General features: G+C 27.0%; 1 protein-coding gene and 3 long non-coding RNA genes across 5 annotated transcripts; 1 reads left to right on the top strand and 3 right to left on the bottom strand.

The window, feature by feature from the left end:
* Nucleotides 1-3,272: 3,272 nt before the first annotated feature.
* Nucleotides 3,273-3,891, top strand: LOC135927372 (uncharacterized). Its single transcript, XR_010572063.1, has 4 exons — nucleotides 3,273-3,324; nucleotides 3,362-3,497; nucleotides 3,540-3,787; nucleotides 3,830-3,891. It is a non-coding gene; the product is annotated as an uncharacterized LOC135927372 (long non-coding RNA).
* Nucleotides 3,892-5,046: 1,155 nt separating this feature from the next.
* On the bottom strand, nucleotides 5,047-5,865 carry LOC135926515 (uncharacterized). Its single transcript, XR_010571903.1, has 3 exons — nucleotides 5,504-5,865; nucleotides 5,353-5,462; nucleotides 5,047-5,302 (listed from the first exon to the last, which is right to left on the bottom strand). It is a non-coding gene; the product is annotated as an uncharacterized LOC135926515 (long non-coding RNA).
* A 7,807-nt stretch (nucleotides 5,866-13,672) lies between these two features.
* Nucleotides 13,673-14,349, bottom strand: LOC135927255 (uncharacterized). The gene is made up of 4 exons (XR_010572017.1): nucleotides 14,294-14,349; nucleotides 14,216-14,252; nucleotides 13,980-14,153; nucleotides 13,673-13,940 (listed from the first exon to the last, which is right to left on the bottom strand). It is a non-coding gene; the product is annotated as an uncharacterized LOC135927255 (long non-coding RNA).
* Nucleotides 14,350-21,076: 6,727 nt separating this feature from the next.
* Nucleotides 21,077-55,894, bottom strand: LOC135925918 (neurogenic locus notch homolog protein 1-like). Of its 2 annotated transcripts, XM_065461495.1 has the most exons (25): nucleotides 55,730-55,894; nucleotides 53,236-53,326; nucleotides 38,614-38,781; nucleotides 36,964-37,304; nucleotides 36,094-36,310; nucleotides 35,666-35,799; nucleotides 35,295-35,420; nucleotides 34,981-35,160; nucleotides 34,580-34,831; nucleotides 34,027-34,182; nucleotides 33,389-33,529; nucleotides 32,642-32,871; nucleotides 32,052-32,460; nucleotides 31,579-31,818; nucleotides 30,756-31,451; nucleotides 30,223-30,558; nucleotides 29,187-29,421; nucleotides 28,531-28,746; nucleotides 27,192-28,366; nucleotides 26,451-26,569; nucleotides 25,862-26,298; nucleotides 25,040-25,506; nucleotides 24,466-24,708; nucleotides 23,576-23,673; nucleotides 21,077-23,402 (listed from the first exon to the last, which is right to left on the bottom strand). In XM_065461495.1, the coding sequence occupies exons 1-25, from the start codon at nucleotides 55,821-55,823 to the stop codon at nucleotides 21,378-21,380; spliced, it is 8,826 nt and encodes a 2,941-aa protein (XP_065317567.1). In that variant the 5' UTR covers nucleotides 55,824-55,894; the 3' UTR covers nucleotides 21,077-21,377. The 2 variants fall into 2 exon arrangements, with proteins under 2 accessions (XP_065317567.1, XP_065317568.1); XM_065461496.1 differs by lacking the exons at nucleotides 53,236-53,326; nucleotides 55,730-55,894 and adding an exon at nucleotides 38,817-38,865 and having other exon boundaries at nucleotides 38,614-38,761.
* Nucleotides 55,895-72,089: the final 16,195 nt, after the last annotated feature.

Here is a 72,089-nt window from a genome sequence, read left to right as displayed (position 1 = left end):
TTCGGCAATATGATACTTAATCAGCCAATTTTTTGAAAAATTTACATAATATTTTTTAAAATAAATTACCCTTATAGTCCCTTTAAAAATAAAATTTTTTCTTTAAAAAAAAATATTAAACCTCACCAATCGATATTTAGCAAAAAAAAAATGAATAAGTTCTAGAAAGAAAATATTGCCGGATCGGTTTTAAAAAAAATTATTTTTCGGCCGGTTTCCGAAAATTGTTTTAGCCGGGTTATTTAAATAACGGGTCAATTCCTTTCTCATTAAAATATTTTTTAAAAATTGTTTTAAATATATAACAGACAAAGGTAACCATGTGGTATATTCAAATAAAAAAAACCAAAAACTTGTAAAACTTGATTTTTGAGGTCAGTTTTTTATTTTGTTTTCACAAGATTTTATAAAGAGGACAAAATATTTTTGCATAATGATTTTTTAAAATATTTCATTATATATAATTAATTTGAATCTAAAATCTAAAAGTATCAGTATAATTTTAAATTGAGTGTTAATAAGATATGCATAGGGCCCGATTAAGGTTATAACAAAAATAAACATTATGTAAGCCTAAAGATTTTGTTCATATAGCTGGCAGAAATGCTTTGACATATATTTGGCAAAACTCGATGCTTACATAATATTATTTTAGCTAAAATCTTAATCGGGCCCTTTTAAAATAATTGACCGGAAATAGGGCTTTTTAACAACACTAGTGGAGACACCTTTAGTTTTATTATATCATAGCTCATATATTATTGTTTTTTACTTATATACTAACCCACCCAAAATATTAGAATCTTACCTATTCTTATTTACTCTAAACTTATTTATCCATCAAGAGGAAAATTTGCTTTCATTTTATCTATTTTTTTAGGATTGATTTGGGTAAATGGTTAAATGTTGGCTATTCTTAGCTCAATCATCAGGCGCTTGCCGGAAAAAAACCCGTTAACATTAAGACGTTTTAGTACATATTAACTTCATCCAAATTTGAAATGCTATCTTTTTAAGAAAAGCACAGAGGCCAAAGTGGCTAAATATATAATAATTACCCAACTATAGCTAAAACCCCCCTTAATTTTCTATTTCTGTAAAATAATTTCAAAAATTACTTTCATTGAAAAAGGTGCGCGAAAAAAATATACGAATAAACAGTATACAACAGTACTATAGAGTATAAACAAATTTAATTTTTCTTTCAAATTTTTTTTTACATAAAAATTATGCTATAAATTTTATAAAAGAAAAATTGAAAAACGAAATATTTCCCTTTTGCATGAGATTGGCTTTCGACCTTTCCTGTTTCCAAGTGCAATTATTTAATATTTTACTAAACAGGCCTTTAACCTTAGCACTTGAAAGTAAAATATCAAAATCGTTTTCAATTTCAACCATAACCAAATCTCCGAAATTGACACACATCCATTTGACTGCTTTTATACTCCGCTACTAAATGATGAAGTATCAAAGGTGCAGCCATGGACATTGAATTTCATATTTTATATATCACAAAAAGTGTATTTTTTTATATATACTTCGTTTGTTGAATTTATTATTATTATTATTATTGCTTTAGTTTTAAATCCATCTTTACTTAAATCAATTTTTTTAATTTATAATGTTTGCCTAACGGATTGAAGCATTATACTAAAAATGTATACTAGTTGAGCATTAAATATCAACCAATGACATACAATACCTAGACTGGCGATGCATTCATAACAATGCATTTGAAAGCGTCGTTGAATGCAAATCAGCTTGACCCGCCATTGTGGTAACCCATATAGCAATTATTCTCATGTTAAAAACTACTATTAAATTGATAACTAGCATCCTTATTATCTCGGTGATCAGGCAATTCTTTAATAAAGTTTGTGTCAGACATAGGAAAAAATTGGCCTCTCGTTTAAAATTTTTAATAATGATTATGGGTAATCAAAATGGCGTCCACAGCTGTTTCATTCAAATTTTTTAAACTTCTATATCTGAATATACCGAAAAGAAAAAATAATATCTGTAAAAAGGGTAAAATTATGAGATTCACAAATATTTTGAATTAGGGAAAAAAGAAACATTAATTATATTTAGAATTCATTGATTTTAATCACAATTTAGAATCCGATATTTAAGAGTGTTACAATTGGGAGATTTGGCATTGGGAACTTAAGAACCTAAATATAAAATAAAAAATATATACTAAAATATAATTATTAATCTTTATTAAATAAATAACTATAATCAAATTTTTAAGTAAAGGTTAAACAAATTTGTTTTAGTAATATAAATTTTAATTTTATTAACTAACTTCTTTTTTCTATCACAATCTATTTATACAAAAAATATCAAACAAAGTTAATTGAATATATTAAACAATCAATTTAAATAATATAAGATATTCAAATGATATAACGTTAATATATTTTACAAATAAATAAATATTCAAATTTAAAATATAAGACTAATCAACACTCCCCCTCTTCTACAAAGAACAAAGCTTCTTCTCAGCAGTCATCGAGAGCTTGTTGTCCTAGAAGTTTTTCCCGTTTCGATTGTACTCGGTTTCTTCTTGGTTAGCGCATAAGTCTCAAATGTTCTCGTAGCCTTGATTCTATCACGTAGGTTTGATAAAATCGTTTATTAGAGTTGCGTGAGTCCATACGTTTTCGTAGGCTTGAATCAATCGCATAGGTTTGATAAAATCATAAGCTTGATATCCTTATCGTAAGTTGTCCTTAGGAATCGTGAATCTGTCACATAGCTTGCTCGTTAAACTCAGTCATTATTATTATCAAATTTCTCAAAATTGTTATTACCATATTTCATAAATAATTAATGAATAATTAATCCAATCGAATATCAGAATATAAATATTTGGAATAAATCGGAATAAAATATGTAATTTGAAATAATTGATCAAATCGAATATATGAATAAGATTTTGAATTTCAGAATAATAAAATATGTAATAAGGGATGATAAATCATAATGATTATTATATTATTTTTTAGGTTTTTAAGTTAACATAGCGTTTTAGCGTTTTACCCTGAATTCATAGTGGCGCGATTGCGATTGCGATTTAGACGCGATAAATACAAAATACAGTAAATATGATATCGCATTCATAGTTACCGATCGCCCGCGATTTTTTCAAAACACAAATCATTTTGTGTTTATCGCGAAGATTTTGAAATATTGCTTCGTTAAATACACATTTTGGTGAATTTATCTTAAAATTTAAGATTTAGCGCTATTTTTAAATTATTTGAAATGAATTCAATGGTTACATTTTTTGATGATGTAAAATCAAAGAATCATCAAGTTAAAATTATGATTTAAATTAAAAAAATTTTTTTAGAAAATAGATAAAACAGCTTTTATAGTATCAGTTAAAGAATATGAATGTTTGTATAATAAACATAATAATTTATATAAAAATATTATATACAAGAATAATATTTGGGAATTATTAGCCCACCAGTATAATATGGCCAGTAATAATTTTGCATATATATTATATTTATAAACCTTTTTAGATTCATCTATCAAAGCTCTTTGGAAAAATCTAAGAGATTGTTTCATGAGAGAAAGACTAAAAATGACCAAACTTAAGAGTGGGTCACAGGCAGACCATCATATTTCATGGCCATACTACCAGGAAAGCTATTCCTGGTAGAAACTGTAACACCAAGGTTACAGTTATCCTCTTTAGATATGGGGGAAGGATCTATTCCAAAAGATGTAAATAATATCTTTAATGAAATTATTGGGGAGACAAATGAATGTAAAATATAACATTTGAATTGGTAATATATTTTTTATTTAGTTGATTGTATTGATAGTGATCTTATAATAGATACTATTATTCCTAAAGGACCTCCATCACAGCTTAGTAATGAGTGTGGTAATTATAAATTTTAAAAATATACATTATTTATATTTAAGAATCTATTTTTTCTGACTCTATTATTACATCTTGTAAATATCCTAAGAGAAGGAATAATGATATAGGTAATTTATATTTATTATTTACTTTATAGAAAATTTTAAAATAGATGAAATAAAAACTTTACTAAAATTAGAACATGAAAAAATGAAATTGGAATTAGAGATGACTAAAAATAGATATAATGAATATGCGATATGTCATGTAATGAGAGAGAAATTAGACAGATGCAGTATTCAAGAGAAGAAAGATCTTTCTGATCAAATGTATGATCTCATACGCAACTTTAATTAAATAAAATTATTTTGTATATATTTTTATTATGAAATAGATATTTTGTGTATATTTATATTATTTTAAATAGATATTTTGTATACATTCATATTATTTGAAATAAAATTATATACTATTGAACAGAGTTGGGCAGGTCCTCTGGAAAAAGAATCTAGATACAGATTCTTTGTGAAAAAATGAATTAGATACAGATACTAGTATCTTTTTCAAAATATCAAAAAGATACAAGATAAAAGATACTTGTATCTTTTGACTATTTAGAGTATCTTAAATATAAGATACTTTTAAATTATCATTACCAATTAAGTTAGAATAGTTTGTAAAATACAGTTTTTATTATTTATTTGTGAAGAACATAACATTACCATAATAAGAATGAATATTTGCAAGAATTAATAAAATATTTAATGATTTGATTATAATAATCAGGCATTTTAATATTAGTATTAGTCCATTCTTAGCATAGATAGGGAAGGGAGACTAGTATTGGAGTTGAAATATTAATTTGCAAAAGAGTATTTAAAATAAATTCATTATTTTATAAGATAATCAAATTTTTAAAATATTTATAATTAGACCTTTGCCATTTTGGCATACTTAACATTGTGCCAAAACTAAATAACCTTTCAATTGGAGCTGATGAAGGTATTGCAATATTATATTTATAAAAAATTTCTTTAATGGAAGGATAATAATTAAACATTTATTTTTATTATAATATATATAAAATACAAAACAAGATATTTATATAAAATACAAAATAAGATTTGATTAAATTTATAAATATCTATAATATGGGATTTTTATATAAATATAAACATAATAAATTTCTATAAAACTTTGAAATATATGTTGCTGATTTAATAGATTGTTGATTAAATAAGTGAATTAAAGTGGATGTAAAGTACATGTTTGTATTATATTTTCTGTTAGCTGTATTCATATGTTGGGTCACCAAAGTTTGCCATATAGCTTTGCAAGTGGTCCTAACAATTTTTTGGATTGTAGATATTCCCATTTTGAAGGAATAAGCTAAGGTAGGATATCTACAGCCTGTAGCTAAATATAAATAAAAAATATATTTAAATAATAAATTGCTTTATTTTTACCTTAAACAAACCATTAGCTTTTCTTCAACACTTATTGGATATTTTATAAAATTTGTGGATGTTGTAAGCAATATTGGTTTTACATGCTCAAGTATATAATAAAAGGTTTCCTAAATTAAAATGATTTATAGATAAAATAGAATAATATTACTTTGGTCATCCTCATATAATTGAAAAATTTAACCTTATTTTTTAAGAGTTTAGGAAAGAGAATGTAAAATTCGCCCTCTTTTCTTTTATTAATATTAAGATTGTTTAATCTCCTCCTCTTCAATATTATTTTGTATAAGAGAAATAATATAACGGCTCTCATTTTGTGAATTAATATAATCGCTTACTTAGCACTATGAATGTAAATCGCTGCGATCGATCCAGCTGATCAGTCGCTGCGAAATCGCGGCTTAAATCGCGATCGCAATCGCTCTCACTATGAATTCAGGGTTATATATTTTTAGTGTTTTATATTTTATTAGTAGCGTTTTAATATTTAATTAGTAGCGTTTTAATATTTAATTTATTTTTATTTATTTTCAATCTCCGAGGTTAAAATATGCAAATATAATGCACATTTCCCTCTTTTAAAAAAAATGTAAATTTCACACAATATTTTTCTAAAATAATGATGTTTAATTTTTTCATAACCTCTTGTCTTCAAAAGCTTTATTTCAAAAACATTTTTATCATATTAAGTATTACTTATAAGGGTTATGTAAATCTATCATGTGATTTAAACCTTTTAATTCATGTTTTATAATATATTTAAAATTAAAGTTTTATCTTCTTGTTTAGGATTTTTAATGGTTTATTTTTAATTATCTCTAAAATTTCATCTTTAGGTTTAGTTAATTTACAACAATTCAAATATGTCCATTATTTATTTACCTTTAAATTATTTTAATAAGTAAATTTACAACATGCCTTTATCCCGGCATAAAATTTTAATTTATGATAACTTTTCTTCTTACGTGGATTAGAATAATAAGTGATCATCATTGGTCTCACAATATATAATTCATAACCTAACGTCCAACTTCCATATTGGTTCTTTCTAGGTTGTCACATTAGGTTAGGTGCTGGTTATCATATTCCATTCCAACATCCAGAGCCAGGACACCATGAAGAAAGAAGCTTTTTGCATGAAAGTGCTAAGGTTTGATTCTAGTCATCTCCATAGATTAAGCAATCAACACAATAGGTAGTCATATAAATAGAGGCATCTCAATGGATTAAGCAATCGTCACAATAGGTAGTCATATAAATAGATTCATCTCAATGAATTAAGCAATCGTCACAATAGGTAGTCATATAAATAGAGTCATCTCAATGGATTAGCAATCGTCACAATAGGTAGTCACCACAATTTCGAATTTAATTTAATTTTAGGCAAATTTTATATATTTTCTTCTTTTTTTTTTCTTACAAAAACGTAACGGGGCATGAAAGAAACAAGAATAATTTAATTGTATTTTGTTTTAAGCGTATCAAAATATAAATTGGCGTAAAATTGTAAGTTTTAACATTTTGCGATCACGCAATTTACCTTTTGTTTATGTATAAGTATATGTCCTTCGAATTTTTTTTTTTTTTTTATATTTTTTTAAAAAAGAAAACGAAGAAACGTACCACCGTAACCGGGGCACCATTTTAAGTAAAGGGTTAAACAAATTTGTTTTAGTAATATAAATTTAAATTTTATTAACTAACTTCTTTTTCTATCACAATCTATTTATACAAAAAATATCAAACAAAGTTAATTGAATATATTAAACAATCAGTTTAAATAATATAAGATATTCAAATGATATAACGTTAATATATTTTACAAATAAATAAATATTCAAATTTAAAATATAAGAATAATCAACACAAATACAAAGTGAAAAACATAATCAAAATAAAAGAAAAATAAAATTATATATAAGAAAAATAAAAGTAAAAAATTAAAATCAAACAAAAAATAATGATTTTTCGCATCATAATTTCTCCATTATATATCCTTTTTCTTATCAACATTTACATAGTCTCAATTTGCATCGAGATTTATTTCTTTTTTCTTGAGTAGATTTGAATATCTTTCGGCTTCGTAATTTTGTTTAAAAGTAATTTGCCTAGCTTTCGTTTTTCTTAATCTAGTAAATTTGAATATTACCACAATTACAACAAAGAGTTAAGACTTAGCGGTCGTTTTAAGTTTTTATTTTACTTAATTTTTTTTTTCTCATAAGCTTTAACCTTTTTCTGGTGGTAATCTCTCTCCACTTTATTATTCATGCTATCTATCTCTTTTTATCTCTGATATCCCCCACCGGAATTTTCTTATCTATTCCAATTGGATCTTCCACCGGAGTATCGCTATCGAGACCATTGTATCTTGATCTTACACCGAAGTATCAATATAGACAGATATCCCACCGGATTTTTATCAATTCCATCTATCATCCTGAAAACTGATTGATAAATTAGTTAGTCCTAATCAGGCATTACATATATTAGCATAACATACCCAGATTTTTAGTGCTTCTATAATTTTGATTCTATTTAATAATTTTTTCTTATTTTGCCAATAATTCATTTTTCTTTAAATTATCTACCATAAAACATTAAAATGTACTAAATACGCCCATATTATATGATATAGATGTTAGTTAAAGTTAGCGCCTTTAGAAGATTGGATGACTTTACGCTTATGACAGGATATGATAGTTTTATTTGGTTTATAATACAGTTACTTTTTTATGGTTGAGAAATTGATTAAAAAATTAATAAACAAATCATTAAAATTAACGCATATTAGATACTTAGAACTTTTGTATTCTAAATTCTGACATGATACCAATTTTTGCAACTTTTTATTAGCAATATTTTTTTTATCTTAATTATTTGGCATGAATTTGTGTTTCCAAAAGCTTAAATTTTTTTTTTCGATTCATGAAAACCGATTGAGGAATTAATAAGTATTAGTCATGCTCTCATAGGCACTAATAAAGCGCGAAATATTGACATAGAAGATAGAATTAGTACTTTCAATTGCTCAACCAACTTTAAGGGAGATAAGATAAAAATTTATATACTTTAAATTTTTTTTTTTTTTTTAAATTCATTTTTAAAACTTATAAATTTAATTTACATAAAACCTAATTAAAAATATTATAATTTATAATTAAAAATAAAATTCTATAATTGAGTCCCCAAAAAGGAACCATAATTGTGTCTAAAAATTTCTATTTGAATTTTTTGTCGAATAAAAAGGAATTCTCTTGGTTCATTTGTGAAAAGTCGTATTTTATTAGCAAGATTTTTTAAAAACAAAAATGTTGAAGGCGAAAAATGCCCGTTAGTAGAAGGCACTACTGGAGTGAATAAAAAGTTTTTAAAATTTTTGTATTTGTTTATCTTTTTAATTTCAGCCTGTGTTATTAAATTGAAATTTATGTTTGAAGGGAATGATGAAACACACGTGTAGTCCCATATGAGTATAGCAAAATTAAAAAAAAAATAACCATTGAAAAATTAAAAATGTCTAATCAGAATATTTTTTCAAAGGTAAACGAGTATTTGGGCCCCAGGCTTTCAAATAAAATATTATAATTATATATCAAGATAATTATTCTTAAAAAAATTAATATTAAATCAATAATTCTCAAAATGTTTTAATAGACCTTTAAATTTATTAAGTGGCTTATCAGACAGAATATTCATAGGATACTTTTATATTTTATTTCTTAAGAAATTATGAAAGAAATTAAATAGACCCGATAGTTTTATTCGTATAAGTTCAAATATTCTTCGATATTAGTTTTTGTTTTAACAATTTTTAGAGATATTCTAATTCAAATTCCATCTAAAGTTCTAATCCTTATATCGGTTTATATCAAGTAAATTCATAAAATAACATTAATCCAGGGATTCAATCCAAGCCTGCTGAATATTTGAAGGTATTATGATTTATCCATAAAACCGAACTTTTAAAAAAGGATCTGTGAAATGCGTTGAATATTCTTGATATCCTAACTGTTCTAACTTAAAGATCATTTTTAATCCATTTTGAATGGACGATCAGTATAAGTTACCAATTATATAATATATAATTAAGAGACCTGAAGAAGTATCATTTTTAAAAAAAAATATTTTATTTATTTAAAATTTTTATAGCTAATAATGACGATTTAAAATATTTGGTTTTAAAAATATACGACTCGGCCCGGGTATATTTTAAAAAAAATTAAAATCCTGTCTCCTCTCCCCCTCCCCGGGGTACACTGGTCTCTGATAAAATTTAGAGTAATAAATAATATTTATTTGTTATAAATTAGATATATTTTAATATACAATTATAACAGAATAAGCGTTAGATGCCATATATGATCAATTTTTTTTAAAATTGCTTCTTTATACTAATTCTCATAAGTCCCTTTTCGAGAAGACTCAAAATCGGGTTTTATGGGTTCAAACCAAACCGATATTATTTCCCCGAATAAAACCTGAACCCTAAACTGACATAGATAGTAACTATAAGGATTTTTGAATTAATCTACTTTTAAAATAAATCTAAAATGCTTACAAAATATATATATTCAAACCTTCCTGTATAATTTAAAAAAAAAAGGAATTTAAATTTTATCTAATGATTATAAATCATAAGAGTCTAATATCTAAATACCCGATAAGCTTCCAGGTATGACTATAACGTGTAGTCTACCATAAATATTTATAGCATAGGAAAGATTTATTAAATAATTTAACGTGAATTCCTATTTCAAAGATAAGTGAATTGATAAGAAATCTACACAAGATCAAATATTTTACTTTGTTTCGATTTGTTTCATATATTTTCCTATCTCCTTAAAATATATATACTCGAATTGGCTAAGTTAAAAAAAAATACATATTGTTAAATGAGAGGGGGGGGGGGGTGGTCTTATTTTTTTAAAGCGTTTATAATAAAATAACAATATTTAAATAAAATATATTTAATAATGTCACGCAATGATTTTTAACCCATTCTTATAGTTATATAATGAAATAAATATGAGAAATAATTGATCGTAGTAGTGTATGTATATTATATATTTTTTTTTAATATAATGGCTATTATTTTAAATTACATCAATTAGTGAAATTCACAATTCAGTTATTTTACCTTTTGGATTTTTATTAATAGAATTGTCGATCCCAAACCAAATATAAAGCGCTTGTATAATTTCCATCTGGCTTGATGCTAATCTTTTCCCTTTATTTTTGCATATAAATTATCTCTCAAAATGGAGTATACTAAAATACGCTAATTACACATACATAGTTTTATAACTGGTGCCTCAAAAAGTTTGTCTGATTTCACTCGTAAAAAGGAAAGTTTATTTTATTTTTTTCATTTAATAAATTAGTATTTCAATTATATTTTATATTATATAACACGTTACTATATAGAAAAGCTTAGCATCAAGTCAAAAAATGATTACGAAATAAGTTATAATTTTCACAATTATCCGGAAAAAGAGTATATTAGTAAATTACAATTGTATAAAGTCATTAATTTTTGCTGTCTTTTATTGATTGAGAACCAACTTCCCTTTTAGCGTCAGCGTTATAATTGGTAGAAATAAAGTAGCCTATGTCTATCCTATGCTTAAGATGTTCAATTAGGGGGTTTCAGTGATTGGTTTACTTAAATTTGATTGAAAAATTTACTCTGTACGAATCACGCATTCACCAAATATTTAGTGCTTCCATACTTTTTTTTCTTATTTAAATCATAGCCTTTTTTTTATACTATAAAAGATCGGATCGGATTTGTAAAAAGAGAAAAAGTATGCAACCATTGGAAAAGATGTTGAGAATATAAAAACTTTTGGTGAGCAGTAAGAAACTTTATAAGTAAGGGTTTGAAAGATCCCGAAGCATGTAAAGTATAAAGGTTTGCTAAAATATTAATTAAATTCATATATAAAAATTACTGATCCTTTATTGTCACTCACATTAGAGATGACAACATGATCCAACAACATACAATTACAATAAAATAATATAAAAATCAGAAAGGCCCGACCTATTAGCGAAATCTTTCTGGCTTAAATATAGTTAGCCGTTTAACAACACTACATACATTTTCAATATTACAACAGTGTTGATGATACTTACAAAAAGATCCAATTTGATATTAACATCGTTTTTGTTTATTTTAAGATTATTATTTTATACTTAATTTAATTTACTAATAATAATTGAATAGGAACCAAGTGAACTAGATTATTTCATCTCCATATTTTTGTAATTTTAACAGGAGAGAAATTTTAAAAATTAATATTTTGACTATTTTCAATATGATTCTACCTATAGTAACCTATTTTTATAAAAATTTCCAATATTTTTACAATAAAAAAAAATCATTTTTTTGACAAAAAAGTGGATATGGAATAATACAATACTCAATGAACTATTTTGTAATTGTAAATGTTTAAAAAAAAATAAATCTATTTATTTTAAAAATAAAACTAACTAAATTTTTTTTAACAGGAAAGGACTACAAATCAGCCATAAAAACCAATGTCCATATTTTTAAAAAAGATACACTTAATCACTGAATATATAGCAAATAACGCCTTGGCCACGGATAATAGGAAAAAATTCTCAAAATGTTACTTTTGCCCACCGTTTTAACACTTTAAGGTTAATTATTTTCATTGCTCCTAAAGTGTTAATTTTTTTTTATGAACATTGGTTCAAAAAATATTAATCGATCTATCAGATCGGGTTTTGTATTAATATCGGAAAATATCGAATAGACAAATAAACCGCACTAACCAAAAGTTACTAGTTATTATTTCACTGGAATTTGTTTCAGCTAGAAAAAAAAATAATAGTTTCCTACTCTTCTTTTTTGTACATTGTGAATTAGCGAATATTTTTTTTGACAATTTCCTTAATTTTCGAACAAACTTTTTATTTGTGATTTTTTTTTCCACCCAATAAACTTCGGATAAATTTTTATTATATTGTTTAAAATTATTTATTCGGAGAATTTTGGCTTATCCACATCTCATTTAACTATACAAAAAAAAATATGAGTGGGTATGAACATATTTGATATCCTAACTTTTAAATGAGGATAAATCATTTATTTTTGATTAAGTATAGGTAGTTATATTCAAAAGCTATTTTGAGGCATCAACTAATATAGTGAATGGGAAAAGTTAGCAAATATTATATATATAGTAATTTATACTAAACAATCACTGCCTTTTAATTTAGGATTGAGAAATTTTTTTTTCTTCTTTCTTTAGCGTGGAGTATACTCATAAAAATACTATGTAATAATATGATTTGTTAAAACATTTACATATAATTTTAACAACTTTTCTCATAAAATTGTTTTCCTTATCACATATTATTTTATTATTTCAAACATTCTATTATTAGTCAAGATTAATTAATAATCTTTAAAAGATGATATAAAAAGATTCAAACTAGTTCACATACATAGTTGAGGTTTGGATAAGGTGAAGAAATGTTTAAAAGTTTAAGTTTTAAGTTCTTTAAATGATAATGGTTGATACCATTGTAATGGTTCCATTTGAATTTTTTCAAAATTTTATATGTCTCATTTACTCGGATAAATTTATTACAATCCACCAAAAACACTCAATGTATTTTAAAAATTATATATCAAAAATTGTTAGTCAATTAGAGGCTTGAGTGAAGATAGAAAAGATAATTTAAAGGAATCTGAAAATAGGGAGAAGGTGGATAACTTTTTAAAATTATAATATTTAACAATTTTCCTGATAAATTATAAAAAGAAAGGTAATATTATTTGCAAGAAATATAATTTAATTTGTGTTAAATTAATTGATAAACTATTCAGCTAATATAACCCTTATAGGGTTGAACAAAAATAGACAAAAGGTAACAGCTATACTGGGTATCACAACATCTTTGGCCTTAATCTGTAAAGAGAGTTTGAAAGCAAGTTAAATAATTAATTTCTTATATTTTAAACAGTTTTTGTTAATTTTGATTAATAATTTATTCATTAGGTCACATTCTAAAAAAGCATATTATATAAATTTCTAATTATATTACATTTGTCTTACAGTATTTCAATTGGAAAATACAATTTATTACATGATTGTAATATTTTAAAGGTTTATAAATTATAATGTAAAAACATCAAATAATTAAATTGTCACCCATAATTATATCTCTACAAATAATTGAATTTTCAATATTTTTGTTTTTTAAACCATAATTTTTCAGACACTTAACATCTTGTTGAAAATATGATAAATCATTCAAAAATTTGTTTAATAAATATGATTTCCCATTATCACATGAAGATTTAGAGTATTTATAATTTAAATTGTTAATTTTTTTTGGTCTATTTTTTTTTTGAGGTGTAAAAAATCTAGGAATTATTACACTTTCCTCACAAGAATCAATATTGTTTTGTTTGATTAAAGGAATTCCACTAATAGAACATTTTGTGTCATTATTTATGTAACAGGATTTTATATCAAATTCATTTGATGATGTATTGATAGTCTCATGATTTAAATTAAGGTATGTATTTGTCTTTTCTAATTTATTAATAACTAAATTACTAATATATTAATATTTTTTATAACTTTTACCATCATTTTTTGTTTCATGGTTACACATAGAACCATAGCAGGAATCTCTAGACATCCCCTCTATATTTCCATCAAAATGTTCTATAACAATTTTTTCAGAAGAGCCACTTTTATTAAATAAATTATCATATAAATATTTATTTCTTTCATCACAGAATTGAGATCCAATTGATGCTAAAAATAAATTTATAATAAATTTGATTATTTATGTATATATTTTTTTAATTTAAACAAACCTATATCCTCGATAGGATCTTCAAATAACTCCTCATACTAATAATATTTTAAACAATTAAAATGTGAATAATAAAAACTTTCTGGATGATTTTGCTAATTCTCTCGTTCAATCGTGTAAAAAAGGAGATTTTGGTGGGGTTTTCAAATTCCATATGATAATATTCATATCCAGTAGTAAAATAGAATAGAAAAGCTTATTTCTGGAAGTACTGGAGTTAGTGTCGTTAAAAAGCCCGATTTGGGTCTACTTTTCAAAACGACCCGATTAAGATTTTAGTAAAATAATATTATGTAAGCAATGAGATTTGTTAAATCCATTTCTGTTAGCTATAAGCAAAATATTTAGACATGCATAATGTTATTTTGGTTATATTCTTAAGCTGGCTATTTTTTAAAATCGACCTAATTCATACATTTAACAACACTCGATTTTAAAGTCGATGAGTCACCTTTGAGAAAAATGGTTTTTATAATAATATGTATATTCTGTTTCAATTGCTCAGAGAATATTTCAATTTATGTAGGAAGCTGATTTTTAATCGTTAAAATCTTATACAGTAGTAAAAATAAAAAATCCTATACCCCAGAAATTGGCCCCTATCAGTGTCAAATCTGAGGATTTATTTCCCAAACCCCCCAAAACTGCTGCGGGGGCCGTCCTCCTGATATCCTCCTACTTATGCTGTTGAACCTGGGGTTTGGTAATAATAGTCATTTTGGAGATTTAGACTTTTCTTCTAACTCATTAGAGTTAAATAATATTATCATATCTAAATGTATTCAATACCATTTACACCTGAATTTAGGTAAAGTTAGCTATAACCAATGATATTATATACTACCAGATTTCTGAATCATTCATATGCACAGTGTCTACATGAGCGGGGGGGGTAGTAACAGTTTGCATCCTAATATCTATAAAGGGGTAGGGGGTAGGTGGTAGGGGGTATGCATTGGGGTGGGGGGGGTAGGCTATAATAATCTAGAAAATTTTCCATTACATTTTTAATTTATCTATAGATAACATTTTGGTATTTTTAGGGGGGTAGATATATATTTTTGAGGAGGGTTTGCATCCAGTGAATATACTGTCCAGTATGCTGCATATGCATTTAAAAGTGTCCATACATAGGAGCAAGCTGTAATGCCATTTTGAAGCTGGAGGTGGATTAAATAAGATTAATATTTATTCATATTGATGTTTTAGTCGTCTCGCAGAATATAAAGAAATATTTAAATTCCAAAATATGAAACAAATTTTTTAAGTACAGATCATATAGATAATTTTTTAGTGTGGATCAAGCGTAGTAGATCATTATCAAAATATTCTTATTTTACTTATCAAAGTAGACAGTAATCCAATTTATCAAAACATTTTATAAAGATAATTAATGAAAAATGATTTGGGACTCAGAATTTTGGTCAAATTGGGGAGTTCCTATAGACCCCAAATTAGAAAGGTATGACTATGTTTGTATTGTTTTTCTAGAGAAAAAATTATTAAGCTTCTAGTGTATGATTGATTTGATTTGGTCCCTTATAATTAAAAAAACTTAAAGTTATGACATATGTCCAAGAGAAGAGATAAAGAGTGGCATAAAATATTATTTTTATTTGCCTCAACAAAACGAACTAAATTCGAATCAACATTTTTGAAAATGACTAGTTGCATGTGAGATTCCAAGTAAAAGACTTACCTAAAGAAATCATCTGGCCTCAGGTTATAAATTAATGATTAATTTGCAGACTTCCTGATATTTGGCATTTGGGCCATCGTTGATTACGGCTTATTATTAAGATAAGCATCAGCCTGACCAATCTACTTATACTAATATACAAATAAGAAAATGTTCCCCTTTGGGGATTAATAGCTTTTTAACATTTTATAAATAAATGTGGTTGAAGAATATATTATAGCTTCAAGTTCCCATTTTAAGTGATTTCACTTCTATTAACTATAATTATTTTATATTGACTTTTTAAATTATGAGCTATCAGTATATTTATATATATATTTTTTAGTAAGTAATAATTACATAATATATTAAAAGTTTATAAAATAAATGTAAATAATATTCAAATTAATATATAGAAAGAATCGATAATAATAATAAATCTAAAATTATCTTGGACATATATAGTATGTAAACGATACTTAATTATAGATGCAGGGCCGTAGCCAGGAATTTTCACTTAGGGGGGCCAAGTGCTTACTTGGGGGGGGGCACTATTTTTTTAAAATCAAACAAATAATTACGCATTCATAGAAATTTTTTCCTATTTTATTAAAAATTTAATAACAAAATAATACTATATGAATATACAAAAAAAAATAATACTATAATATGCATATACAAAACAAAATATTACTATAATAGAATACGGCGATTTTTATTTTTAAATTTTAATATAAATGAACTAAAAGATAAATTCTGCGTTATTCTTTTTTCATACGCCCTTAATACTAAATTTTGTTTACGTTTATCCTTCATAGACTCTCTACTGCTCGATAAAACTCTCTTTAATGTAGAGAACGAGGCCTCACAAGAAGCCGTTGATATCCCAATGATTATCGCTGCTGAGTAGCATTTATATAATTCTTTAAATGCATTATTATATTTTTTTTATACATAATATGTAAGATGTTTTCAAAATTATGATTTTCTTTAGCTTCCGAAGCTAGCAATCCTTTTGCTATCTTCATTTCATGATGCAGTGTTTCCATATTTAAGTTTAACAGGGATTTTAATGGGGCCATTTTATCTGATAAAAAATAATCAGGGTCAAGGGGGAACAATGTATTAAAAGATGAAAAAAGATTAAAATCATCTTCTGTAAATCGGTCTAAAAAACGATCCACAAAGTTATCTATAATTTCATAATATATCCTTTTTAAAGAACTCCAATTGGAGTCTTTTTCACAATCGAATTCTAGTTTGCTATCAACTAAAAAATCTTGGAAATTTTTAGGCGTTTTACGTACCCGTGATGATTTTTGGGGAGTGAGATTAAATTTTGATAAAAGTTTTTCAGCCTTAATCATAATCAAAGCAAAAGAATTATCACTTCTTTTATTTTTTAATATATTGATAGTAGAATCAATACAATTTTTAGCATCCACTAAATTAGTACCTACTGATTGTAGATACTTATTTAGTGGATCTATTGTATTAATATCTCATAAATTATGATGGCTAATATAATGTAATTTATATTAATACATTGAGATAAAAGACCAGAGGCTTCGACTGAATCATGAATTGAAACCTCGGAATTAAGAGTTCTATTAGAAAAGTAAAATAATACTTCACCAATAGCCTCAAAATTCTCATAAATAATGCGAGACGTTTCTAAATGACCAGTCCATCTCTGGTCTAAAAGTCTCTTAAGGGTGTGGCCTGTATATTTACAGGATACGTTAAAACGCCTTGAAAAAATTATACAATGCATTCGATAAATTAAAAAAATTAGAAATAATAACAATATTATTATACCAATTTTGAACCACAAGATGCAACTTGTGGTTGTAGCAATGTATAAAAGGAACATTTTTATTAATTTTTTTTTGAAGAAGTGTTTGCACTCCTTTATTTCGGCCAGACATAACGTTTGCACCATCATATGCCTGGCTTATTATATTAGCTGAATTAATATTTAGATCATTTAGTTGCTTTAAAATGCAATCTGTAATGCTTTCAGCTGAAAGACACTCTAAATTAATGATTCCTATTAAATTTTCTTGGATTTCTCCAGAAAAAATATAGCGAATTATTATGCTCAGATTTTCACAACCTGAAGCATCTTTTGTCTCATCGGCCTTAAGACAAAAAAAAGGCATCTCGCTTTTATTATATTTGTCTGAAATATGTTCAAGCACCATATCTGCCATAATGGATATTACTTCGTTTTGAATCTGTGGTGATGTATACTGGGCATTTTGGGGTATAAATTTCATAATTTTATTTAATTCAGGGTCTTTTTGGATGGTGTAGGAAAACATAGCTATAAATAGTCCAGAAGAATAAATTATGTTTTCATCTTTTGCAGCATCCGTAATATTTGTTGAACCAGTCCCACGGAAAGGTAGCTCTTGTATGCTAAGAAACAGCATCAAATTAAATATTGATTTAATATAATATTGATTACGATTAATTTGATCACCTCCCAACATTTTAGTTATTTCTGTACCATTGTTTATATTTTGATTTTTATCATGCCATATTGTAATTGAATTTAAATGAGCTTTTGAGCTCTCGTGTTTAAGCAGTCCCTTCTTGGCAGCTAACGCATTTTTCCAATTTCTGAATCCCGTTTGTCCAAATTCATCACTTGGATTACACAAGTATTTCCTACATGGGAAACAAAAGGCAGCGTCAGCTTCTACACTATACTCCAACCAGTCTCGGCCTCTATACCATGATTTTTGAAATGATCTTTGCCTTCCATGGATATCTTTTTTCGCGTAATTGTTTAATTTGATTTGATTTGGTTTATTCTGGCCAAGGTCACCAGGGATTTGAATTGAACCATTAGAGGACTTTTTTGACACTAAAAATATTATAATTAATAAATTGTAATGAGGGAAAGGGTCATAAATAATAATGGTCATCAGGATGGGGGAAGGAAGGGCATGCTGAAAATGAACAAACACAAAATTTATCTTGTATTTAAGATAAAAGTTACTGTAGTGCCCAACCCTGATGAAGATTATCAGTAAAGTTGATCAGTAAAATTTCAGTATTAAAAACTAGAAAAAAGTCATAAACATTATATCTTTAAAGATTAACAAAAAAATATAATATTTTTATATTTATAAATCAATTACTAGTTGCTTCTTGACAATGAGAGACTGAGCTGCTAGATGAAGATGATTGAGTCTCTTCTTCGTCTTTATTTGTTTTAAAATCAAAATGTAATAATGAAACACCATAATCTCCTACTCCTATTCATATTGTCAAAAATATATAAATAGAAAAATTTGGGTTAAATTTTAAACTATTTATCATCTTCCTCCTCTTGATTTTCTAGATTAGCTTCATTCATATCTTGAAATATGAGTAAATATATTTATTTTATTAATTAAAATTATTATACAAAAATGATAATATTAATAATAAATGTCTTTCTCTTATCTTATATAAAATATATATATTATATTAAATAATAATATACAAATATTGCCCTATATCAATATCATATAAGTCATGAAATAATAATATAAATTTATACTAACTATGAGAAGAATCAGTTTCTGAAATTTCTGATGTAGTATTACTAGTAGTTTGTAGAGGTGATGTTGCTTGACATTTGTTTAACTTTAACTTAAAATAAGAGTTTATAATTGATTGTTTCTTCATAATTTTAAAATAAACGCTCTAAAATAAAATAACTGGTTATATATTATAATATTAATGTGATACCTATAGAGAATGTGATACACAACAAAAACAGATGAAAAAAAATGAATGAATGATAATTTAATATTGGGTAAAAATAAAAATTAAACAGGATAAAAAAAAATTTTACAAACTAGATATGTTTGTAGAATAAATATTCAAATTTATTTTAAAAATATAAAAATAATCAATTCTAAATAGACATGTTTTTTGAATATTTTTGAATAAATATTTAAAATTTATATTAAAAATATAAAAATAATCAATTCTAAAAAAAATTTCAAATTGGGGGGGGGGGGCAGAAAAATTATTGGGGACCACTTTTGGGGGCCGAAGATTTTTTCTGGGGGCCAGGTTTAGGGGCCAAAAAATTTTTTGGGCCCCCCCCCCCCGTGGCTACGGCCCTGTATAGATATAACAGATATCACAATAAATTCCGTGGTTTATGATATTCATATTATGGTCCAAGTCAAGTAAATTATTTTTAATCATATGCCCTATGAGTCATAAGTAGTGTTGTTAAACGGCTCGATTTGAGCTATTTTTAAAAACAGCTAACTCACTATTTTAGCCAGAAAAATATTGTCTAAGCCTCGAGATTTCTTTAACAGATGTCCAAACCTTTGTGGAATCTATGAGCAAAATCTTTAGACAAGCGTAATATTTTTCCGATTAAAATATTGAATTAGCCATTTTTAAAAATCGGCTAAAATTGAGCCATTTAACAACACTAGTCATATCATAAATCATATATAATATTGAACTCCATTTTTAATATATCTTAACCCTAACTCTTATGTTTCTAACCTTTAATCCTACTAACTTGTTTAACTCTATATATATTTCACCCAATTAAAAAATTCCCTCGAGATGGATTATTAACGGTATATAGGATTGGGAAGATTTAAAAAAATATATATTCGAATATAAATACAAATACACTTCAAAAAAAAATTTGAATAAAATGTGAATACTAAATACCTATAAAAAAAACTCAATGAGTAGTTTTTAAATACAAATACTTTTTGCGAATCCATTTTTATAGTACCACTATATTAGTAATAGATTTCGAAAATTCTAATTTAAATTATTTAGTTTTATAATGACTTGGGACATAAATGGTTGGAAGTGATTATCAATAGTAACTTCAGCCATCTAAGAGTTGTTATAAACTTTTATAACAATGAATTTCGTTTTAATTCACTATTGTAAAAAATAATAATTAGCATTTTTAGTGTAAATCGGAGATTGAGGACAAAAGTTTTTATAGCAACTTTTATTTTACTCAGTGTAGAGACCATCTCCTCAAAATATGTTTTTAAATTAATAAAAAAAGTAATCTTATATTTAATATATTATTTTCAAAGATTATATTTCTTTTCTTTAAAAATTTGATTTTAAAAAATTTGACTCAATTATTTTATTTTCATGTGTTTTAACCAATTTTTTTTTTATTTACAAATTCATATGTACAATGTTTATACAGATTTATATAAAAAATGATTTAATTAAATATTATAAATATATATATTTTTTTTTTAAAAAATAGCATGTACGTTATAATGAATAAAAAAATATTTTGTTCGTAAATTTCATAATATCACAAATAATATTTAAAACTATTATCCAAAAAATATAATTGTATAAAATATATCTTTTAAGAAAAATTTGTTATGTATAATAATATGCGAATTTATAATACGTTGCATACGTTTTGATATGCCATCTCTACGAAATAAAAAATATATTAGGGTAATATTTTTTTTCATATATAAATAGCTTCCTTCCGCCCAAAAGTGTCATAATTTTGATTGCTATTACCTGCTCTCCCACCGATATGACCTGAATTTGCTAAATCTTTCCCACCATTGTCTCCGACTCCATTGTGATTTTTATCTATAGTAGGAGGGCTATTATTTATCGATGACCATAGTAAGTCATCAAGCGCCAGTAGGTCTTCTTCGCTAAAATTGTCACCTAGTCTGGAATTAGTGGAATTTGATTCCTCGTTTGGATAACCAGTTGTGGGCGGGGATAATGATGGTTGAGACCATTTTTCCAAAAGGCTCTCCGGTGAAGGAGTGGGATAGGAAACTAGCATGAGATCTCGTTGAGATAATCCCTGCTGATTAGGATTTGTAAAACCTCTATTCTTGTTATATTCATCCTTAGCATTATTCATACCTTGACTTTCCCACTGTCCGATATTATTGTTATTGTCATCATTGCTATTAAGGTTATTGGGATTTTCGTAGTTGATTATAGTATGATGTGAAGGGGGAGTGAGAGTTAAAGTTGATATAGAGTCAAATAAGGGGTTGTTATTTCGCTTTTGGCCATAGCACTGATCATAATTTGATGGATCAGAACCTTCTTTTCTGAATACAGAAGTCATCATGGAAGCCGGGTTAGACGAAGAATGTTCTTCTCTTGATGAACTTGAATCATTCGTAGCGTAATGGGATACGAAAGGCAAAAGACCCATATTGTGATTTATGTTATTAGTGTTGTAAAAATGTCCTTTATTAACGTAATTTGGATGTTGATTCAGACTTTGTTGAAGTTGATTGACGTGATAATAAGAGGGATAGTAATCCACGAATCCCTCTTTCTCACTATTATTAACGAGCCTCAAGGTATTGTCTGCTGCGCGATGTGAATTATCATATTGAGAATTAGGTGGATTAGATGATTGAATGGGAGGGTTTGGTGTGCTGCTTATCTTAAATTCTTGGTCATAATAAAGAGAATTTTGTTGTTGTTTTAGAGTGATATCACTCATGTAACTTCTCTCATAATTATTAACTATTGATCTAAATCCCCCTTCATCTTGGATCATTTTGTCGATATTTTGGTTCTCTACATGGTTATTAGCTGGATCACATATACTTCCAGATTTTTGCTGAATATTCTCGTTGTTATACTGTATTTTTACACCCGAATTCGGTTGATTGTAATGAGGACTTTTCTCGGGTGTTAAAAGGGATGAACAGCATTTAATAGCATTGGTGTTAGATGTTATGATTATTTCCATATTCTTGATATTGTTTAGATTATTGTGAGAATTGTGGGTATTAGTGTTTAAATGTGTGGGTGGAGGTGTTATTTCTCCAACATTATAATAATTAACAGGACTTGAACTATCATTTACTGTATTACAATAGTTGATGTGCTGTCGGGGTAAGGTGGTTTGAACATGGTTATAATTCTTATTTTTATTCTTAAGTGCACTAATAGCATTGCTACTATCAATATTTTTAAGTGGTTTATTATTTTCCGTTGGCATCATGATTAGCTCTGTTGTCTTTGGTAGAGTAGTAACAATATTACCGCTTTTATTATATTGATGATTGTTTTTTGATAAAGGATTCTTGATATGTTCTTTGATTTCTTTACCATTAAAACTATTCCTTTTTCCATTGGTGACACTATTCTTTCTACCAATTTTACTACCAGAACTATTGTTTATGTTAACAACAGTTGCCTTCTCCTCGCTAGCACTTTCAAGAATTGGATACAATTTGGTAGAACAGAGCACACTTTTGTTATTGGCCCCAGTTTTACCGCTCTGGCTTGTAGGAGACGCATTATCGTAAGGTGTCGTTATATTACGTTCTCTCTTGTGAGTAATGAGTTGACAAATGTCTGAATGGAGTCTTTCCTTAGCAACATCTAAAGGTAAAATGTCCACGTTGTTAGCTATATCCGTGTTAGCCTTATGATCTATCAAAAGTATCTTGGCGGATTCGTACGAACCTTCCCTTGCGGCGAGAAATATAGCTGTTTCATCCTACAAAATAAACGTTAATGTTTGTTTGTTATAATAAAATAAATAAAACTTAAAAATCATAATGAGAATGATTAAAATTGGAGCTTATAAATATCATCTGATCACATATTTCCAATATATTTTTTTAAATGAGATATTTTTTATAAGTCGCAATTAATAAATATATTATAAACCTTTAAATCTTGAGCATCAGGGTTAGCTCCTTTCTTCAGTAATAGCGACACCGTTTTGTAGTTATTAACAGCGGCCGCCCAATGTAATGCCGTTCTTCCTATAAATATATATAAAATGAATTTAAAAATTTATTTAAACTAAAAATCCATCCTCTCATATAATATTCATCTTAAAAAATAATCATAATTAAACTCTTCGTTGCACAGATGGGACTATGCAGACCCGTGCCATTTTAAAAACGTAATTAATTAAAATTCTTTCGATATTTTGCATGAACCTTTAAGTAGCTTATCATTTTAGGTAAAAGGCATGGGTGCAAAATTAATTTTGATTTTGTTTTTTTCTTTTCTTATTTTATGTGTTATAAGGGTTTTTTGTGCATCTGTTTTGGCATTGATATATTAAGCATAAATAAACACGTTTTTATATATCATCTTTATTAATTAAAAATTATATTATATTAATAGTTGAACCTTAGATAAACACTTAACACCATCAATTTTATTTTTATATATTTTTTTATATCATATTGTGACATTTTAAAATAATTTTTCACTTCTTTGACTCCCTTGACAAAAGCTGACATAATATGATAAAATAACAATAAATTATTAAAATATTAGTTAAAATCATTAAAGTAGAGTTTAATTTAACATACGTTTAAAATATGAAAGCTACAAATTAATTTGAATATAAGATATAGTGTTACTAAATTGGGGTCTGAGGGGACTCCAGCTAGTCTCTGGAGGAATTTTTTCGCATGTTCAACGAAGAGTTAATAAGTAACTTAGCAATGGTTAAATACTAATCACTTACCATTTAGTTAATTATCACAATTCTTTGTAAAATAGTATAAAAAGGATGATTTTATTCACAACTTATACTAAACCTAAATCATCCGTGGCATTTAAATCGGCATTGCAATCAATCAAGGTAGAAGGTATCCGACTATCGTTGGAACATACTCTCGCAGCCAATATTAAGGGAGTAGTCCCGTCTTTGCAAGGAGAATCTAGACTCAATCCTGATTTGTGATAACGCATTAACAAGTGAAATACACCCGTCGCATCTGAGGCTATAGCTGTATGGAGTGGAGTTCTACCTAAATGATCTACCGAATTAATGTCAGCTCCTAAAGATAAAAGAATATATAATTGTTTTCAGGTGATGGGTAGTAAATGGGATACTACTGAGAAATGATGTTAAAAAAAATCAAAAATTCTTATATATAAGGGAATTAAGTTAAATTAATTATATTTGTTTAAAAGAACCAAATAGTTTAAGATCAAAAAAATAGTCTAAGATTTATCAGATGTTGGAATTTGTTATGCTTAATTATAAAAATTCAGTGTCGGTAAATGGATTAGGGAAAATATTCAACTTTATCTTTATTATATTCTTTTTAAAATTTAAGGTTAAACTAGATAATAGTTAAGAATAACTAATTTAAAATATTAAATTACCAGCTTCAAGCAAAAAGCGTGCTGAATCAGCCCTAGCGAACCTCGCGGCTAAATGTAAGGGATTTTCAAGAGTATCTTCAGTCCGGGCTTCAAAATTAATCACACTTTTATCGTTAGTAGTAGAGCTTAAATCTTTCAATACTAAATATCGGCTTCCAGAATATTGTTCGTCCGCCTTATTGAGCTTGGAGGATTTTAAAGTTTTAGAAGCGTTTAAGTTTGTCGTTGGGGAAGGCGGAGTCAACAATCCGCTATTGATAATTTGATGAGGGTAAGAGCCAGGTGGATATAGCGGGTTTTCTTCATCCTTTATTTTACATTGATTTTGGTCTACGTTAAAATATGGTGCTCTGCGGGCCGTCAAAAAAACGGGTGTTTCGTGGGTTTGGTAAAAATTTTTGGTAGCCAACGTCGAAAAGTTTCCTCTTAAATTTGTAGTCACAACAGATGCGATATCTTTTTTGGTCCTGGGTTGAAAATTAAAATTATGAATGAACGTTTTTATATATATACAGAAGTTTGACGTTATTTTTAAAGGTAACCAACCCCTCTCACCGCACCTAATTTTAATATATGTTACATTTTGAGAAATGAGCAAGTGAGTAAAAATTCCATTTTTATTAAAATGCCTACAGGTTTGGGCTAATTAGAGGACATTTAAATATAAATAAAATATATTAATTTTTTTTAAACAGTGGGCTGAATTTTAACTGTTAACCACAACTGACCAGAATATCTTCATATTTTAATTTTTATATACTATTACTACATATAATAACCCTTTGCTAATGATTTACAAAGAGAACATGTATGAATTTTTACTTCATTTCTTGGCCCTCCGGCCCTTTCCTGCCATCAAATTGGCTGTCCGGGGACCAATGGCCGTTGCTTGAATCGAATGAATTTCCGTCTATATCCCCATTGTATTCTCCGCCATTATTGTCCTCTTCCCCTTCACTCATAACTATTTTGTGAGTTGATTCAAATCTTTCCAACCTATCGATTCCCCTTTTCTGAGATTGCTTATAATCGTAGTTATAGTTGTAACCCTCTTTTTCGTGATTAGGATAATTTTGGGAGAAGGAATAGTCGTACGGGTTATCCAGGCGTTGTTTTTTATGCTTTTTCCGGTTTTGAGAATTTTGGGAGTGCATAGGGGGAGTGGTAAGGCTAAAACCCTCGGGAAACCAGGTTATACCTCTACCAATTCTTTTGCGTTTTTGAGCCGAATTGTAGATCACACCCACTATGAGGGATACCTTTAGATTTTCGCATAATTAATATAAATATTTATTCACAAAAATTTGAGAAAGTAAACAGAAATGTATATTTCTAAACCATGTTCACCATCAAATTGATGGTTCGAGTTCGGTGTTAACATAATTTAATTAAGTCGAATATATAATATTACCAATAGAAGAGCCGTCCCGATAGAAAAAATATAGGTTAAATGATTAACGGAGGCGGAGCGGGACTTATATCCAGTACCAGAATCGTTGGATGTCTCTTCGTCATTATCATCACCTTCCCCTTTTTATTTTTTAAAGAGAATATTTGATAAATTTGTAAAATTTAAGATTTTTATTTAAAAAAATGATTATTGTTTGGTAGATGTTGTACAATATAAGTTTTCTAATAATTATTAGCTTATACTAGGGCCTTGAAAAATTTAATCTAATTTTGGGTCCAGGCCTGGCCAAAATTTTACTTAAGCCCAGACAGGACTTAATTTTATTTTTAAGATCCATGCCTGTCGGCTTAAATTTTTTAATTAAAAATGATAAATTAAACGCATCTTTATAGAGTTAGATAGAATAGGGAATTATTGATTGCTTTATCCTAAATAATTCTGGAAAAATATTAATCATCATTTTATTTTAATGGAACTATGGCAGTGTTGTAGAACTCTAGTTTTTATGCAAAACTTCTAATGTCAACAAATAATTTTTTTATAACAGTAAATAGATAAATTCTATAGAAAGGAAGAAAAAAATGGTAGAAAAATTCAATAAGTAGCTAAAAATTTATTTTAATATATAACATCCTAATTTTGATCAATTGCACAAGATAAATAATTATTGTTAACGCTACCCCAAAACCTAAAATTTAATCAATAATATTTAGAAAAATAATATATAATAAGTCTTCAAACCTCTGACTGAAACAAGGGCCGCTAATTGAGGAGGCAATATCTTCCTAGCAGCTTTAGCAGCTATAAAACGGGCAGCATCGTTAACGTTAGCTAGGCATTCGCCTTTATCTCTATCATCATCATCATTATAATTAATTTCTTTAACGCTACAGCGAGAATTATCAACTTCCAAAAATATTTTGGAACCGACGATTATTTTTTCCTCCGGACGGTCAGCGCTCCACTTCTGCCTATCATTATTGGGATTTAGTAAAGTAGGAAATATCATGGGGTTACCCCACCTATCTTGCTTAAATCTCACATTGGCTCTGAGTAAGTCCGATAGGGTCTTCAATAGAGGGTTGGGAATAGATGCCTCAACGTCACCATTTTTCAAAGTTATTCCACGGTCAAATAAGTTTGTCATGTTATCGGTTATCTGCGTGTTCAATACTATGATCAAAGTTCCTTTGCTAGCATAACCATGGGAATCGCTTTTTTCATTGCCAATATCACCTGGATTCGGAGGAATGGGATCATAAGATCGTCGCTCATGATCACTACTCGATGTATAATTTTCTAGACAATCGAACCCATCAAACAAACAACCCCTGTTGTCACATTCGGGGTCGCACACTCCGTTTCCGTAAACTTTGTAACAGGAATCAGAATTTCTAAATTTCACATTATTATCCTTTATTTTAGAAGAATCTTTATGGCAATGGGCCCAGGGGTCTAATCCTAAAGAACAATCCCTTCCATCCCAGTCGCATTCCGGTAAATTACAAATTTGTTGGCATTGGCCGTTTCCTAACATATTCTCAGGGTTGGTGCAACCCAGTGCTTGGCAAGCTATCAGTCTATCTTGAATGTTAATATTAATGTTTTGCTGGTCATTCGAGATATCTTTCATTGTATCAGAGTTGGGATTGGTGGAAGGTGACTTTGATGTGCCTCTAACATTTGCAAAGAAATTACATCTATTTGCGTTATTCTTGTCATTATCTTTGGCATATATATCTTTTTTCTCCAAATCTAAATCCTTGATAATTTCAACACTGTAGTCTAGGTCGCAAAAACAACGCCTAAGAGGCCCAGCGTCTAAACAATATTCCCCGGGTCGGCAAGGGTGTGTTTGGCAAGATTTAACCGTGTTTTGGCATATATCCCCGTAAAAGTTTGGCTTGCATTTGCATCTGATATAAACATTTAATCGTTAAACAAAAAATAAATTTTTTAATTTGATTATATGCCTAAATACAAAATTTATTATGGAAAGAATATGATTTTTTGCTTGAAATATCTTGCTAGTATAAAATCAAAATTATCAAAACGATTTTTTTAAATTTTTAAAAAATACTTGAATCCCTTGCTATCAAATGCGTTGGTATGACAAGTGGCACCATTCAGACAAGGATTTTTATTCGTTCTACAGGTATCGTATTTGAGTTGGCATTGCTTGCCTTTAAACCCGGGTCGGCAAACGCATTTGTAATCGTTATCTAATTGAATACAATCTCGTGTTCCTATATGGTCGCAGGGGTTACCCATGCATTCGTTAATATCCCCTTCGCATCTATCGAATTGTATTTTTTTTTTTGAATTTCATTTTTATTTATTTTTTATGTTAGTAAAACTAATATTATATTGGACTAACAACCATAAAAAAAATTATCCCAGGACTTTAAAAAAAAATCCAAAACTTTTTAAAGAACACACCTTAAAACTTCCTATACATTAGGGAATTTTTTTTTTATAAAGTACTATTATGTTTTTGGGGGGATTGCTAATCATAATTTTCACCTTCTAATAATAAATGGGTTTTGTAAACACAAAAAATAATCATTTTTTTTCTTCATCCCCAGTTTAATATAGTGTAATGAAAGATTCATTTATTTCTATTCAACCCCACCCAACTTAATCATGGTTATAATAAATATTTAATTCCTATATAGTGATATCGGAAGAAAGATGAAAAATGAGAATTTAAAAATAAATAAATAAATATAATAATACGTTTTTCCGACAAATCCCGGCGGACATATGCATTGGAAGGAGCCGATCTTATCCACACAAGTTCCCCCGTGATGGCATTTCACGTTTTGGCATTCGTTTATATTTGTTTCGCACAAAAACCCTAAAGTCCCAGGTGGGCAGGAGCACCTAAAATCGTTGATCAAATCGTGGCATATACCGCCGTGCTTGCATGGGTTATGCTTGCAATCGTCTATATTTGTTTGGCAGTGTTCACCTTAATAATTATTTTTTTGTTAAATGTAAATATAGAATTAATTCATTGTCGGAAAAATATATCATGTTTTTTTAATAAATATTCCATTTTATTTGTGTTTTAAGGGCTTAAAAGTTTATTCAAAGTTCTATTTGTTTTAGACCGATTATGCATTTTTTTTTAAATAAAACAAACATTAAATAGGTGTAGATCTGGTGCCATATAAAATGATTATAAACATAAAGTAATATATGGTTAACAAACTAATTTTATTATATTATTAATGAGTGAATTAATAAAAAGGCGAATTAAAACTATTTTGAAAAATAATGATTCCAAGAGGAAAATCTAAACTCCAGATGATACATGTTTTTCACCACATACATCATGGCTTTCATTCGTAGTCAAACAGAATTCATAATTTACATTTAGATATTTTGATTGAATCAAGACATGAACAGATATAGAATATCAAATAAAATAAATAAAATTCACATCATTATCCAATCAATATTTAATCCTGGCAAAATTTAATATTTTTTGTAATGTATAAATTCCTATTTCAAACTCTGCTGCAATTTAGAGACGATACCCTAAGCTGCAAATTTTGCCGCGAGAAATATTTAGAAAAATTCTGAACTTATATTGGGTCAAGTTATTTCAAAAAATATAATGATAACCACCAGATTTTTAAAGTAAGCTATCCAATTCGACACAAGTGTCTAAAACATAGATTCCTTAGCTATTATACCATTTCACATGATCAGGGATGAAAAAATATTGTACGCAAAAAGACAATTAAATTTCTCTCTATTAAAATACCTTCGAACCCTGGTGGACATTCACATACATATCGTTTGCCGTTATTTGTATTACTATTATCAGTTCTTTTACTAAAGCGATGTAGATTATGTGAATTGATGCAAGTAGCGCCATTGAGACAAGGGGAAAGTATAGCGCATTCGTCTATAGGAATTTCACAATGACTGCCTTTGAATCCTTCCCTGCACAGGCATTTATAATAGGAAGAATAATCGGGGTCCGGGGTTGTCACTTTAATGTCCAAGCACGTGCCGCCATTACCGCATACCGGAAGATGGTCGGATTTAAGCGACATCATTGTTGCGCAGGTTACCATTTTGATTTCGCAAGTTTCCCCTGTGTAATATCGGAAATATAGGGTATAGTAATCTATAAAGACATCCAAAAAGTTTAATAATGAAATGATCTCATCTGTAAATATAATATATAAATTGCGTAAAGTTAAATGAAACAAAGTTTTTTTAAAATAATAAAGTCTTACAAAATTTGGCTCCTAAGAATACAGTTAATTAATAATTGATCAATATATTAACCTGTCCACCCGGGTTGACATTCACAGCGAAACGCTCTTTGATTATCGTGTACAACCACTTCCTTAGACGAAGAAGAACCCGAATTATAAGTCGCAGAGCCTGCTAAAGAATAGCACACACCCCCGTTGGCACATATAGATGACTTTGAATCTATTTCAGTTTTCCCGTTAATATACCTGAACCCATACACAATAGCCATACTTTCCCTGTTACAAGGATCTATTCTCGTTTCGCATCTATCCCCAACAAAGCCCGGCGGGCATCGACACTTTAATAACACTCGCGAATATTTTTCGATCCCCGAGTTTAAACTATTCTGATAATAACCATCTATATCTTTATTCCTCCCCGATTCACTGGAATCGTCGTAGGCATTGTAACAAGTACCCCTGTTTAAACAAGCAAAATTTTCGCACGTCATCATCGAATCCGAAATCAAGTACTTTTCGCAATGCTTGCCACCATAATTAGCTTTACACTCGCAGGTGTAATCCCCTATACCGTCTATACATTTTCCATTGTTAAGGCAAGCCGTGGGAGTGCAATCCGGTTCGTTGATCTGGCAACGAGGGCCACTCCAACCCTTGGGGCAATCGCAAACGTAAGAGGCAACGTAATCCTTGCAAATTCCGCCGTTTAAACAAGGGCCGATCACGGTTTGATTTGTCGCGTGAGAGATGGTATGAGAGGTCGCGTCTGTCATTATATTGTTTATGTGTTCATATATTTATTAGGGTTTGGAAAAATTATCACAATTATTTTTATAGCAAGAATTATTTATATTTCAAAGAACTAAACACTGATATTTATAATAAATAATTACTTCTATTGTCTCGAGAATAAATATATATTGGATAAACGAGAGCGCATTCATCGATTTCTTGCTTACATCTAGGCCCTGTGAAACCAGGAGGGCATACGCATTCATAATCTATATCATTACTTTCGAATGCGTTTTCCTTTTTGATATTAATGCAAGTTCCTCCATTATGGCATGGGCCAGCTAAGGTTTTAATAGCGGCGGCAGACCAAGGGGCTCTACCTGAAGGTAAACGGTTGTAACCTGTAGATGTGTTGTAAAACATTTATCATGTAATACTGATATGTGGTTGTAAAATAAGATAACACCATTTAAAAATGGAGTATAATTATATATATATAAAAGTAAGTAAAGATATTTAGGTAATATCATTAAAATCCTTTTTTATTATGAACATTATTTAGTATTTTTAATCAGTTATTTCGGGTATTCATCAAAATGCATGATTACACATCATTATTAGATATCGATTTTACCTTGACTTGACGCTTCGTCCTCTTCATAATACAGATTATTTAAATCAATATATCTAGAATCTATTCCGTTTTCTGCTAATGTAGCTTTTAGACATGCTTCAATAACTCGAGGCTTTTCGTTGATCGTGATTTCGCAAGCTTTCCCAGTAAATCCATTAGAGCAAATACATCGGTGTGCCATTTCATTACCCGTTAAAAGTGGCACCATTTGACATTTTCCCTCGTTGAGGCAGCCTTTATTATTATTCCGACAATCTTTGCTATCGTAGTCATATGAATAAAACGGCGGGAGGCGAGAATAGTTTATATAATGTTCGCAATGTGTGCCCATAAAGCTAGAAGGACACTTGCATTGGTAGGGAAGTCGGTTCTGACCGTTGTAATCAAGCCCATCTGAGGTGCGTTGGTTCTATATTTATAAATAAAAAAGTTTATTGTTGTATGTGTATCCTATATACTAGCAATAAGATTAGTCATGAGAATAGGTGTTAATCTTTTTTAAATTTCAGAATGTAAAAATATATCACATAATAAATACATTAACTGGTATATCTAAAATTATGATATGACATGAAGTAAGATCTAATGACCTTAGATAAGTTGATGCAGCGACCACCATTGTTACATGGATTCTGGGAGAGGCACGGATTTATCGGTTTCTCACAATTATTACCCGAAAAACCAGGAAGGCACTCGCATTTATACCCAATTATTTGGCCATTATTCGAGTCTGATAAACATATCCCACCGTTCGAACATGGCGATTCTGCTTGCTGACATTCATTCTTCACCCTTTTTTCGCACGTTTTACCTTCATAACCTTTACATATTTTATTTTTTTTTCAAGTTTTAATGAAATACAAAATTTGGATTATATATGTAAAAAATCGAATCGATCTATAATAATAAAATTATATTGCTTTTCTTGGCTTATTTCGATAGCTATAAATTTTTCATATATCATTTATTTATTATCGAAATAAGGTTTAAAATGTATGATATTTCAATAATTAATGAATTAATAAGGAAATTATACATATAAATTTAGATATAATTGTAAAAAAAATTTAAATATTTGATTTTAAAGCATTATTGGAAGTTAAAATTTTAAATAAATGATTAAATCTTAAAATTAATTTTTTTTTAAAAAATATAAAATTTCTTTACTTTGATGGGGATTAATAAGTTTTGAAAAAAGATATTCAAAATTTAAAAAAAATCACTCACAGCATGCCACAATATAAATCTAAGATGAGTTTTTGTAGTATATAAAATGAGGGGTTAATAATTATAGCTTATTAATTCAATTAATAAAATTTTTAAGTAAATCTTATTACCCAGGGGACACGTGCAAAAAAAGCCATCGATAAGGTCTGTGCATAGTCCTCCATTGTGGCACGGATTTTCGCCGCATTCATTGATATTAACCTCGCAACGGTCCCCGGTGTACCCGGGCATACATACGCATGTAAATTTATCTTAAAAAATAAACATAAAAAGATGAATCAAAATAGCGAACAGCCTTATAAATAATAAAGATGATTTTCTAGTTTCATAAAAAAATGGCAGGCTTTAGGATTGATTCGAACTTATTTGCTAAACAGCTGGCTATTTAACTTCGACTAAACAGCCCTAAAAAGTAAAATAATTTTTTTTTTAAAAAAAATACGAAAAATAACAATGCCACAAGGAAAAACAAACCAAAATAGGGCGCCTTCGTTAAGTAGAACGAGGACATATAGATCTTTTCCTCCATTTTATATTTCACCAATATTATTCATCTCGAAAAAAGAATTCTCTTTCTTTTTTCTGTTCTGTTCTTTTCTTTCTTTCTTTCTGTCTTTCTTTTCTTTCTCTCTCTATTCTTTCTAATTTGCAGCATTTTGAATCTTCAATATATTATATGATAGTAGTTTTCCCATTTATCTTCACATCAAAATATGAAAAAAAACAAAAAAGAATCAAAAATACACACCTGTCTCGTCCAAACATGTCCCGTCGTTTAGGCATGGGTAAGAGGAGCATTCGTCGATATTAATTTCGCACCTAGGTCCGCTAAATCCAGATTTGCACGCGCACTCAAAAGAACCGAGAGTATTTACGCAGGTACCTTCGTGTTCGCAAGGCGACCCTTTTGTAAAATGTATTTTTTTTGTGTAGAAGTGAGTGTTTTTTTTTGAAAAAATTATATCTCTATATATTAAATTAGGATTGTTAAATGGCTCATTTTGAGCCGATTTTTCTAACAAGGAAAATATTACGCAAGCGTATAGATTTTGATCACGCACAAAGGTTTGAACATCTAGAGAAATATCGAAGCTTGGGCTATATTTTTCTGGATAAAATATTGAGTTAGCAATATTTAAAAAAAAAAAATCGGCTCAAATAGAATGGTTTAAGAAACACTATATTAAAAATATCATTATTTATGTAACCTTTCATGTTGCAAAGTTTTAATTACAAACTTGTAAAAAGGTGCTATAAATTATAGTATGCGACTGCGAGAATATATATTATTTAATACAAACCCATCTGACATTCATCGACATCCATATCACAGAGGGTGCCCTCCATACCGGAAGGGCAAGAGCAGACGAAATCCCCATTTATGAAATTCGTTTCGCAAATAGAGCCGGCTGCGCAAGGATTTTGTGCAGCACATGCATCATCCAGGTGGCAAAGCAAGCCCGTCTTTCCCGGTGGGCATGCGCAATAATATGAGCCTATCCTGTCATGGCATGTGCCACCGTTCATGCAGACGGATGTTTGTTGGACACCATCTTATTATTTATTTTAAATAATAATAAAAAATGATTGGTTTATTTTAAAAAAATTATATTTTCTTTGGTTATTTTAGATCTATAAATTTCTCAACTCTAGTTTTTATGATTGATAGAAATTTTTTTAATGATACAAATAAAATTTATACCTAAAGAAGAGGCCATGATAGCACAATCGTCAATATTTTCTCCACAATCCGGCCCTGTCCACCCGTTAACGCAAGCGCAATAATAAGAGCCACGCGTATTTATACATGTTCCGCCATTTTTACATAAGTGCCAGGGACCCATAGTTAAGCATTCATCTACGTCCAGCTCGCAATATGTGCCTATTGAAATTATTATTATTGCACATAAACAATATAATAAGTTAACGAATATTATATTCATATTGGCATGACAAATGAAAGCAAGGGAAGATTGAGAAATGAGAAAAAAAATGAATACTAGTACTAGATTATACCTTTAAATTGTGGAGAACATTGGCAGGTATAACTATTTATTCGATCCAAACAGGTTGAACCATTTTGACATTTATGGCCCAGCGCGCATTCGTCAACGTTATTTTCACAGTCTTCGCCATCAAACCCTGTATCGTTAAAGTTATATTAATTGTAATAAATATATTATAACAAAATAAATTAATAAATGTATAAGCTAACACTTTCTTTCTTCCCTAAAGCGATGAAAAAATCATGATTCAGTTTTTGGGTCCGGAGCGGAATAATAACTGGACCATTCTGATTTTAACCGATAGGACCGATTATAACCTTGACTGATCTTAATGCTCTCATCATTTCTTTCGAAAAATAATTTTTCACAGTTTTTAATTACCAGGTTGGCATTGACATTTGTAAGTAAAATCGCCGGTGATGTGGCACATGCCTCTATTCTGGCATGGAGATGGGTTACAGGGATAGAATCTTTTCTCGCATCTTTCTCCAATGAACGCTATAGGGCACAAACACCTGATAAACAATTTAAAAAGATATTATTTATTAAAATATTAATCTATAATTGAGTTTATTAATAATTATTTTTTCATTTGAGCCGATTTTTAAAAAACGGCTAACTCAATATTATAGCCAGAAAAGTAGTTCCTGAGTCTTGAGATTTAGCTAAGTTCAAACTCTTGGTGCCATCATGAGAAAAATATTCAGGCTCGCGTTATACCTTTCTGGATAATGTATTGAGTCAAGTAGCATTAACCTCAATCAATTTTTTCGCTCTTTTATTGAAAAATTATATTAAAATCATTTTACTTGTAGCTTCCAACGGTATTTAGACATGTTCCTTGGTTCATGCAGGGTGGTGCAGAATGGTTAGAGGTTACGTCGCATTCATCTATATCTTTCTCGCAATTTTTACCCGTCAAACCAGCCAGGCATTCACAATAGTAAGAATCGTTGTGAGAAATACATCGAGCTCCATTTAAACATGGGTTACCGTGACAATGGTTCAGGTATTGGCAATGTTTACCTTGACCATTTAAATTTATCATTTTAATTAGTTTTTAGGACTTTATAAATATTTATTTTTCTCTTATACACATATTCATAATCATATACCATAAAAGGAGGGAATTCAAGAATAATGATCAGTGTATAACTCTTATATCGGTATCTAAAAAAATAATAAGATGAGGGGTAATAATAAAAATTTATATTTCGAAACGTAAAACTTAAAAAAGATATATTGGGAATTAACTACTAGTAAACTAACTAGCCACTCAATAGGAAAATAGTTATAGAGAGAAATGTTAAAGCGGTGATAAATGTATCAGAGACTTGCAGTCCCCGAGCTGAAAGAGGCCAGAAAATACTATTATTTTAAAAACCTCACTAATTCGGGGCGGGACAAACTTATAATAAAAGTTAGTTTGAAAATTGGTAATGAATGAATGCATCATTTAAAAAAAAATACATTCGCAGTATTTGAAAAAGATGAATATTATCCTGAAAACTAAATATGATGACCGAAGCTCATATTCGAGTCGATGATTCGGATTATAAACCTATGAGTCAATCCTGCCATTTAAAAAAAAATCGGGATACAATTTGCATATGTTCCGAGAATTTCCGACAGAGTGGCCTGCAACAACAATCAAAATAAATTAGAAGCAAAAATCAAACCTTTATAACCCTCTGGGCATACGCATTTATATTCCGTCTCGGATACCAGTAGTTTGCAAATCCCCGAATTCTGACACAATCCGCCTATTAAAAAGTGTTGAGTTGCGTTGACAAGGTGCCACCCGTTTTGGGTACCATTTTTATTCATACCAATCTCGTCATTTTGAGTGCCATTTAACCCCGGATACGGTAAAAATTTAGACTTTTCGCAAATATTTCCAGGGGTAGGTAATTCGCAAAGGGACCCTTGATAACCCACCGTACATTGACAATAAAAAGTGGGTGGCTTATCGACGGATGGCGAAACAACGTTACAAGAGCCCCCATTGTGACATTTATTGCTTTTCGAATTTGTTTTATTTTATATATTAAAAATTAGAGATCAACTAATTATAACATTAATTTCAGAGATCAGCAAGCTGCTCTCCGAATGGAAAAGTACGGATTAAAAAAAAATTCGGAATTCAAAATCATTTCTAAAAACTAACTCACATAATAATTGATAAATATTGGAGCCCTGTGATGAGTTCAAGCCCCCCTACCCCTAACATCTGTCGTTTATAATGCTTTTATAAATGTTATTTTCTAGAAAAAAAACCAATTTTTTTAAAAATTTTCCTCGAGAAGTTAAATAATTTGTCCGCCATCTTTGAAATTATGGGCGGGGGAGAGGGAGGAGTAGAGTTTTTATTGGATAGGGGTATTTTTTTAAAAAAGAATATAGTATAGTCGTAGCGAATAGGCCGGACAAAGATTTTTCTATCGGAACGGGGCAGACCTTAGAAAAAAAAACCTTTTTGCCCCCCCCCACACCCAATTTTGTCTTCGCAAAATATTTACCAAATTATTTTCGACGCATTTGAATAGTAGATGGGAGTGTAAATTTTTCCCTATTTTACAGGGAGGTTAGAAATTACTGATTAAGTGCAGTGCATCATACCAGAGAGTTTTAACGATTGAGCGTGTAAGGGTAGTGTTGTTAAACGGCTAATTAAATATTTTATCCAGATAAAATATTACGCAAAGCCTGAAAATTTTTCTCGTAGATGGCACAAAGGTTTGGACATCCATTAGCGAGACCTCGGGGGGCTTAGGCAATATTTTTCTAGCTAAAATATTGAGTTAACCGTTTGACAACACTAATGCAGGAGAGTTTTAAATAGTATATTAAATTCTTTCTTTCTTTCTTTCTAGAAAGAAATACGCATTTCAACCCTGAAATGTGAAAATTGTTTGGAAATAATACAACCCTAACAAATGATGTATGTAGTTAAAGACTTTTGTATTGTGTATTTGGATCCTATACTGTTATGTTAAACCTCTAAACGGTTTATAACAAAAAAAGTATTATAAAACATTTTATTTTATTTTTTTAAAAAAGTACAAATTTAAATGGAAATCCATTTATTTTGTGATATTTTTTTTTATAAACCAGAAGGTTTTTCAATTCATTTCTTTTAATAACCATAAAGAGAGTAGTTCAAATATTTTAGCCGCGGTATATTCTTTTTGTAAAACTTTATTAGTATGTTACAAAAAAATTATGGAATTAATTTGTGGTTTACTAGATATTCAACATTCTTATTATATATATATATATCTTTTTCTTTCTGTCTTTCTTTCTATATAAATATATATATATATATATACTTGATAAGTTCGCTGTTAGGTTTCTCCCGCATTAATTTCTTGTTAACGTGACTCGGGTATAACCTGTGGGAATTGATTAGCTTGAAATGGGTCGTCAAGGGCCCTATATCCCCATGAAAGCAAGGATTTAGATATTCACACTTGCGACCTACGAAATTAGGAGGACATCTTTTTTTTAAAAAAAAATATATATTTATATTTACCAATAAGCAAAAAATTGAATCATGTGATATTTTCCATTAACAAAGAAAAATTTAACTGAATATTCTTTTTAATCTTGATTTCGTATTCTCTCATAGTCATCAAATAGAGCATCACGTGACTTTCATTTCTTTTTAACTATGAAAACATGAGGAATGTGAGTTAGGCCTAGTTTTATTATGAGATGCTAAAGAAGAACCAATATTGTAATGATAAAGTCACGTGATATCTTATTTCGGTACGTTAATAATAACGAAAGTCGGGAAAGATCAAAAATACGAAACTTTAATGAAAATAAATAAATAAGCTATTTTAAATATAAAAATAATAATATATCCAAAACATAATTCTATAAAATTTTATAAATTTTAAAAAAAAATTAACATATTATTTCATTGAAATTTGTGAAAGTTTTGAACTCTTTAAAAAATAATAAATATAAATTGTTTTAATGTCAAATTAAAGTTTCGAAATTGCTGAAATGATTGACAGATTTATATATTTTTTAATACATAATTCAATACTTTAATATTGAATTTTTGAAAAATATCAATCAAAATTCTTCCAGATTATGAGAGATTTTATGATCGATTCGATTTCGTATATTTCCAAAGATGGTAAATTTTGATTTTAGGGGGAAAAAAGTGGAAGTCTACCTACTAGTTTAATGCGAAAGACCTAGCAAAATAAAAGATATTAAGATCCCTACAATATAATACTTCAAAAAACTATTAATTATTAATATTATATAACATATTTTGAAAAGTTATTTTTTTTAAATTTCTAATTTGAAAAAGTTTTAAAATTTTTGAAATTTTCTAAAAATTATATTATTTTTGACATGTTATTATTTTTATATTTTTTTAAAAAAATAAATTTTCAAAAGTTTCAGAATCGTAATTTTTTTGTTGTTGATATTTTGGACTTTGGCCTGTGCCTAAGGAATTTTATAAACTTGAAATTAAAACACAAAATTATATATTTTCTTTTAAAAATTTTAAGGTCAAAGAATCTCTGAACAAAAAACAGACATTTTTTTCAAAAAGAAATGAAGTGGTAATGAGAGAAAATGGCTCTAAGCATGGCAAAATGTTTGATATTTCAAATTTTTAAAACCATTATATTATATATAAATTTTATTTTATTTTTAAAAATAAAAGTTCAAAAAAAAAATAACATGAAATTAAAATTAGAAGAAAAAAAAAATTATTATAACATAGTAATTTTTTTTAGAGGTTTTCCTATTATTTATACAAAAAAAATATAATAATTGCTTATTCGATGAACTCCAAAAATTTTATGGGACTAGAAAAACCTTCCTAGACTATTTCTAAAAGACAATTAGTTTTGTTAACAAAGGTTATAGATGAAAAAGTAATTTGAACCGCTAATTTTTAGCGGAGTGTATTTAATCACTTTTCCTATATGGAAGAAAGGGAGGAAAGAAAAAAAAAATTAGTTTTAATTTAATAGTCTATTTTCTTCTTTTTCTTAATATTTATTATAAGACAGTTTTTTTTAAACAAATCAAAAAAAAATTTTTAAATCGTTTTATTTAATAAAAATATATAAAATAGTTGCCACAAAATATTTATTTCCCACAATTTTTAGTTACTCGGTCAAACTTTAAAAAATTCTATTTAAAGGGGATTTTATAAAATAGGAAAGATTTTAGTTTCATATTTAAAATATCTAATGTAGTAAAGTTCGTTATTGTCACACTATTCATTCACTTTAAAATCAAAAAAATCACTTTTTTGGTCGAAATTTCTTTTTTTGAATTCAAATTTATTATAAAAAAACGCGAAGATTGATATATAATATGTTTCCTATAATATTCATCCATCTATAATAATACTTATTTTTATTATATCTCCATTAGGATGTGAAACATTCTTTATTTTGATGCCATTTTTTTTTTATAAAATAAAATAAATATAATGAACTTTATTTTCTCCTCTTTTCCCACTGTCACCTTTGAGGTGTTAAAAATGTTTTAATATAGTTTATTGATTTCATTTTGATTTGATTTGATGACACAAACGCCAAAAAAAATGAATCCTAAATCGAGAACAAAAATACCCTCTTGACGGGGTTGTAATTTTGGCGATTATTCTAGTGGATTAATAGATTATCTAAAAATCAAGTCGTTTTATAAATTAAAGAATTGCAGCTGAATTTGATTGCTCATTTCTTGGAGGTTGTAACTTTTAAAATATAAAAAAAAAACTGATTTTGATTTTGCGACAATAGATTTTATAAATGTTTTTCTCACGACAAAATATTCTTCTTCAAAAAAATAAAATCGAAGATTAGGAAGAAGAAAAGTGTGACGTGACATATGCACAAATGGTCTATAGACATAAAATATCTTCCTTCTTCTTCTTTTTATTTTAATACGAGGAAGAGGGTTGACAATTTCTATACAATGAATCTTTATAATCTGGCTTAAAGATCTCCATACAGTCTTGGGGGTCATATTAGTGAAATATAGATGAAAACTTTGATAAGGCGAACTAACTTTAACCACTGGGATTTATCCTTATGGTATAATTTTTCTACTTCAAATTTTAAATAAATTTGATTTAGATGAATCTTAGAGAGAAGCCGATGGCTATTTTATTTATATATATATAAGTTTATTCGAGTTTATTTAGTTAAAAAAAATACTTTTTTAATTACAATTTAAGTTAAACATTCCTAAAATGTTTTTTAAATAAAAAGAACAGACCATAAGTATCTAGATAGATAAGAATGATAGATAGATATTTATATTATTTACATATAAAATATACAATACAAGTTATTATTAGAACAAATCATAAAAATTATATTTTTATTAATTAATTAGATATAAAAACAATCAAAAAATTTGATAAGATATGATGAATAACCTCCTAGGGTGATTAAAATTATTTAAATAATATTTTATTTTAATTTAAAATAAAAAACATGTTTCTGAAAGACAATTCGAGAATAAAATTTAAATTAAAAATATGAAAATGGAAATGGAAAGAGGATAAGATTTTTCACACATAAATTACATTTAACTTTTATAAATAATCCCAATTTTTTTCTTTAGTATAGGGACTAGCTGGACGGGGTATAGTGGTTCAACAAAAAAAAGTTCATTTTTAAAGGTAGAGTTTATCGGGGGCTAACTTGATTGTCAGTTAGAATTCAGTGGTTAAACGCTCAATGTATAATTATCAATTTATCGGAGGTAATATCAAAAAATCCCCCTTTTTATGCGCTTTTTCATATCAATTTTGAATATTTTTTTTCTTAATCAAACAATGTTTAAAATAATTTTATTAAATTTAATTTATTATTTGGAATATATTTAAATTTAAATAACTCTTTTCTTCATAATAAAACAATTACATTTTACATAGAAACAAATATTTCAATAATTAATTAATTATAAAAACATTTTTATAACAATTGTTTTACAAAAAGCTCTCAAAAAATCTCAATAAAAAAAATTAAATTAAATTGTTTTAATAAAATAAATGGAATTTTTATTGTATTTATTTTTTTTTAAAAAATCTAAAAATAATACAATTTGTAAAAAATAACTTTTCTCCAATTTGTCAGTGAATGGAGCCAAAAATTCTAGAGTAAAATTATATTTTTTAAAAAAAAATCAGAAATAACATGTAAGATTTTAGCCAAAATGATATCAAGTAAGCCTCGAAATTTAACAAATAGATGTCTAAGCATCTCTGTCATCTATGATCAAAATCTCCAGGTTTACATGATATTATTTTGGGTTATTATCTTTAATCGGATTTTTCAACAATATTACTTATAAAAGCTGGCATTTTTAGGTGGTGGTTTAAACTGGGCTAAAATAGGGTGGGTCAAAATAAAGACAAATTGTTATATATATATACCGTTTTTCATATTTAACATAACCCATACATATTATAATATAAATATTTTGTGTCCGAACAATGAACTTCCTTATAAAATGATGATAACTAGCGATTGTGACCTCTAGCACATGTGCACAACTCTATTAAGTGATCATATCTATTGGTCACAAAAATAAAAATTTTATTATTTATAAACCCAAGAACTAAACTGTTTTAGAAAAAAAAAAAAATTAAATCGTCCAAGTTTTGAACTTTTTTATTTTTTTTACTTCTAATAATTTTAAAATAATTTATCTTATTTTTAAACAATAATGATAAATAATAAATATATTATAGTAAATATATATATATAATATATAAATTATTATTTGTTAATAATAACTTTCCCACGCAAGCCACACAGTACATACATATAATTTATAAAGGAAAAATATGGCCTTTATTATTTGTTAACCCCCTTCTGCCCTCTCTCCACCTTATCATTTTCTTCAAAATTTCTTCTATTTTCCAGTGTTTTGTCTTTTTCTTTTTCTTCGACTCCCCCCCCCCCCTCCCCCTTCATTGTTATATTACCTTATCTATGTTATCTTTATGTTATATAAGAACGACCGTTATTTTTTTTTAATTTTTTTTTTTAAATTATCAAAATATAAGATTTTTAAAAAGTTTTAACTTTCTTTTGTAAATACTGTGATGAAATGAATATTGTAACTCATTTCGCCACGGTGAACTACAGAGGTAGTGTTGCTAAAACAGGCTAATTCAATATTTTAGCATAAAGGATATTACGTAAGCTTGAAGAATTTTCTCTTAGATGGCAGGAAGGTTTGGAGATCTATTTAACGAAATCTCGGGGCTTGTGTCATATTATTTTGACTTAAATCTTAATTTAAAATTGGCGAAATCGAATTATTTATCTGCAGAACATAATTGGGAGGGGGGGGGGAGGCAGGGGACAAATTTTTTTACCCAAATTTAGATATATAAAGACGGTTATCAATGTTCAGCCGCTCTTGTTTCTTTCCCATAGATTCATTTCCATTTAATTTTTCTGAAAACCTAAATAAATCATATTCATTTATTAAAAGCTAAAAAAACAAATGATGATATCAATGCGCGGTTTTTGCTATAGATATTAGGCCGACCCTCAAATTTTTTTCCCCAGACATATTTTAAAAATTCTATATTATATTATCGTCTGCTATTTCACTTATTCCATTTATTTTTTTAAAAGGTTTAATTAATTTAAATTTAAATTATTGTTCAAATTAGTTCTCGATAAGATGTGACATGAAAGGAAACTTGGTACTTTATTGTCCAGTATAATATGGAAATATTTCCAAAGATTAAAATATCGACCGACTTAAGAGGTATCTATAGAATGGCATGATAATAGTAATATAATATAAATACAATTAAAAAATTCAGGACTACCAAAACACATAGAAAAATTATCTTGGATGGATCAAATCTCATGCCAATTCGATAATGTACATATATTCTGAAACCATGCTTGACAACTCATCAAAGAGACGACTAAACTGAGTAATAATCGTGTTAATTTGACAATATATGAGTGAGGAATGGTACAATACCATATTTAGTTATGAACAATCCTAATCTTAATTTATATTTAGGAATCAGGGCCGATTCTAGGCCTATATAGAAGGGGGGGGGACACTGCCTTCCCCAAAATTGGAACTGCTCCCCCCCCCCATAAAAAATATTTTTAAATCTTTCCCCACCCCCTTCCCCAATTTTTTTTTTTAAAATAGGAATGTAATGGGATGTAATGAGGAACAAGTAATGTTGTTAAACGGCTCGTTTTGAGCCGATTTTTAAAAACGGCTAACTCAATATTTTCGCCAGAAAAATATTGACTAAGCTTAGAAATTTTGATACTATATGGCTAGACCTTTGCTCCTTCTATGAGCAAAATTTTCAGGCTTGCATAATATTTTTCTGGATAAAACAAGCCGTTTAACAACACTAGGAACAAGGAGAAAATGTAAATCTAAATGTAGTTAATTTGGTGGGTGAAAGTGAAAAATGATCAAGATGCCAAGATTCAGAATAAGGAAAATGAGCCTGAACTTCTATAAACAGTTAGATTTTTTAATATTCTTACTGCGAATATTTTACAACTTGTTTGAATCAGGTATTACCAAATAGGCCAACAAATAGTGGTGTTAAAAAAATGGCCCGATTAAAATTAAAACCAAAATAATATTATAGCCTGGAGATTTTGCTCTAGGTGACAGAAAGGTTTCGAACATCTATTTGCCAAATGACGAGTCTTACATAATGTTATTTTGGCTAAAATTTTTTGTTTTTTAACAATACTACTCATCACTCAAAAAGACTGTTACTAATAATGGAATTAAACAATGGTTATTACTATACTAAAACGGTTTTTACCAACTGGAAGAAAGTTCTTGAACAAATTTTTTGTATAAACAAATAACAAATTTAAAAAAATATTTAAATCAGAATGACCATTTTAATTTTCTAGACATAAAAAACCTTAATTGGAAAATAATATTACTGAAATCCATAGAGGATGCAAACAAATTTTTGTAAATTTTAAAATTAAAAAAATAAATAGCCCCACAAGTTGGAAGAGCTGTCGTGCCACTGGCCCTAAGAGAGTAATATTGATTTATTTATATACTTATATAGTATTACGGTATTATTGCAAATAAATTTATAAAAAAAATACGGAATTGTTTTCCATCAAATCTGCACAACACTATAATCTCTTTAAAAATAAAATAAGCAATTCTTATTTTGGCAAACAAAATATATAATAACCGGATTTTTTTTTCTTCGATATATTTATCGGAGACCTGGGTTGGGTAGAGGTTAAAATTTTAGGTCCGTTCGCTTATGGCCCCCTGGTTTATTAAAATATCATACCATTTTTCGGTTTTTGAATATTTATGATACATTCAATATAAAATTGTAATTAGTACAAACTAAAACCTATCAATTTATATTTTTATTGTATAAATTATAATACATATATATATACAAACCATGTTATAATTTTAAAAATATGTAAAAATATTTTATAAATTATAATAATGATTGTTTTGTTCTGTCATTCATAGTAATCGCTGGTCATTTTAATTTTTTTTTAAAAAGTGGCCATAATTTTATGTATTTATATATTTTTTTTTAAAAAAAATAAAAATGACAATTGTCATAATAGTTCTCCAATTGCACGATTTAAAGGGACAGAAAACTTTTTTTTTAAAATTCTTTGTATTACTATATACATACAAAAACAAATATTTGTTTAATGGGAAAAAAAAAGAATGAAAATAAATACCCTTCCAATGTGACCGATTTTAAATTAAGTCCCCCTATAATTACATATAAAATTGATAAATTTTTAAAAAATGTCTATATCCCGTCCAAATATGTTCTCGACAATGAGTATACCCTTAACTGGGTAAAGTAATCCGGGGTTATGAATGAACCTTATGAAGTGGTCACTTTTTTTTAATAGTTTGTTATTTTTTTAAAAATTACGATGTCCATATCTCCTTTATCTATAATTTCATATTACGGACTACTGGAGAAAGAATTAAATTTCATCATTAAGGTCATTACATTATTTATTAATTTTTTTTTTATATATTACAGATATAGAAATATTATATTGTCAACTATTATGTCCTTACATATTATAAAATATAGGCCCGAAATAAATTAAACAATGGACAAAAAATATATATTTCAAATATATAGCCATTTTTTTTTTAAACTTTCTCACTTAAAAATAAAAATACAACTGATATTTATATATTTTAAAATAAAAGTCTTTGACAAGAGATGATGGAGGAGGAAGTGTCAAATTTATAAAGAATTAATTGCTACATTCACTTTAATATATAAATATATGAATTATGCATATTCTGTTGCTTAAACAATCAAATCTGTTATATATGTTTTAAAATTTAAAATGAATTGTTATGTATAATTTAATTTTGTAAAAAGAATTGATAAATATCCTTATTCGGCGCCTGAATTATTAATCGTTGCAGTGTTAAATTTGATACCTCATCGTTGATTTTTGACAAGATACGTTACAAATAATAATAATATGAAATGATTTTTTTTTTAAAAACTTTCCCATCAGATTTTTAATATGATTTGTGGTGCTAAACTGATGGAAGTTGATATCATTATTTATTTTCCCCTAAAAACGGAATGAGGATGATTGCTACAACCAAAAATTGTGTAGGATATCTTGAGAAACCTTTTTAATAGTGCGTCGAAATCAGGCCCAATTCTAGGCCTATCTTACGGGAGGTGCTCCCCCCTCCAAATTTTTTTAGCATTCTATTGGTTCCTGGAAAATATTTTTTGGATAGATTTTTTTTTAAAAATAAGAATGTAATAGGAGAGAAATAACTGCTGTTATTATCAGTTTTGAAGAAAAAAAATATTCATTCATGTTTGCTGAAATTAGTGTTGTTAAAAAGCTTGATTTCGGTCAATTCGATTGAGATTTTAGCCAAAATAATATTACGTATGCCTCGAGATGTGGCAAATAAAGGTCCAAACATTGTAACCATATATGAGCAAAAATATCCAAGCTTGCAATAATTTTAATTTGGCTAAAATTTTAATAGGGCCATATTTTACAAATCGACTCGAATCTGATTTTTTAACAACACCGGCTGAAAAATAGCTAATAGCGTCATCTGCACTTCACATTGTAATGAGGGAGAAGGAGAAAGTGTAAATATAGTTAATTTGGTGGATGAAGGTGAAAATGATAAGGGTGTCGATATTCAGAATAAGGAAAATGAGCTTGAACTTTTCAGAAAAAAAAGAAGAGGTTAGATCTTTTATTATTCTTATTTCAAATATTTTTTAGAACCAACTGATCTAAATCAGGTAACACCAAATAGGCCAACATAATTTAAAAAGACTGCTACTAATAATGGAAGAAGATATTCTTTAAAGTTTTATAATTTTGAATCGGGTGCAGTTTCTCGCTTTCAGGATCTATAACTTAAACAATGGTGAATCAACTTAAACGGGTTTTATCATTTGGAAGAAAGTTCATGAAAAATTGACTTTAAAAATTTCATAATTGCAGAATACATAGAAGTAAAGGAAGACCAAATGATGTTACCAATATTTTTTTGCATAAACTTAAAAGACCATTTTAATTTTTACACGTAAATAAATTAAGACCTATTTAGAAAACGATATTACTGAAGAGGGATTACGCAAATGAAATTGAAATTGTTAAAAAATTATTCTTGAAAGTTAAGATCAAATTTTTAATTGTTCAAAAATGGATTTCCAAACATTTTGCTATAGATCATGCACATCGAGCGAGTCAACTTTTTCATCATTAAAGATAAATTTTCGTGTAGTGATAAGAAAGGGTAACTTGGTTTTACCAGAACATGAAAAAAAACATACTGAAACTTAACTTTGTAAATGTCTCTAAGATCACAACCAAAATTATATTGTTAATAATGATTTTACCTTTATTAGTTTTACACTGCTCAATCAATGATCATAATAACAATTGTAATATAGCTATAAATATTTTCTTAATTAAATATATTTTATAATTAAAACAAGTATTATATACAAACACAATTAAACTATTTTAACGTTATTACATAATATTTGAAAAATAAATCAACTTATTTCGTTTCAGTTGTAACATAAGTCAATTCTCATCTTCCATCTAATTTTGTTAGAACTTATCTTAAAGAGCTTAAGCTTCGCCGTGGCAACATTGATAAAATAAATTCCAAAAACAATCATTTATAGAATAATTTGATCCTTTATGAAAAATATTTCTGTTAGAAATAAAATTTCATACAAGATAGCTACCGACACAATGTGAAAATTATAAGTGTTAACTATCTGGTAAGTGAATGAACCAATTCATAAAGAAATTAACATTTTGAAATGACTGTATCAATAAAATATTTTATATATTGAAATTATTTATTATATTCTATATTATGCAAAGTGTGGTCCTACTAACCGTACTTCCTAATGTCAATGTATGTCACTCAAAATTCATTATTTGGATAAAAAAGGAAGCTCATATTGCTTTAAGACCTATTTAAATTAAAATTAATAATATTGTAAATTATAAATTCAAGTTTATTTATACCTATTTTTTCAATATTATATTATAATAAAATTAAAAATAATTAAAATTATTTAATACTATTTTTATTAATATTAATAGGTCATCCAACATTAATTAAAATTGTAAATCAAGTGAAAACCATATTTCAATATTTAAAAAAATATATACATATTTACATCTTCGAATTTGATCACCTGAGTTTATATTATCTATGAAGATGCCCTTATATTTTTGGTTGTCATTTATTTTTTGGATTAGACTACCAAGTTTTGTGATAAAATTAAGTGTGATATGCTATGTAAAATTAAACGGTTTAGCTGAAAGTCATTAGATATTTTTGTTTTGACATTAACCTAACCAAATATTTGCCTCTACAATTTTAAAATTAGTTATTTGATATCTTTTTTTTTGTAAAATATTATTTGTAATATCTTGTTTTCCAATGATAATTTCACCGTATTAATTGAATGAAGTTATAATATAATAGGAAAGATACATCGATATCATCATTAAAATTAAACGATTTACTTTTGTTAAAGGTTGACCCATATCCTATTTGGCCAAGCAATTAGGGCTGGGCTCCTTATGAAGATTGTATTATCAAAGTATTTTTATAATGCATGAATAAACACCTTATAGAGGTTTTAAACTAAAATCATGCGAAAAGTTAATTTCAATATATAAAATGTAACATAAATATCAAGTAGTTGTTAAATCTTTATAGAAAATTGTGTTACAAGAAAACTATATCTCCCCAGGTATAATGCCGGATCGAACAAGTCCGATCGAATCGAGCAAGGCCCATCGGATAGACCAGTCCGATTCACCCCGGAGTCAAATTATAACCCAATTTTTAATTATTTGATTGCGTTTAAAAAAAAATTTTTGTAAAAGTTTAAACCTTACATTAAAAATTATTATTTAATTCAGAGTATATGTCTTATTTGGAATCCATGGGGGTTAAGAATATTTCGACTTTTAAATCCTTTACCGAGATCGCTTTAAATTTTTTTTTAAAAATCCGACATTTTATCAATACACATTAAATGTCATTTTATCGACATGCAAACCACAAAATGTCGTTACTGCTAACTCCTATGCATATACTTTTAAATACATTGAATGAATGAATCGCCAATCTGGTGCTATACAAAGATTAATAGGTATACTTCCATCATTATACATATTTTATCAAAATAATGAAAATAAATTAAATTTCTGATTCATAATGCATATACTTCCTAAAATAAACAAATTTCTGATGCACCTATCAGCAAATAAATGAGACTGATTTACTCGTCTCATTCTCGAAGGAATATCTGCTAGTAAATATAATAAACTAAATTATACAATATATTATTTATTAAGACTATTAAAAAAAAATTTAGGTAATAAAGTCCCTTTAAAAAAATACTATATTTTACTTTAAAGATTCCTTATTATCTTATTCATTGCAAATAGAAAGATTTGATTTGAAAGATTTACAGATTGAGAAAAATCTGTAATTTTTATTTATATAATAAAAAAAATAAATTTTTTTTTCCTTTAAATTAGGAGAAAGAAAAACTTAACCATTTTTTTCAAATATGGTTTCATATTTTTATATATTGATTTTAGAAGTTATCCTTTTTTAAAAAAAATATAATTAATCGGAGCGACTCAAGTTTTAAGCTGCCTTACTTGCTCGAGATCGCGTCTCTAAGAACAAATTTTGCCGCCACTAAAATGAGCCTACCAATATTAAATATAAATTTAGCATTTAGGTCGTGTCCCGGTAAACAGCTTTCAGCATGTAACATATGTTAATCTCGTTTTTTTGAGAACTTTTTAGGTTAGCCGAAATAACCTATTAAACAGTAGGCTGTTTCATAAATAAGTCCCAGAACCCACCATTAAAACTTATTCAGATGTTACTGACAATTGTATATGAATTCTGATTTCCGACTTATAGAAAATTTAAGTTCCTGTTCTTAGATTTGAATCGGTTCCTCACTAGAATAATCTTCATCAGTTATAATAAAATATGGAAAAATGTTTTTTTTTCTTCAAAAAAATAACGTTTTCCGAAAAATTTTGAGTTATGATCTTAATACTCCTAATCCTTCTCCCTAAATATAGTTATTTCATCAGTGATAAGCATGTGATCAATAGAAATAAATACGATTATAATTATTAATATATATATATATATAAGGGGAAACATTATCAATCTTTATTTTTTTCGTTGACGATTTTTTCTTCCGCTATTTGTTATCTCCTCCATACCTGCAACACATGGAATAATATTCATAGCATAAAAAAGCATGAAAAAAAAATTTTAAACCGTAAATTATGTAAAGAAAATATTTATTTTTTATCTGTATTTAATGCAATAAGATTACATTTAAATTTATCAATATATCTTCAACAAATAAGAATTATGATTATTTTATGTTGCAATTTTGTAACTACTTTATTTATAAATTTAACATATTTTTAAACTAAATAATTTTAAAATTTTTTTAAAATCTTTAAACATGTTATAAACCGTTCAATATCAGGCCGAATTCAAACTCGGACCGGATATTAGATCTGATACATTTCTAATTAAAACTTTAATCATATATATATTTTTTTAACAAGAAAATATTTATATCTATAAAAGGTAAATCCCCTCCCCTTATAAAGTTAATTAAATAACCTCCACAAATTGGCCACATTCAAGTTTTTTTTTTAAAAAAATTATTACAATTTTTTATAGAAAAAAAATTCTTTTCAAACATCATTTTAATTAATAAATTTTATTATTTAAAAAAAAAAAAATTAACAGTTTATTAACAGTTATTTATTAATTATTTATTTTTCTTTTGTTTGAAAAAGATTAAAAAATATAAAAATTATTAATCAAAAAATTCATAAATTTATTAAAAAATATAAATAGTAATAAAAAGTTTCTTCTTATTTATAAAAATATTAAAACTTTATATATACATTTTTTTAAAAAGATCTTAATCGAAAAAACCAAACCCACACCTGTCTTACCTTAAACCACCTTTATATTTTAGAAGTAAATAAATTGTTAAAAAAAATTAATAATATAAAAAAATTTTATCGCCAAACAATTGACATTTTTAATGTTGAATGTCGTTGTAAATATATTTTTAAAAATAACAGTTCTTTTTCGGGGATAGACGAATCAGGTTTTTGAGACCTATTTTTTCAAGGCTATTATTTTAAAATTCTTCATTTTTTTTACTGAGGAAGGATAGGTTTTTTTATGATATTGATAATATTTTTTTTTTGGAATTATTGTAGTATTATTTAAGTCGTTAATTTCTTTCCTTCTTACTCAAACACATTTATTGAATTAGAAAATTATGAGAGCCCTCCAATCAGACCAAAATTTAACTCGATTTGAAAAAATATTTCAAAAATTTTGTCACCAATCAATTCCGAGAATTTTCTTTGCAAAGATGATTTCAATCCGTATTTCCAAATTTTTATTTGGCTTGTTTAAAAATTACGATATTCAACTAGGGCAGAAAAAAATGGTTTTATTCTTGAAAATAATACTGGAAAAACCAATTAATTCAAAATTTTGTGCAGGACTATGTTCGGTCCGAAATAAAGTTTACTAAAGGTCCAAATATGACCGAGTCTGGGTTGATTCGGACCGGATTTGAAATATTTTTATTCACGTCATCGGGGGAACACCGAGTTCTTATAAGATCTTGGGTGGGTCAAGCTTGGGCAGGTATTTTCTCGTACTCTGTCGTCATATATGACTTTGAAATTTTAATTAGGACCGGAAATTTCGATTTTCTTCTTTATAAATGTTTATATTTTTTTTTAAATTTTCTCTCAGCGTTTATAATTTACCTACTTTTCATAAAATATTCAACTTTTGGAAATATCTAATATTTCGGTTCAGATAGGACCTATTCCTAAACTACAATTATTCAGATAGGGCTCGGCCTGAAAAAAAGAGATCAAATACAGGAACTTTAGATTATAAAGGAAATTCAAATTTATGAGCCTATAAATTTTGTTCACAAAATGATTCAGTTTGTGAATGAATAAACCGAAGCGCCTAAATATATTGTAAATCATATAAAAGTTTTACGAAGATAGAAAAAAAAAACATGCAATTTTATTTTGTAAGAAATTCTTGTTATAAAATAATGAGGCTAGATTGAGTCTATCAGAGGAACGACCACTGCCTTCGGGTCTAAGTATAAGATATATTTAACTTTTCTAAGTAAATTAAAAATATAATATTAGAGATATCTTTTAAGTAGTGATTATGAGTAATCGATATAAATGAAGGTAAGATAATGATAAATTAGAAATTTGTACGCGCAAGCGCAGTATACATGAATAAATATTCTATATTCTTGAAAAAAAGAACGTAAAATACAATATTTTTACTCGCAATAATTGGGAGCTCCGACTTTCTCGTTGATTATGCAATGTCCGTTATTCAGACAAACGTTGTTTTCGTCGCAGGTCACGTGGTACGCTGATATGAAAAAAAATAATAATTAAAAAATATCATCATTTTACATTTATTATTTTTACGATAATATAAATGTATGAATTATTATGTAGCGAAATTTTAAACGATTTATAACATTTAATTTATAAATAAAATTTGGAAGGGGTTTAAAGTTAAAATAAATGCAACGAACTCATAAAATAAGTATAATAATATATAAAAACTATTTTTTAAATTAAATTTACGGCTAATATTATATATAGGTAATTGCAGTATTCTTTCTTTTTTTAATTTATAGTAAATACCTGCAAAGCAATCATTTGAAATGAGGGTACAAAAATATTTTTTATGCCTATTTTTCGTGGTTTAGGATTTAACATGAGCATTATATGAACCTATCATAAATTCACACTACTTTTATGAAATTGATTCAGTTATAGCTGACCCAAAATCTTGTCGGGTCTCAGACTGCGGGCTGAACCTGAGATTTAAACCGAACCGTTACGGTAATCAACCGTGATCATTTATAGAACCTTAACCGACCCTCTAAAAAATTTTGCCATCACAATCTGGAGAGAATTTTAAAAAGGTAAGGGAACCGGCTTGAAACCCTTGTAATATCCTAACTCAGAACCTTAACCGACCCTCTAAAAAATTTTGCCATCACAATCTGGAGAGAATTTTAAAAAGGTAAGGGAACCGGCTTGAAACCCTTGTAATATCCTAACTCTTCCTATCACTAATAATCAGTTTAGATAAGTATCTAGCTGAGATATTATATGTATATTATTATAACGTTGCCAGCGCAATAATGTAAAGAAATGTTCTCAACCAGAGAATTTTCACCTTTCTTGAAAAATATTTTGGTTGTTTTATAGGGAATAGTGATATACATAATTCTAATAAGTTTGCAAGCCGAAAAAAGTTCAAACAGAGGGTGACGGCGACTTGTAAAATTTTTATGTGGGATGTATTTTTTTAAAGAAAATTTGATGTTTAAAATATTATTTGGTCAATATTATCTATTTAGAATGTTTTAATTTTTTTTTTACCATCCTAACCAGATCATTATCTTTATCTAAACCTAACCCTTAACCAAATCTATATTGTTTTTGATTGGATCCCAGGATCATCAATAAAATTATTGGGCCAGTTCGAAATAATTATTTAATCCTATATTTCGCACTCTTCCAATGGTTCGCAAAATATGGAACAAAAATCAGCTTGGTCTACAAAATCCAATAAATCACTTACGTTCATAAATTTACTAAGAAATCTTGAAAAAAATTTGCACTGCATTCACACCTTGTGCTACAAAATATGACATATATGATAATTTTACATTAATTTTTTTATATTTCACCGTCAATACTAACTGTGAATGTAGGTTTAGGTCACTACCTAACCGGGAGACTGAAAAAATGAACTTGACGTTGTAATTTCTTTTTAAAATTTTACCAAGAATCAAATTCCATGTAATTCTTACTTAAGAGTGAATTTCTTTTTAAAATTTTACCAAGAATCAAATTCCATGTAATTCTTACTTAAGAGTGGCAAATCTTTGCAAAAGGTAAACCATCTCGAAATATCGAGTTATGAGTGACCTGGAGCATTGAAAATTCGATTTGTTTTTGACCAGAGCTAAGTCTAAATTTTTTATAATTTATTTCAGCTTTTGGTGGTAAACTTTCAGGAACTCTTACTTCTGACCAATATTAACCGAATTTTTTTTCTTTTATGAATCAAAAATATACTTTTTGTCTTGATTTAGCGAATCACACTTTTGGTAAATTTAATTTAAAAAAAATATATATTCTTTTTTTTTACTATAAGTGCTCGCAGCTAAATCTAATTTAGACTTTCGTCTCTTGTCCTTTTGTGTGACTTAAAAATATATATTATTTATTGTTTTTTTTAAAGGAAAATAAAATATAATAATATCGATAATTTTATACCCTAATGCGCGCCCATCCATCTAAAAAAAAATAAAATTCAATTTTTTTTATAAAGAATTTTTTTGCACCTGTTTCTTATCTTATATTACCTTCTTTCATTTCCTTTCCTTATTTTTTTTTATATAAAGTAAAATATATTTTTTGGACACTTTTATTTTGTAACTTTGTTGTACGGCTGGCAGATTAACTTTAGTTATTACAAATAAAAAAAAATTAATATTAGAATAGAGGTTAGATGGCTCATACAAATGTTAAGATTGAGAGGATAGTTATAAAAAGGTTTAAAGTAAAATATTAGAAATATTTAGGGAAAAGAAAATCTTACCACTTAATCAGTGGACATTTTAAAAATAATATTTATGAAAAAAAATGATTATTAAGCCGTTAATTTTTTGGTTTTTAAAAATTTTGAAATCAGTTTTAAAACCTGAACAGGTATAAAAAAAAGGATTAAAAATATAAAATCTTTTACTTTGAACTCCGTTTAACAGGAAGAGGATATTATAAGAATAAGAAGCAATGATCCAAAATGAGAAACGAGATAATGTGCTGATCGAGATCTTCATCCAAATATTTACCGTTCTTCCTGGTAATTTTTAATTGAATTTAGTTTTTCGGATATCATATCTCTTTATATATATGTATAAAAACGTAATTTTTCAGATTCAAGTGTTCCATTCAATCTAATCTCTTCGATTTTTTCATTTAGAATATTAAATATTTCACATTTCTAGAGTATAATTATTATATCTTTTGAATTTCTAATGGAATAGCATGCTTTTAGTTATCTATTATAAAAGTCAATTTGAACTATGAATTGAAGTATCTTTTACGTATAATAGAAATTTAATATTTAATAGATTTTTTTTTAGAAAACTTCAATAAAAAGGATTTTTTTTCAAAAATAATTTTATAAATATTTATTAAGTATCCGTTAAATAAATATTAAAATATTTTATTTTTGATAATGGCACTTTATTAAATATGAGCAACAATGCGTATCAAAAAAAAATATTAAGGTAATAAAATATAATATTATTTATTTTAAATTTTTGCGGTCTTATAATTTACATCCAATAGGGAAATATAATTTTGCAACAATGTTATTTATAACAAAAATATAACATAATTATATTAATTTATTGTAATTTTGTGATTCAATATTATTATACAATAATAAGAAATTAATATAGTGTGTTATTAGGCTTAGAAAATATAATATCTAAGCATGTGCAATGAAAAAACTTATCTGGTCATTGCGATGTTTAAGACTCTAACCGATAGGTGTTAGGCCTCTGTTTTAACCATCATAATTAAGGTTGGTGTGAATTATGATTAATTTTTTTTATAATACATACATTACTACTTTTTATATTTGAGAAATAAAAAAAAAAGTATTAACTAAAATATACACCAATACTATATTTTTTTTTTTTATTAAAAAAAATAATTATAAATATAAAAGAAATAATTTTATTCAAATATAACGAACTTAAGAATGATACCCTTGAATTTATCATCAACCTGCGATAGAGAAAACCCCTTCATAACAGGGGAAATAGTTGCTGAAACATAAATTTTTTTGGCTAGCATGGAAAGATATTGAGTTTCTTTCCTTTCCAAAGATTAAGATCATCTATATCCATCGGATGACGTTTTCTTTAATAATTTGTAGTTGTCATTGAATTTACCTAACTTTGTTTAATCATTTATATTAAATTCTCTCGTTATCAATCTTTACATTTACTAATTGAATATATTCGTTCTTTAGAAGCATAAGATAAGATTTTCTATAATAAATTCAATAGGTGTACAATTTGGTTCTCTAATATTTTTATGCATTGTTCATTGTTAAATCGATAGTCTAAATATAGAAGCTAACACAAAGAGATATGAAACAAAAAATGGAATTTAAAATAGTACTTATATAATATCTTGTATATCGCTAACAGGAAATTTTAGAGCTAGTTTTTAAATATTTCTTAAATGAAAACCTTCAAGGCCATCATTATTATAACATCCTAATCAATCTACAAATAAATTGTTATTGAAAAAACTACCAGCTCATCTTCCATAAACTTACCAACTTTATTATTGTATCTAAAACAAAATGACCCTTTTTTTATTAAATCCCAAAAAATATTTTGACTTTACTACACACTAACTAAGATGACAAATTTTACATATTGAACCAGTGAGGCGCACTAGCTTTAAATCAAATTGTTGATTTTCTGTCAAACACACAAATCTTTATATCTGTTAATCCTTTAATATATTGATTATCCCAAAATTGCATAAACAAACAATAATATTATAAACTTAAAGATAATTACAATATATATTTTTTAACACATCTTATAACAAATCTCACGACATAATATAATTAAGAGTTATTTTAACTCATTTTATAACCATTTATAAATCCTTATATTACTTACCCATATATGAAAAATAAATATTTAAGAGACCTATAATTTCGATTGGAAGCAAACTCAAAGAACAAATTTATTACAAAGGAGAAAGTCATATGTTGTTGTTAGAGTGGAATAAAAAATCAAACCAGAACTATTAAAACCAAAATATTGCACAGAATGTAGATAAGTTGTACCACTATAACAAGAGTCAGATTCATTGGTCCAAAATAAATTTATTCATATAGCTTACATTTTCATGATAATAATTATAAATTCAGACTGTACCAAAGTTATCAACATTAAATATTAGTCAGAAAAAAATATCTTATTTTTTTAGTGATAAAAAAGATAATAATATTATGCAAATGTATAAAGAAAATCCCATAAAAAACCAATTAGTTCAGAGAAAATAAGCATGTTATGCTACACATCAACAGCTTTCTTAGCCTTCAATCTCATTACTGTATTACTCAAAGGGAATATATAGAAAGCCAACTGAATTTACAAGTGATGTATAATCTGGATTGTTCTAAACATTATTTAATCCTTTTATATATCATCTTTATAGACATATATTTAATTTTAAATTTAATATTGGATTTGTCACATCAAAAATTAACATGATAATGTGAAGATTAAAAATATCAGATAAAACACATACACAACATGAATATCATATTCTCAAATATGCCAGAAACTGACAAAAAATATGTTTTAGCATTAATTATTGAAAATAATATTTTATCCAATCGATAATTAGTTTTATACATTTCTCATTTTTAAATTTGTAAGATAAAATTTTAATCTGCTGTCTTATATATATTAATTAGTAATTATTTTATTTTACAAATTTTTTTGCATTTAAAGAAAAGTTATTTGGAGATGGAATAATCTTTTTTAAAATGGTAAAAATTAAATTTGGTATTTATCTATCTTAATTTTATAAGAACAAAAATAATTTAAAAAAAATGGTATTTTATATAATTACTGATGAACTATTTAATATCATTCCTAAATAAAATAAGACCGCCTTTATCAGAATGAATTTTTACTTCGAATCGTAATTGAATTTGATTTCAGTGTTTGTTAAATCAAGTACATTTATTCACGGATAATATTTTAGCACAGTTTGAGTTTATAAACACTAGAGATTAAGTTGTTGATTACGGTTATTAGCAATCCAATTATTATCAACTTTATTTGTTATTCCTATTTCAACCTGAAACATTAATAATTTTATTGGGTGGAGGTTTTGCTAAATTAATTTGAATAATGTATATAAAATATCTTAAGGCTGTGTCACTAGGAGGGGGGGGGGTGAAAGCGCAGGGGCTCGAGCCCCCTAAAAAATTTGAATAGCCCCCTTAAGCAAATTTTTTTTTAATGGCTCCTTAATATCCCTTTGTAATAAAAATAAATTTTTTTGATTGCCCCCTGAATGATTTCTTTTATAATTCCCATAGGTAATATATAGATTTAATTTTATTATTTAGAAATTAAAAAGACTATTTAAATTTTTATTAAATGAATACTATTTTGATTATTGGATTAGATTAATACATATAAATTATATTTTAACTATGTCAGCTTGCAATCAAATTCGGTATTAAAAATATATAATATCAATAACTCACTTAATATGAACTTTAACAGTTGAAGTTAAAATGACTTTTATTATTCAAATTATCCCCCCCCCCCCATCATTGATAATCTCTCTCATATAACAGGACTATCTCTTAACCTCCCCAAATGTGAGATATCTAAATCCCACTTCTATCCCTTCAGACATGGCATATCACGTCATCAATATGGACAAGATTACTCACCTTGGATCACCCTTAGGAGGTGATGCCATCGAGACATTTTAAAACAAATCCCTTAACAATTTATCCAAATTAAATACATTATTTAATTACCTCCCAACCCATCAATCTTTTTTTTTAATAAAAAATTATTTCAACATACCTAAAATCTTTACGCCTTGAGATCCTCTCCGATCTTTAAATGCAGTGACTTGCTTGTTTCTCACGAAACCCAAATTAAGGGTCTCCTTGAAAACATATTAAACCTTAAATTTTCCAATTCATCTTGGCTTCAGGCCACCCTTCCCAGCAAGTCTGGTGGTATTGGTATCCGATCCCCGATACAACTTTCCCTCTCAGCCTTTATCTCATCTCGTCTTGCTGCACATTCTATTATCGATAATGGATACACTCCTTCAGACACTGACCTCTCACAGGCCTCCACCTTCTGGGACAGCAACTGCTCACCCACCCTTTGCCGTTCGGCTTCCAGCATTCAGAAAGACTGGGATGCTCCTCTGATCGCCCGTTCCGTTGAATACCTTATTTCGAACAGGCCCTTTGAGGACAATCGCAATAATAGTATTATATGCAAGCTTAGGTTACGAATGGCTCGAAGCCATCCCCAGTTCCAATCTTGGCCTCCTCTTGACTGAAGAACAGCTACGCATTTCCATAGCCCTCCGCCTTGACTGTAACGCCGTAGTTCCCTCCATTTGCATCGACTGTGGCCATCCTATCGAATCGAAAGCTTACTATCCGTTGCACTGCTTGTTCTCCCATGGACGACAACCGCGTCATAGATCTATTAACGACATCCTCCTAGCTGCTCTTATAAAAGTTAATATTCCATTTTTTCTCGAACCAGTGGGCCTATCAAATGAAATAGCCATACGCCCCGATGTCATATCTCCCATTCCCTGGACTAATGGTCGTCTCCTCCTAGTTTAGGACTATACATGTGTCGATTTTGCTAAAAGTCCAACCTCTCATTTTCTGCCATCGAAAAGGCCGAAATCCTAAAAAAAACAAATATGCTTGCCTTACTAATACCGTGTTTATCCCAATCGTTATCAATACCCTTGGCATGTCCGGAAGTGATGCTCTAAATTTCATCAAAACTATAGGAAAAAAAATGAGGCAGATCTCAGGGGACCCCAATGAAGGATTCTACCTTCGCCAGAAGATTTCTCTGGAAATCAGTCGGTCCAATTTTTTAAGCATTTACTCTTTTCTAGGGTGATTTGTACCCTTTTTTTTAAAAAAAATTTTTTTTTTTTTTTATATCTCATTTCTCTTTTATACATACATATTTTTTAATTCATTTTTAATATATTATTAGTTTTTTTATATATTTTTTTTTAATTATGATTCGTAAATGAAAAATTTGTGAAATTCGTTAATTTTATATAATCATATATTATTTGAAAATTAACAAATTTAATATTATAATTAACCGAGTTCAAAATGACTAATCAACTGTATATTTATTTTTAAATTTTATTATCATATCTATTTTTAAAAATATTTTCAAGGTCCAAATAAGTATAAGAGATTTCTTTATAAAAAGTAAGTAAATCCTCTACTATATACAGTTGTTTATAAAATCTTAGATAAAATGCCACTTTTATAGACGTATTTGACAGTTATATAATATATTACAGTTAATATTATAATACATTTTACTAATAAATGTTTTTCATAATAAATATAGTAACATTTTGCATTCAAGTAATTAACGCCATCTATCTAGTTATATAAAATTTTAAAAATTAAACATTTTATTATTCATTTTGCAATAGATGTAATAAATTTGATATCTTTTCTTCTCTTTTTTTACGTGTTTTTAGGAAAGCTATTTTTTTCTTTTTCGAAAAACAGTTTTGAGTTAAATTTTTAATACAAGTATATTTTTTATATTTTTACAAATTACTATTATTTTAAGATATAATATAAGGTGGTGCGACAATATATAAATCTTAATTGTTTCATCATATCATTCTGGTCCTTTTTTATAGTTAGATAATATTTAATTTCTAATATGGCATTGCCGTGTAAATAAATCCAGGCTTCAATGTATTTGTATAATTATTTCTTCCAAAGATTTTTAGTGTTTTTATTTTATCAATTTATCCAACATAATAAATTCTGATATTAGTTTATATCGCGAGTGTCATGGCTATTATTGCAAATTAACCAGCATCTATTATTTGTGTTGCTATGTAATTTAAAATTATTACTATAATGGCTGAGAGCATATGATTGCATATTTTACAATAATGGTCAACTATGTAGTCGTTTAAATATCATTTAAAAGGGAAGATAATCTTTTAGAAATTTAATATCTCACAATAATTTTCTCTATAACTTATCTAGCTTCCATCATGTCATCTAAAAGGAAGCTCTAACCTAACCACCATATAGTTTTATGAATTGGATTGGTCGTTTATACTCTCTTCTTCAAAAATTGTTGATTTGGTTTAGGCCAATAAATTTTTCCTTATTTCTATTCTATAAAACAATGTCTAAAATGGTAACAGAGAGTTATATTAGTTTGATAACCTTTTGTCAATGTAAGTTGCTAAGAATTATAATATTGCATTATGTGGTTTTCAAAAACCATTATCAATTGAGGCATATGTATGAATTAATTAATCTTTTCACTAGTAATTCTTTAGACGCAAATTTTTTTTATATGAGCAATCGAAAATATTTATACTGTTATAATTTTGTATTAAAATATATTATTTTTAGAAATATCTTGTATTGTTTTAATTATTAATATTCTAGTTTATTTTGTATGCATAATATATTAAATGACAATGTATGATATTCAGAATAATTGTTTAGAGTTAACAAATTTTAAAAAAGTATAATATATTAATATAAAACCCGGCCGATGGCCGGGCAAAAGCGGGCCGAAGTACCGCAAATTTGCGGGTATAGGGGGCGACCCCATAATTTTTTTTTTAGTTGAACCCCCTGAGATTGTAAAGGCTAGCGACGCCCCTATCCTAAGGAATATATTTTTATTAGCTACATCAATTTACTATAGTATAATAGTTGAAAGAAAGGATATCACGGGCGAAGGCCGTAAATATTTATAAGGAAATAGAAGTATGTCTGATGAGTTGCCTCCGACAAATTTTCTGTAATGTAAATTCTGCCCTAAAGTTATTAGTGACATTATATTTTGCCAAAGTTTAGGAGGTTTGTACTAATATAAAATAATAACTGTATTAGCATCGCATTTATGAATTTATTCTCAAATAAATGATTACTCCGCAAGTTTAAGTTATAGAAGTAGTCACAATCTTAATGATATTGAGAAGATGATAGATGTAGAATTGCTTGGATTAGAAGTGAATCTTCAGGCTCAAATTCCCTCTATAGAAACAGATCTGGAAATCTCTAAAGCAAGCCAAAAATAGGTAATAAGACCACTTTGAAATAAAAATTTTTACTAAAAAATTATCATTTGACCAGAGATAAAATGATAGTGATAATAAATTAACATTTGCCAATAAAAAAGGGTAATTGTGATTGCTATTATAGTAAAAATGTGATATCTCTAGGTAGACTATAATTGCAAAGCAATAAAAAGGAAAATTTTTATACTTATTGCCTTTGTATTTGCAAGAAATTAAATATAGTAAGCTATTCAGAATTTAGATTAATAATATATGGGGAATTGGTAAAAAATAAAACAACTATTATATACGAAATAATTGGATTTACTATTCAGTGTGACTATAATACCGGGGCACGGGTAGGCAAGAATATATATATATATATCGCAATCATTCATTGGATGTAAGGAGGAAGTGTGGGAAACGGTAAAATTGAAGAAAAAGCTGAAGCTGCCGAGTTGCAATAAATACTAATCTTCAGATTGCAGATATAAAAATCTGTGTGCCAAAACCAGTAGAGATTTATTCTATAGATCCTAGCCAAAAATTGGTGTCTCCGCGGACCGTCTAAAAAAAAGAGTCCATCCACTTAGACCGAAATGCAAATATAGTTATTCCCAATGACCGACGAAGAGGAATACAAAGATATTTACTAAGGAATCAACGTAAATTATTCCCAGCGAGTACCTCCTCCCAGACTTTATAAAGAGATAGAAGATTTTTAAGCGTTTGATTTCAATTGGAAATTCAATAAAGGCATCCTTGAATTTCACACTATGTATTCCCTAATTTAGGATTTGCTAGAAAAAATTCAAAGATGAAATAAATGTACGGTCTTAAAAGGATGCTTAAATATTGGTGGAGCTAGTATGGCAAGAAACTGAGAATGTTCAATAGATCAAAGAAAATCTCCGGAAAGCATTTAGACAGGATTCGAGTCTAGCGGAAATTTATAGGTATATTGATAGATAATGGAGTATTATATAACTTTATAAGACAATGACATCTCTGTTATTTCATTCTTCCATTCAATGCAGTGAGTTGTCAGTAAATTAGGATATTTTAGTATGGAATGACAGATTTGTGCAAATGTCATTAAAGTTTTTCTTTGAAAGATTACATCGCAGGTACCAAATCATTAGGATGAAATTCATTTTTAAAATGGGATGACATAGACAATTAAGGATGATGAGTTTTATCTTTTAATTAAGTTGAAGAATTATGTGTAAATATTATTTTTCATTTATGCTAAAATTTTATTGTAAAATGATTATTTTCATTTTTATGTTTCTAAATAAAAACTTGGAAACTATCCTGTGTTACAATATTTCTTTGAATGAAAATAAGAATTAAATAAAGGATAAGAACATTATTCACAAATTTCTACCGTTAAGGTAAAAGATACTATAAGTTTTTATAAATAATAATAAGCGCAACAATTTGCAAGAAATAATTTAATTGGCAAAAGAAAAGGGCTGATATCAAGGAAAGTGCTTATTCGTTGACTTCGAGAACGGAAAAGTGGGAGCGAATTCATCACTATTACACAGAATCAGATCTTTTTTAAATTGGGAAAGGGGGTAGGGTAGATATATTAAATGAGAACGATATTATATCATAATTGAATTAATTAGTTAATTAATTATTTATTGGACGTATTTGAAGAATGTAAATTAATATTATTATTTTTAATTTATATATTTTTAACGTTCTCGTTAAAAAATTTTGATGTTATTTGAGACCTGATTTTTTTTATTATGCATCGATAATGATTTTGTATTAATGGACTTCATGTATTATTATTCAGATGATACTTTTAAATAAGCTCTAAAATAAATTTCCTCGAGAATAAGTTCTTATAACCACTGTCGAAAGATATTGATTACTTATAGAACAGCCAATATAATATATATGTCAAAATTTTATTTATCTTGATAGCCTTAAAACTCAAAATTTTACACATTCAAAAAAAAAAAATTAAGATATTTGATATAAAATTTATATTAGAATCCTATTTGAGAACAGAATCGAGAAGTTTAAAATTTGTGAACTCGGGATCTAGGCTAATTAAGTTTGATATATTTCTATTAAAATTTATATAATTAAAAACTAATAGTTTATATTGATTAACTCAATAATAATAATAATAATGTTTAGATAGAGAGTTTTATATTTTTATAAGAGGTTTTTACTTAAAATAAAATATAATAACTGGAAAATGCTTATCTATAAAATATGATTTGAGTCATTATAAATTTTACCAGGAGATATTAATTTAATTTAAAAATGTGATGGACAAAATTTACTAAAATGTGTCTAATTTTGTCTAAAATTTTTTAATTAGAAGGCATATTAATTTTTATTAAATTATTTTAAAGAAAAATGTTTGAAATGAACCAGAAAATATAATTTGAAAATGCAGTAATCACAAAAAGGTCATAATTTTTTAATACAATCCCCTTATTTGTCTTAATTAAAACTTTTGAATAAAATATGAATAAATTGTTTATAAACAATCCAAATAAATAGTTCATATAAATTATGATTTAATGTTTAATAATATGTTCTTTTCCCAAAAATATTCTTTTCCTTGTTTGATATTTTTTACCTAAATAATGAATTTTAACAAAGTAAACGTTTCTTTTTCAATTATATATAATATAGTGTAACATAATGTCTATCATACATAAAATTATTTCATAAAAATCAAGACTTGACTGAGATATAGAATGAAAAAATATTTCAAAAGTCAGTTTTAATACTTCACAGGTGAACCGTCTTATAAAATATTTACTGAATAGTGTTGTTTTAATGGCTCGATCTGAGCCGATTTTTATGAACGGTTAACTCAATATTTTGGTCAGGAAAATATTGCCTAAGCTTCGAGATTTCGCCAATAGATGTCCAAACCTCTGTGCCATCTATGACCAAAATTTTCAGGCTTGCGTAATATTTTAATGGATAAAATATTGAGTTAGACAATTTTAAAAAATTAGCTCAAATCGAGCCTAACAACACTAACTGAAAAGCTATCCTCTTTTGGTGAAATTGTGTTGTAAAATTTTTTTAATATATAATATCTTGATAAAATATCTTTATGTAAAAATAACATTGTTTATAATTAAATATTTTTTATCACATATTTTGTAATTAAAACCCTTATAATGATCTCATTTTTAATAAAATATTTCTAAAATCATGATATTGTTGAGAGAATTTATTTTACCTTTAAATTTACTTCGATCAATAGTAATATCTGTTTTTTGTTAAATATGGGAGAAAATATGATTTTTTTTCGACCAAATGTGGAATAATTAAATATGAGAAAAGATCAATATACATTGATGAATATATTGCTGTTCAGTTCTTAATAATATTTATCATTCATTTATTGTAATATTTTAGACATGTCATATAATAAACAGCTTTTTTTCTAAAAAAGATTAATAAGTCAAAGCTTCCAAAGACATTGCATACAATATTTAAAATATACAAAAATTTAAGAAGTAGTTAATCTAGAATATATGTTATATTTATTATTTACCTATATTTAACGGAGGGGCTAATTTTTTAATATAGATTTGATAAATATATGCTTAGAAAATTAAAATTTTATTAATTTTTTTAATATCTGAAATCATTATCACATCAAATTTTATATAAAAATAAATTACAGAACAGTTTATATATTATAATTTGAAAGGTTAATTTTATAGGCCATTTTAATGTACACCCAAGTTTGTGTATGTTTTTTAATAGGCCTATATAGTGTAATAAAATAGAATTAATTTGCAAAATTTAAATTATGTAGCAATTTTATAAAATTCCTACATGAGAATAGATATTTCTTTTAAAAAAATCCCTAGTAAATTAGAAAAAAAGCCGTCGCTTAATTAAGTGTAGGCCTCTTTATAGCAAGAAAAAGGATCCACGTAAAATCTTCCGATATGTATTCCAATAATCAAATGCAATCCCATATTTGCATTTTCTTTAGTAAAATCGTAATTAAATATATTCGAAATTTTTTTTTTGCTTTCTAAAAATGATATTATAATCTCATCTCATCTAATCTTAATTAAAATAAAATCATATTCAGTTTTGAATTATAAATATTAAAAGTATTTTGACAGAAATTTCGGCTTTCATAGATCAAAATTAATATAAAATATAGAAATATACTATGTTTAAAAAAAATAAAATTTATTTTCATTCGATATTCGGCGAAAATTAATTTTTATTTCTCATTTAAATTCCGTCTTCTCATTTAAATTCCGTCTAGGGTTTTATAAACTCGACTCTATTAAAAAATTATATATTTTTTTCCTTATACATAAAGTTCCGATATCCGCTTCAAGTGCTTCAGGTTCATTGCCACTAGTGAAGTCTATATAATTTATGAAATAGATTAAAAAATAAAAATTTAGGAACGTTTAATTTATTTATATTATACATTAAAAATATAATTACGCACTATATAATTGTATTCTTTTTTAATACATTTCAATTTTTAATGAAAATAGATATTTTGGTAGAATTGTATCTAATTTTTATTTTATTAATATTAAAGTAAGTCTAGTAGTTCAACTTGCTTTCCATCCCCAGTCTTCGTTATTTTAAATATTAATAAGTTTTTCAAACACACTTAAATTTTTTTTAAATAACATCATAACAATAAAACTCAAAAAATTTGTATTATCAATCATAAAAATTAGGATTTTTGTTAAAAATAAATATTATAATTAGGTAAAAATTATTCAGAGACTTTTAAGACTTTAAGACTCAAATAACCAAAAACCTAACCTAAATAATAATGAATAAAAACCAATGTAATTTTATATACATTTTTGGCCCTAAAATAGAATATATTATTTAAAAAAATCTATTCAGAAACATCCAACCCAATTTTATTCTATTTCTATTTTAAAAAAAACGCGATAGATAACTTTCCTAACTACAGATTTCGATTTACAGGTATAAATATATATTAATTTAGAAACAAAAAGAATATAAGCAGATTTAAAATAAATTATTATTGAATCAGGGGATTGGAAAGTTGGCTAATTGACCAGAGTAGTATATGAACTCTGGTCAAATACGGTCAAATAATCTAAAAAATTAAAACTATACACAATATAAAGTTACCATTGTCCTAAAAAGCATTTACTTGAATTCAACCATATTTGACCGGTCAAATACGTAACCTCTTATTGAATACACTAATAAAAAATAAATAAATAATATTTTATCACCATCAAATTTTTTTGGCTCGGCATCATCTATAATAAAAAATAATTAATTAGGATAACTATCTCAGCTTTATATCCTCAATTGAACATCCTATGCATAGGATAGACTTAGCCTATTTTGCTCCCAATTATAACGTTGACGCAAAAAGGGAACTTGGATAAACAATCAGTAAAAGACAGGACAGCAAAAAAATAATGACTTTATATAAATGTGATATACTAATACTATATTATTTTATTTTTTTAAATAATTGTGTAATTTTATAATCATTTATGACTTTATACTAAGTTTTCTATTTATAATTAATTAATTAATAAATTGAATTAATTTTAAAAATTATCTCCAATGAAGAAGTATGAAAATTATATAATTCTTCGAAGAGGTTTGAACCTTCGATAAGCCACCCTAAAGATACTACTAAATTTATAAGACTTCGACAAACCTTCTTATAAGTTTACATGTTAGATAATGTTTATGTAAATTTTTTAATATAAAGTTGTATAAATTGACTTACTTAATAAAAGTTTCATATAAGGTAGAATATAATCTAGAATTACATGAAAAAATTCAATAAAATTATTTTTAAAATAAATCAAAAATAAGATTTTGACTTTTAAAATATATTAAGAAAACCAAACAACTCTATTTGTTTAGATATTTTATTCTAGCTTAACAGAGAAGGATGGGTTATAAAAATCTGCATATAAAATATATTTGGATTCACTATATTCATAATCTTTTTCTGGTACTAAAAATGATAAATAGTATTTTTATTATGCCTGATAAAATTTTTTGAAAATTTGTAGAACGAATATGTTGCAAGAGAAAATGTAACATGTATTAATTTTTGACCAAAGTAAAAAAAATGATTTTTCGTTTCGATTGAAACTTTCAAAAGCAACACAATTTTAAAAAGTAGTATTTAAAAGGTTTAGGCATTCTATTAAGTGTTTATTAAACTATACAAGCACGAAATTTCTAATAAATGATTGGTTATTTATTTGATATCTAGTAAAAGGAACATTATTACATATTTGAATAAAAATAATGATGTAAAAAAAAATCAAATTAAACGGGTTGTTTTAATAAATCGATTCACATTATCCCTTTTAATAACACCCATTTAAGGATCACAATATTTCAATTATATCCCGGGAATAACTCATCCATTTTTTTATAAATATTTATAATACTTCTTGTTGTTAATTAAGTTATTTAATAAAAAAAATGAAATTATTACAATGTATTTTGTCTTTAATTTTTCTTATTTTCCCTTATTTTTAAATAAAGTTATTTGGTAAAAAAAATTGAAGGGTTTTTATTTTTTTAGTTTCCCCTAATTTCTTGTTTTTTCACTAATTTTTTCTTTTCTTCTCAATTTTTCCAGGGAAATTTGTTGGGAATTTAACACCTTTATTAGTAAGTTAATTTTTTTTACAATTAATGCAACTAAAATTTTGAAAATAATAATTATTGTTAATTAAAATTCTGAACTAATAATTAAAATCATCATATTAAATCAATTCGTTGTTTTATTAAAATACATTACTAAAAGAAGAAGGCTTTTCTTTTTTAGCTTAAAAATATAAAATAAAATATTTTAGGAATTATTTCAAATAAATCATTGGCACAATATTCAGTGAATGCCCATATAATTATCTCAATAAAAATTCAATATCATTGTCAAAAAAGTAAATCTAAATTTTAAATTTTACAATGTAACGACATCCATATAAATGTATTGAAACCAATGAAAGGTACGTCAATACTAATGCAACTGAACTCATTTTAATTTTAGAAATATTATATTCATCTTTAACAAATACATTAATATTAAAAATAAAGAATGTATTATGTAAAATATTTGCAAACATCAATACTAAATATTATGATTTAATTTTAACAAACTTTTTCAAAGTTTTTATCAGGCAGACATTCTCTCCTATCAATAAAATATTTTTAAGTTTAATGAGAAAGAAAGAAGGAACGTGTTGCCTAGGTTCTCCAAAATTTAATAGGAAACCGTTTCAATTGCATCAAACATTGAATTCCACCTTTTTTAATTTTATTTTATATAAGATCTTAAATCAAAGATAAATTTTCAAAACACGCAATAGACAAAAAATGAGCATTTACTAATTTTAATTATTTATAAATATATTGATAATTATTTGAATATTTTGATGTTATTATTTATTACGCATTCATTATTTAATTATCTAAATTCTTTAGTAAAATTAATAAGAAGATTATTTCTACTAAATATTTAAAAATGTGATTTATATTAATAGAGTTAGTCGCTAAATGATAGGTAGTTTTTAGTACAATTTTGTAAAAATTAAAGTTTTCAATACAAATTATAAATGTTGTTGCCATATTTAAAGTTTAAAATATGGTTTTATTTTTGTGAATAATGAATTAAGTTCCTATTTTTATGGTCTTACCTTTTCCATTTGTATCTAAGGCTTTAAGAATATTTATAAAAAATAATATTTTATATGAAACTTTAATATTTTATTTATAAAAGAACAGGCTTTATTTTAACAACTTTTGGGACTAAAATTTAATGTTAATCATATTTTCATTTATAATTTTTGTAAGAATTTTAGTTAGATATATATATATAAACCAGAATAGAATAAATATTTTTATTTACAATTGAGCAATAAATTGATTTAGTTACACCAATAATCATTATGAAAATTATAATAATTTTTGTTACTTGCAATTTATATATAATATATTTGTTATTAATTTTATCTTTTAGTTGGATTTGGCATAAGGTATTTCAATTTGTTTGTTCTAAATGAGATGTTCCATTTATATAAAAAAAATGATTTAATAGGGGAGATCGAGACTTGTTACCAAGTTTTCCTCAGCGATAACTCCCTCTAATTTCTTAGATATATAACAAAATTCTATAAAGAGCCTCAAAAAAAAATATTTTATTAGTCATATATTTTTTTATTTCAATTTTTTGTAAACTTATTTTAAAATACATTTAAAAATAAATTCAATAATTTATGAGATCCCCATAATTCCCAATTAATAGAATTTCATACTTTTTCTATAGTTTTTTTTAGATCATCCTAGTTAGTATTGTTAATTGGCTCGATTTGAGCCAATTTAAAAACGGCAAACACAGTATTTAAGTCAGAAAAATATAGTTTAGCCTCGAGATTTCGCTAATAAATGTACCGTTGTGCAATTTATGGGCAATTTTTTTTTAAAAAATCTGTTCAAATCCAGTCCTTTAATAACAACAACATTCCTAGTAGTAGAGAGTATTTTAAAATTGAACTATTAATTTTAAAATAATGGTCTATGCTGGATATCAGTTAATAATACATCTGTCAAATTACCATTTTAGTTGATTTCGCATTATGAAATGATGCCACATTGTTGTAATAAACTTGCGCAATCAGACAATAAGGCTTTACTGATTAAAAGCCAGACTTCCAACACCTTTTAAAACTCACAAAATTAACATATCGCTGTGCTAAATGAATATAACATTCGATTTAATCATATGAAAGTCGTCATTTTATTTAATTTACACTAGCCCGAACAAATAGGCTTAATAATGACAAAAACATTAATGTTTTATGGAAATATTCATTTTTCCTTTATAGAATTATTACTTTATGAATTCCTCCTTGTCATGTCGTTGTAGATATCTGGTTTAGGACACTTTAACTCATAATCCTGAGTGATTTTATGATGTTTTTCAAATATGATTTTTTTAAAATGATCTTATCTATAATATATATTTTAACGCCATTCTTGAAACTATTAGTTAGTAAGGAATTGCGGTCTAGAATCTATCAATTATTCCCTGAGAGGTATGACTTAATTTAAGTTCACAATTTTCTATTAAAATTCCTTGTTTATATGATTCAGTTAACGAACCACATATCTTTTTATCTAATGATTTTTTCACTCGTCATTTTGGAATACTA

The sequence above is a fragment of the Gordionus sp. m RMFG-2023 genome, chromosome 3 (assembly GCF_954871325.1).
Source record: "Gordionus sp. m RMFG-2023 chromosome 3, tfGorSpeb1-WG-v2, whole genome shotgun sequence".
Taxonomy (NCBI): Eukaryota; Metazoa; Nematomorpha; class Gordioida; order Chordodea; family Parachordodidae; genus Gordionus; species Gordionus sp. m RMFG-2023.
The sequence above is the reverse complement of the archived record's forward strand: the minus strand, read 5'-3'. Positions and strand labels throughout refer to the sequence as shown.

What these genes read in the sequence shown, in the direction of transcription:
- LOC135925918 (XM_065461495.1), bottom strand. Translation starts at nt 55,823, where the DNA reads ATGAAGATCTCGATCAGCACATTATCTCGTTTCTCATTTTGGATCATT. An exon ending in TGTCGATGAATGTCAGATGG is followed by an intron (nt 34,183 to 34,579) that starts GTTTGTATTAAA and finishes ATTTTACAAAAG; the next exon opens with GGTCGCCTTGCGAACACGAA. An exon ending in CTGATGCTCAAGATTTAAAG is followed by an intron (nt 23,403 to 23,575) that starts GTTTATAATATA and finishes TTTATTTTGTAG; the next exon opens with GATGAAACAGCTATATTTCT.